This window comes from Lycium ferocissimum, chromosome 9 (assembly GCF_029784015.1).
Source record: "Lycium ferocissimum isolate CSIRO_LF1 chromosome 9, AGI_CSIRO_Lferr_CH_V1, whole genome shotgun sequence".
NCBI lineage: Eukaryota > Viridiplantae > Streptophyta > Magnoliopsida > Solanales > Solanaceae > Lycium > Lycium ferocissimum.
In genome coordinates, this window is record NC_081350.1 from 22,306,329 (window position 1) to 22,364,579 (window position 58,251).

The window sequence follows — 58,251 nt, forward strand, 5'->3', positions numbered from 1 at the left end:
GTATCGTTTTTTTGGGGGGTTTAATAACATTTGTATTATTTGGCTTATTTGTCCAATAACTTGTAAGTTTACTAAAATACCATAACTCTTAATTAAAATTGGTTTATATATATTAATAAAACTCGGGTAAAGAATAAAATAAGAACTTTTAAAAAATAAGTAGGTAGTGAGTGGGGGTGGTGGAGGGGTGAGTGGTGTGAGGTGGGTGGTTGTGGGATGAGGGGGGTGGGGGTAGTGGGTGGTTGGGTGGGGGTGAGTGGTTGTGAGGTTGGGTGGTGATGAGGGGTAGTGGGTGGTGTGAACTAGATGGTTATGGGATGAGGATGGGGGTAGTGGGTAGTAGGGTGGGGGTGAGTGGTTATGGGGGTAGGGTTGGGTGGTTGTGGGGTGGGGTGAGGGGTGGGTGGTAGGGTAGGGGTGGGCGTGGGTGGTAGGGTGAGGGTGGGGTGGATGGTGGAGGGTGGGGGTGGGGGTGGGAGTGGGGTGGGGGTGAGGGTGGGTTGGGGTGGATGGTGGAGGGTGGGGTATAATGGGAAATGAAATACGTAACCACGGAAAAATCACCAAATCCATGGTTACAAAAATTGGGACTTTTCATGGTTATATAAACATGAGATGAACCACCGGTTTACAACACCATACCACATAATTTTAAGAACAATGAAAACAAACATGGTTTCATACAAAACCATACATTAATGAACCACGGAAAACTACCATCCAAACAGGGGGTTACTTATATTGTGTTGTTTCCTTGTTTTGGTGTAGAATCTACTTTAGGTTAGGATTCTTTTACCAAACTGTTTAGGCTATAACTGTGGAAATTTGTTTTGCCAAAGATAACACATGTTTTTATTGCAGTTTTTATTTTGAAAGAAAATATATATTATTAATGTTTAAGTATATTAATTTGATGAAAATAGTAAATGACAATTTTGTCTATTGCGGAGTCTTTTAATGAAGGGCAAAAAGTTCAATCAACATTTCTAAAGCCCTTCACACTTTTAATATAATATAGATTAGTACTCACACCACTCATCTACAAGTATTTTATGATACAAGTCACGAGATTGAGCCCAAATAGAGATAATGATGAGCCCCACTGTGGGAGCTTTTATTATATATTGTGTTACACTAATTTCAGAAGTTGAATTCTAGCTTATAGTCTCAAGGGGTCGTTTGACTGGCAGATAATCCAGAGATTACAAATATAAGAAATGTAATATATGAATTAATAATTCTTGCGTACATTTCTTGGTGAATATTTGGTTTATAGTATTAAAAATATGATATATAATTTAAGATATGTATTTGATTTTAAATTGGGTAAAGTTTTGCTTTCAATTATAACCTTGGAAAATGCCCGATTTATAAAAAAAAAAAAAAAGGTTATGGAAGAAGGGTAATTTTATCATTTGAATACTTTTTCCATGTATTAATGCATAGCTATTCTTATTATCCCAGATCGAATAATGTAATGATTCTTGTATTAAATAATATCAGTATTCAATACCGAAATTGAAATGTACTGACAACCAAACGTGCCCTTAAGGTTTTACTAAATGTACTGAAGATATTAAAATAATTAATTTTGCATAAAATAATAAAATATCTGATTGACCGCTTAAAAAAGTTGTTGCATAATTCATGTAGTGTTTACTTAGCGGTATTAAATAATACTTGCATTAAATTATGCACAAATCTATGTACTATTTTATATCGTATAAAATTATAAATATTTTTTTTTTTCAATTTTAACCTTGATTTCATAATTTTTTTTAAGGAAAAAAAACCCTGAAAAAAGGAACACTAAATCAATTCATTATTTCATCTCAAAGTTATTAATTTCTTCGTTGATGTGATATAAATACCGTACTGCAATTATAATAGTCTGTATAATATAATCTTAAAGTTACTTGTACTAGAATAATAGTCTGCAATTATAAAGTTACTTGTCGAATTATTATCCCTTTATAGTTTATCCTATAGTAACGAACAAGCCCTATAAAAGTATTTTATTATACTGGAACATGACGTATTGATGGTATCGTTGAGCCAACAGCCGTTGATCTTTGACTTTCCGCAATGCAATAGGCTGATCTAACGGCTTACATCTCTCGTTACTTTCTATCATACTTTACGCGTCTCTCTAACTAATAAAAGGTCTTTTTCTTTACACCATTTTATTATTTGAACGTCACTTTTCCTTTTTTTGGCTAAAGAAGAATAACAAGAACACGGTAATGGAACTATCAAGAATATGTTAATTAATTGTTTTAACTGATCATGATTGTTAATTATGTATTAGAAATTTCTTGATATGGGTTTAAAGGTTGAGGAGCAAATAAGATGATTTTAATTTTTTTTTTTTTTTTGGTTTGACTGATTATTAAGTCAACTGTTTGATTCATGTTTCTTGTAATTTTCTTGTTATGGGGTTGAAGATGGCAGAAGTAAGAAAGTTATTTTTTTTTTGGTTTGACTGATTATTTTGTAAGTTCTTGATTGAACTTTTCTTGTGTGGCTTTGAGAGATAGTGATACAAATAATGGGACTTTGATGATCTTAGTCAACTCTAATTTAATCTTTTTCCTGATATGGGTTTTTATCCTTGTGGTTTGTTTTGATGTTCTTTGAGTTTTCTGATTGACTTTGATGGTACTTTTCATTTGCTTTAGTTCTTGAGAGAGTGTATGGTGTGATGATCATGTTTTTTTGTTGGGATTCCATGTTTTTTGTTCAACAGTTATTGCCTTGTTTATGCTGTTAATTGTGGGAGAACTTTCTTCAATTCTTTTATATTTAGCATATCGTTGTCTTCTAAACATCTATGAAATTCTTTTTTTGAACAATACAAGTCTATGAAATTCTGAAGGATGACCATGAGGTCACGGGTAAAGTTGCTGTCATGTGACCAGGAGGTCAGGGGTTCAAGCCATGAAAACAGCCTCTTGCAGAAATGCAGGGTAAGGTGGTTTGGTCCTTCCCCGGACCCTGCGCATAGCGGGTGCTTAGTGCACCGGCTGCCTTTTTTCTGGGGGGTGGGGCAAAAGGTATAGTTACAAATTGCTAATTTGTTTTGGGGTTTATATGCAAAAGGTATAGTGATGGTTTTCTTACTATCAGAAATCAGCACTATTTTTCTTCCAAGGGGAAATTAATTAACTTTCATAGATTACTCTTGTGGTTCGTTTTAATGGTTTAGATGAGGTACAAGTAGTTTTAGCTATCAATGAACGGTGGAAATCTCCAAGTCAATTATTCTTGACCACATGTAAAATGAATATGAGTTTCTCGACGGGTCAGAATTTTTAAACTTCATTGTTCTTGAAACTTCGGAGATTGTTGTAGTATGTTTTGGAAAAACAGCTTTTAAGTTCTGACTTGACCTGCTAAAAGAAATAAGTCATATTCTATCATTTAACTTCTTAAACATACCCGGTTGATACTAAATATTAGTATATGGTTTGACAGAATTTGGTGGTTAGTGTAACTAATGGATGTATATTCTGGCAAAAGAGCTAAAAATGGGCTTGTCGTTCCTAGAAGAGGTTTAAGGGATACTGCTGATAACAGGGATGAAAATGTTCAGCTGTGCTCGCGAATTGGATGCAGTGGCCGGCTCAACCATTCGAAGAGCAGCTGTGTTGGAACTAAAGAGAAACCCAGATCATTTAGGCCTACTTTAATTAATTCTTCAAATGGGAAGGATGTGGTTGGGAGTTCATCAGGGACATCTTCAGTGCTGAATAATGTAAGAAAGGCACGCGAGGCATCTCACATTAAGTCTTCCTCTCAAGTTGTAAATAATCAATCAGAAATTAGTTCTTCGGATGGTGGATCAAGCAAAGCTAGATCAACGGAAGCAGGCTACTCTAGTGGAACATCCAGCAGTAGACCTCATAAAATAGTTAGTCACAAGTCTAAAGCCATTGGTTCTGAAAAACAGTCCTGTAGCAGTGGGGCTGGGTTTGGGTTGAGAAATCTAAAATGTAATTCCACATCGGATGTCCTTTCACATAATTGTTCAACGTCACAATCAAGATTTAATAGAAGGGACATGGTAAAAAGGAGATACACAGAAGGTGAAAGCAGTTCATCTGGTAAAGGGAAGAAAAACACCGAGGCATCACTAAGGGAAAGACGTGTCACTCGTCCAACTCATGGAATCTCCATCTCTGAGTCAAGAAGTGGCAGAAATTTGGATTATAGTGTGAATAATTCTGCTGTTTCAGTTCAGACCCCAAGGTCAATGAATGTGAATTCTAGATTTAGGGGTCCTGTACAGGATTCATTGCAAACTTTACATCGGCCTGAAACACCAGATCTCAATCTGCAGTCGTCAAGTCAATTGTTCACAGATGGCTCTTCAAGTGATTCTAGTGCTTATAGTTTTCCTGGTAATGATATTGATGATTTACCCAGTTTAGTGCCCTTCACTTCTGCGGAACTAGGCATTAACCGATTAATGAACCGCGAAGCCTTACAGCGATATAACATGAATGGAGTTGCTGAGGTGTTTCCCAGATGAATCTAGATTATTCTGTTTCCCGTAACTTACATGTTTTTTTTTTAAAGAGATTTGATTTTTTTACTGCTCCACATTACAGGTATTATTGGCACTTGAGAGAATTGAACAAGATGAAGAGTTAACATATGAGGTATGTTTGAGTACATCTGACCGCCTGACAATGTCCTATCTGTGGATTTATCAATGGAACTATTGTTTTCTGTCTGCAGCAGCTGCTTTCATTGGAGACGAACTTGTTGCTTAGCGGCCTTAACTTCTATGACCAGCATAGGGACATGAGATTGGATATAGATAGCATGTCCTATGAGGTGTGTTTTTCATTTTTGATACTTTATGAGTACTGAGTATGTAAAAAAGTATTCATTCTTATAACAACAGTCTAGGGAAATCATTTTATAGCCGAAAGCTTCTCGAATTAGAGTATTCCTTGGGGGTGAAAGAATAGTTTTCTCTTGGTTTGACAAAAGATAGCTCCTTCTGGTACTGTATGATTCTATAGCTTCCAGGTCATGATTTATTGCTCGTTAACAGGAATTACTAGCTCTAGAGGAGAGGATGGGAACTGTTAGCACAGCTCTGCCAGAGGAGGCATTATCAAAGTGCCTTCAAAGAAGCATTTATCAAGGCATGCATTCGGAAATAGGGACATTCGGAGGTGATGAGGATGAAGATGAGATCAAATGCAGTATTTGTCAGGTACATTTACCCATTTTTATATTTACTGAAGTAGATGATTCTTTATGTTTCATATCGTCTCTGAGATTAAGCAATTGCTGGTTTGGTAGGTTCTGTGTTTTCTGCATTTTTAAACTCTACAAACACATGTAGGAGCCAGAGAACGTCTGCTAAGATCTAATAAGAGCCCGATATTGACATTGTTTCTTAAGTTTTTGGGATGCTATATCTGGATGAGCTCATATTTTTTGTAACTAAGAACATAATCAACTATTTGTTTTGCAGGAGGAGTATGTGGTTGGAGATGAAATTGGCAAGTTACAGTGCAAGCATGGTTATCATATGGAATGTGTACAACAATGGTTAAAGCTCAAGAATTGGTGCCCAATCTGCAAAGCATCAGCAGCACCATCTTAGTTCAGAACAATTTAGACACCATCTTCGACGAAAAAAATAAAAATAAACTTAAGACACCAAAATTCCAGAAGTGGGGAAGCTGAATGGCTTTCTTGCTGTACAATTTCATCTGGATAGGTGGTTCTAGCATTTTATTTTCTCCCTTCGCTTGTTCTTGTACATTTTGTGGTTCACTTTTCATTTTTCCACTTGTAAATATTTGACATTTTAAGCAATAAGCTCAGGTTCTTCTAAGAATGAATTACAAAGATACAAGTAAGCTACCTGGCTAACTCCATGACGTGCTACAGAACCTAACCTCCACCGTGTCCGGGGAGGGGGACCAAGTAGGGTATAGCTAGCGGCATAGGAGCTGACTTGACATTAGCGGCTTTGTGCCGCTTTGAAGTAATTTATTATGTGGAAGCCGTTCTTGATTAATCTAATATGTGGTTCTAGGTTCCTTATTCCGGTTGTAACGCGGAAGAGGTATGTAGAAGCCTTTCTTGAGTAATCTAATATGCGGTTTCAGGTTCCTTATTCCGGTTGTAAAGCGGAAGAAGAGGGAGAATGAAGGAAGATGAGCCAGCCAATGTGCTTAACTAACTTCCCAAGGACTCAAAACGTAATTAAAAAACTAATGTATTGGCTAAATGTGTAAATAACTTTCGAACTGATTCCAACAGGTACATCCCACTTCCACAGCCCCTCGTACCACTTCCCAAGCACGAAAACACATTGTGTCTATAACCTTGAATTGATTAAAGTAACTATTTTGAATGAAGTCGCTCGCTAATTGAGCCACTTTAATGGAGTGTGCGTGCATTTAATTGAAGTCCTAAAAGCAAAGATTGTTGGCACATCTAAAAAATCATTTACAATTAATACTATATATGATTTTGTCTTAATTACACAACCTTATTTAAAAGGCCACTTATTGATTAATGCTTTTATTAAAATCCTTAAATTGTTTAATGACTTTGAAATGATTTTATTGTGAAATAGTTTCAGCTTTCCAGGACATAAAATTTCAAAAGATTCAGCTTTTAGGATTAAAATAATTTTGGAAAAAGATCATTGGTTAATCAATGGATTAGTGATAATTATACTAGAATTGAGGATTAACTTACCTGGTGAAAAATGCATGCATGAGTAGGATGTATTCGTGAAAATTAATACCTCCCTCCGTTCACTTTTACTTGTCCACTATTCCAAAAATAGATTTTCACTTTTACTTGTTACTTTTAGCATGTCAAGACAAGACAATTTCTTTTTTCCTGTTTTACCCATAGTATTAAATACTCACTTTAAATCATTTTTCAAATCCAATAAAAATATACACCAATTAATATGGGTGCATTACTAACTTATGCACTTCATTTATTATTTTTTAAAGAGTGTGCATAGTTAAAAGTGGACAAGTAAAAGTGTACGGAGGGAGTACATAACAAACCATAGTAGTAGCAATACCAAGGTTATTAATGCAGAGGTAAGCATGATTAAAGATGAAATTACCATTGAAATCTGTCAAAGCTAAAGAATATGAAGGGTATTTTTGTAAACAAATATTTATACACCTTACCAAACGATCCAAGGGCCCCAACAAAGCCAAAACTGACTGGACGATTAGAATTAGATTATACTCCTAATTCCAAAATTCAAGATTACTTCACAAATAATAATGTTTAATTAAGTAGCCACAGGGTTGGTAACAACTAACCAGACAGGGGCCCAACAAGAAGCAAACAACAGTTGACTGGACAATTGTAATAGTAGATTATTATGTGTAGTTGAATAATGCCAACTGAAATCTATCTTCTTGTCAGAATTCACATCAATTGGCCTTCTTTATTAAATAATCTCCAGATAAGATTTGTGAACTCTGGTTCTTCCTCCATTCTCAGGTAAAAAATTACTCCTCTTTTAAAAGATTATTCTGTAAAATTACTTGAAAAAAAATCACATCTTTGGCTCAATTTTGCTATTCAATGCCTCAAATTTTAATTCTTGTAATATAAGCTCTTTGGGTTTTACTGCAGTTCATTGATGCATATTGGAATTTACTATGTTTTTGGTTTTTTTTTTTTTTTTGGGGGGGGGGGGTTTGGGGGGGGTGGGTGTTGGATTTGCTTCAGTGGATAGATGAATTTGAATGGGTCTAGCTTTTTGGGTTTTCTCCAAGTAACTTAATAAATGATATATTCATCTCCATTGTGCTTACGAGTGCTTAAATATGTAGTCTTGTAATGAAACTTCTTCTAGGTTCTTGCTATTATTAGTTTTACCAGCAGAATCATTAGAAGATTTCTGGGGTTTGGCCAAATTTTCGAGAAAATCACATCTTATGCTCAATTATGTTTTGGAATGCTCAAGTTCCAATTTTGTGATGTATCGTTTTCCGGATTTTGCTTTTGTGGATTTGTTGCAATAAAATGATGCATTTGGAAGTTCTAAGAAATTGCATCTGTAGCTAAATTATGCTTTGTAAAGCTCAAACTTCCATATGTATAATGTGAGATCTTTTTGGGTCTTCATGTTACGGGATTTTGAATTGTAATGTATTCCATCATATTGTAGTGCTGCTTATCTGAGCAATAATGGCTTCCGCGGCAATGTTGAACTCGCCTTGTAATGTTGGAGCTGTGAAGTTTGAGGTGAAAGTGAAGCCATCGCCAAATTTGTTGAGTGCACGGACTTCTATTAGGTTGAATCGGAGGAGGGTGTTGACCATAAGGGCTAGCAATGAGTCTGGTTCAGAGCCCTTACGAAAGATGGGCTTGACTGATGAGGAGTGTGAGGCTGCTGTAGTTGCCGGAAATGCGCCTGAAGCTCCCCCGGTTCCACCAAAGCCGGCTGCACCTTCTGGTACCCCTATCGTTTCTACACTGGTTAGTTTGAGACTTATCATTATTTGTAATTATGTTGATTTGCCATTTTGGAATGGTGAGGAAGTGTTTAAATGGACCATCTTTTTCATAGCTTTGGAGGACTGTTTTGATTGAGTTAGAAGGTTCTTGGCTTTGGTTATGGTGGCATATTATCTAAGCTGCTGAAAGTCATTTTCTAATCTCCGCATCAAATTGTTACCAAATTAGATTTTGACAACTCCAGGGTGTTTGAATTTTTTTAATTGAACTAACCTGATGTAAGTTGGTTGACTATGGTGCAATTACATGTATATACGTTGTTGCTGAATGAGAAGTAATTTACCAACTGTGAGAATAGCAGAAGATGTGGAGAACAAATATGATTTGATAACTTAGTTATAATGAGTATAGGCATCTAAATATATGATAATTGGCTTAGGATATAAAAAATAGATTCATCTACCGAATTGAAATGATACGACAGAAGTTTCATAGATGATAATACTGTATTGGAAGACTGGTAAACCAATGCTGATGGGTGTTATTACATTTTGAGGCTTTATATAACCTTTTCAGGATTTTTTTATAACATTTTCAAGAGTTCCAGCTACAGAATGCCTTGTAAAGGAAAGTGACCATACTTTGAGAAAATTACACCGGACTATAAATCTTGAAGTTGACTGATAAGGTCTAACAACAGCTTCTTTTAATATCTTTGACTATTCCTATCTGGACTTAGGATACAGAATGTTCAATTTGATACTTGCAAATTACACGAGACATACCTGTAGGGTGTTTCTGGTATTTTAGAAACATCACGGATCATAATTCCATTTACACAAGATGGTCAGCGATCTCTGTGATACGCTCCTCTGAATACTTGACTTTGAAGAAGGTGCACTTATTGCTTAATCCTTCAACTTCTAGTAGGCTATCAGTGGGCACCACATTTATTACTTAATATTTAATAGTGTTAACTTGTTTAGTTTGTATAAATGATAACATCTTGGTTGAATTGTCAGACTGTATTGTGAATTTTTCTTGATAATGCTTTAATATAGATTGAATACTGCATCGGAAGTTGATATGATTGATCTGCTATGTGCCTGTAGCTAATGATCATATTTTTCTTGTATAGCCAATTAATAGGCGACCACGCCGTAATCGTAGGTCGTCAGCAGTAAGAGCTGCATTCCAGGAAACAAGTATAAGCCCGGCAAATCTTGTATATCCACTATTTATTCATGAGGGTGAGTACTTGTGTGAGTTACTTCCTTCTCTGCTTATAACCTGTCATACTGTTTTTACAAATTGCACACTTGCAGGTGAAGAGGACACACCTATTGGAGCAATGCCTGGATGTTATAGGCTCGGATGGAGGCATGGTCTTGTTGAAGAGGTTGGTGAGCTATTCCTAGGATTCTTCGTCCTCTATAATGGCTTTGCATTCTTAGACCAGTTTTAGCATTTTGATTCTTTAATTCAATTCTTTTCCCCTAATTGATCTTGTTTATCCACTACTCCCCATTCTTCCAAGTTTTAGCCTGGTAAAAAATGGAGTACGTGATGCATTAGATCATGTAAATAGCAACCAAATGTGCTCTATCAAGTGTTTAATGTTTAGGATAGGTTGGAGGTGGTGACACATGATGACCACACCTGAAAGATCACCTTTTGTCTAAGGATGCACTTTTGGCCATAAGTAGCTCTCTCTCGGTTAATTTTGATATAATTGACCTTGTAGCCATGCTTTGTATTGGTTCATAGTGTGTATAATTTGATGATGATGTGCTGCATAGGTCATGTTGCTATGATTATGCTAAATCTTGACGGTGATTTCCTTTCCATTGTCCATTTGTTTTCTATTGTCTATGTTAGTATGACTAAGACCACTATCATTACAATATTGCTGCTATTAATGATAAAAGTTTTACCATAGCATTAGATTAGCAAAATAGTTCGTTGTTACTTTTCAAGTTTTTAAGTTTTATTCTTGGAGAAGGGTAGAGAGACAGGCCCATTATTCACTTGAACCATGCACCAGTGGCTCAGGGGGATTTCTCGGTTATTAAAAAAAAAATTAAGTCTTATCTTTGGGTTGGGCCGATAAATCACCTGATCTCTTAGGAAATGCGGGTACATAAACTTGGAATGTGGGTTAAATAAAGACTTTGATCCTTTATGGGCATCAGTCACTTTTGTCAGGATTATCAACGGACATGCTTGTCTTGATTCTGTTTTTACTCATATACTTGATGAAATAGTTATGTGAAATATGCAGAGCGTGCTCTTGTTTGGCAAAAATAATCAAAATAACAATGTCAAGAATTCTGCTGTCAGATTCCTCTCAGTCACTTGCTGTGTGTAATAAGGGTCCCTCCCTACTTTGATTAGGATAGGCGTGCGTGCTGGACGCGTTATTCAGTATTTTGTTTTTGATGATGACAAGGAACCCCGCAGCCGCTACCCTCGTGTGCGCACGGGTAAACCCCGCTCCCGTGTAATAGCCCGCAAACCACACAAAAGAGATAACCCGCAATAGGAAAGCCCCGTGCGACGAGCTCGACCTAGAAGGCAAATCCCCTGCTGTTGTAGGCAGGGAGTTTTGAACCTGAGACCTCCATTATGGAAGCCCCATGCTCAACCAACTGAGCCACCCTTGTGGGTTGTTATTCAGTATATATATATATATATATATATATATATATATATATATATATATATATATATATATACAGGACTTCGGTTATAGCTACCAGAACAATGTTTAAATTGATATTCAGGTCTGAATACTCATTTTCACTTTGCGGGGTTGGATAGGATGAAAAACATCTATTTTTCTTATTGAGAATGAAAGGCTGATTTATTGACTGGAAGATGATAGTTAAATACTGTTTTGGTAAAAAGGAAATGCAGGTCCTAGGTGCAGGTTTAAGTGCAAATATCAGGAAAAAGGAAAAGAGCAATAAACAGAGAAACAAAGAAACTCATACAACTACTATTACAACTACACCACGATCCCAAGCAAATTGGGGGATCAGACAAGCTACCATGTATATACCTAAAATTTGCCAATAGGTTGAGAATGTATAGGTGTGACTCTTCTAATGGACGGAATCACCTTGGAGACTAAGAAGTACTTTTGGCAATAATCGGTACTACACAATTCTTATTGTCCATGTTATTGACAGACCTCATGTATGATTTTCATGGAAACCTACATTTGCTAGAACAAAAATTAAACAAAGCACTTGGAAGATTAAATTAGTTACTGTAAATCTGTAGTAACATGACTGGGGTCTACTAAATAAAAATTGAGGTGCTAAAATCCAAATGGTGATAAATGACTAGACAATATAAGGGTTAGTAGGCTGCAATTAATTTCTGATCGGCACTTGCCGCCTCTGATTGAGAAGTAAATACCAAATGGAACTTGAAACATTTCTAGAATTTCACCGGCTTCCAGAATATGGCCATTCTTGACACTTCCTGCCATATGCTTTTAGAGGGCCTATATAAATCTTGTCAATGTTTCCATTTCAATCTTGCAGTCTGCTACACATGATTTTCTGTACCTAACAAAATATGGCTTGGTTAAAGATACACATCGTATCATATTTAGAGATTCAACTGCAATCATAGCGCCTTTGTAATACTTCTGTGCATTTTTTGAAGCAATTAGAGTTATTTGTCTTATGCAGGTCGCAAAGGCCAGGGATGTTGGTGTCAACAGCATTGTGCTCTTCCCAAAAGTTCCAGACGCTTTAAAGGTCCTTTTCTACCAGCATAAATTTCCATGTACCATCTGACTTCAGATTAAAAAATATAACTTGTTTCTTGTAACCTCAGACCTCTACAGGAGATGAAGCTTACAATGAAAATGGATTAGTGCCTCGAGCAATACGTTTGCTGAAAGACAAATATCCTGATCTTGTATGTAGATAATATTGCCTGGTTTCGTTCTATCTGTTTAAACAGCTGCATTTTGCTGTGGGAAAATTCTGATGCTTCCTCTGATGTTTGATGTTTGATAGGTTATCTACACTGATGTTGCTTTGGATCCATATTCATCTGATGGGCATGATGGCATCGTCAGAGAAGATGGTAAGACACAATTTTGCGTTCATACCAGCCTAAAGGGAAGACCTTTTATTGCTGAATTACATAAAAATTAAGTAAAAACAGCTCTAATAGATATAATACTCATGAACCCATGGAATCCTTTCTGTAAATTCTAGCTCATATAGATTGTCCTATAATTGTGTAGCTTATGTTTATTATCCTAGTTAACATTAAATAAATGCTGATGCTATGAGGTAAGTTGTCTTTCTTGGTTATGGTGATAGCATTAGTGTACTTCGGTCTTTAGCTTCTTGAGTTATTGTATGAACGAGGAAGGTGTCTTTTGAACTTGAATATTTGGATAATGATCTTTTCTTTCATCACTCTGAGTCACTATAAAGCATAGACCATCAGTAGCAAAATTCCTCTTCAACAAAAAATCATACTTTCTTGTTGAAATCATTTACATTTTTTAATCAAGTTAACGTATTTCATTCATTAACATGGCCAAAAAACTGGCCGTATACAAGGGTATACCAAAAGGTAAAGAATCTACAAAAAGAAAATCATCATTTACTTTATATAACTTTTCAGTCCATGAAACATGAAAAAACTTCATACATCTTATTTTTGTGACTCCTATTTGTAATATAATACTTGATCGCATTGTGAACTAATTTGATTCTTGATGACACTTTATGTCAATGAAGGATGTTCCCTGGATTGCAATCCGAAATACAAATGCAAGTTATATTTATCAAACAGGAATTAAAGCTACTTAAGGAACTAAAGCTGAATGTATCATAGGCTCATAGCTAATAGTTTTACTGAAAATTTGTACTTGTTTCCTGTGCTGTCAATTGTGTATCTCCTTTTCTGCATCAATGATATTTCCTTTCCAAACAAGGAATAGAATTTGACTAATTTCCTTGTTAATAGAGGTTTCGGGAAGACAACAAGTATAAAGACAAAGCACAAAAGTATTTTCCTTTACGTGGTTTCTTAAAAATGAATGACCACAAATGTACAGAATTGATGTTGACTTGTTGAATACTTAAGTTTGGTTGAGGCACGGACTATGAACTATTTTGTCAACTGTAATGGCTGCAGGAGTTATCATGAATGACGAGACTGTGCATCAGTTGTGCAAGCAGGCTGTTGCTCAGGTTATCTTCTATTTCATATGATAATGTTTCTTCACTGTGACAAGCTTCCGCTGCTCTTTCTACTCTTACATGTATACATATTTTCAGATTTACCTTAGCTGCACCTTTTTTGTGTTCTTTGAGAATAATTCTGTAGTGCTGGGCTGAGTTATTGACCTGGGAAATGTAGATGTTTTTCTTACTTTTGCAAGTAGTTTGACCTTACTGAGAAAACTACTCCCCATGTCTATTTTGCTGGATTCAGAGATTGATGGATATATCTCTAGTTGAAGAACAACTATTATTGATGGCCACCTCTCTTTCTTTTATTTTCAATTTCCTTTTCTTTACCTGCTTTTATTCTTTTTAAGACTGAACTTGATTTTAGTCATTATAACTACCAAGTATAGAAGTTTGAAATCTAAAAATGTTAATACATCCCAAGTGGGAATCAGCAATGTCATGGAGTAATGCTGGTCATGCAGGAAAAGCAGCCAGAGTGGGTGTAACAGGTTAAAGGCAGTTGGGTTTTGGGGGGGGAGGGGGGTTGTCAGAGAGAAAATTGGGGAAAAAACACATCATTCAAGGTGTGTTCGGCATGAAGGAAAATGTTTTCCATGAAAATAAGTGGGTTTGTTGCTTGTTTTCTTGTGTTCAGTAAGTAAGCAAAAAAATAGTATCCTAAAAGCATTTGTATATAATCTAAACAAATACTATGGGAATTGGAAGGTGGGGTGTCAGGTGGCGGGATGGGGGATACAGGGGTGGGGTGAAGATGAGGTATGTTGGAGGGTGGGGAGGAGACAATCAATGTGGAATGTTACTTGTGGAACTTGTTTCCCTACTTCCACTAGGGAAGTCATTTTCCCCATTTTAAAGGAACTTCTTTTCCTAGAGAAAATGTTTTCCAAAAATTTAGACCAACCGAACATGGGAAAATTGGAAAACATTCTCCATACTGAGCACACCCTTAGTTTTATTTTAAGCACATGTAGTAGTGGATGTTACTCAGGATTTATTTTTGAAACAGTATCATGTTAGTAACTTCACAGGAGAGTTTTTCCGAATACTATTCTCGGATCTTCTCTAACTACACCATTTTCTCAAAAGTGCTTTACAAAAAAGTGCTTTTGGGCAAAAGCTATTTTTTTTAGCTTCTGAAAAACTGTTTCTGCTACTCTCCAAAAGCACTTATTTTCTCCCAAAAGCTTGGCCAAACACCTCACTTTTTTAAAAATAAGCACTTATTGGAAAAAATAAGTACTTTTGGGAAAAAATAAGCATGGCCAAACAAACTATAATTTAGGCCTCGTATCTTTGGTCTTTAATTTTGGCCCTCTAGTCTTTAATTTTTGTCTTTGTTGCTCATTTAATGAATATATCCAGACTTGCTTCGCTCGGCATAGGTTCTGTAACATTTTTATCTTTGGAAAATGAACTTTTCCTCGCTTGACATAAGTAATTTAAGAATTAAGTTATGCGGCATAAGTTGTGTAGTATTTTTTTCAGATTTTGTTGAGTGTTAAAATTGTTGCCTTTTCCGGCATAACTCTTGTGGATGTGATGATATATATGTCGAAGTGAAACGCTAACTATGCCGTGCAAAATCTAAGCTTATGCCTTTTTTTTCCCAGATTATGTTGAATGTTAAAAGTTTTGTCTTGTCCGGCGTAACCTGTGGGATGTTATGATACATATGCCAAAATCTAAACGCTAACTATGCCGCCCGAAATTTAGTTTAGATCGAGCCAAAAGTATTGAAGGACAAAAATTAAAGATCACAAATTTGAGGTGGTAATGAACACTTCTAGGATTCTCAATTGCGGCTCTAATGTATACTTGTTTGTCTGCATATCCATAAGAATCTGAACCACAACTTGCAAGTTCGATATACAGCATAGATGCCCAATAGGAGCTCAAACAACAGAAAAGAACGAACTAGCTGCGAAAAAACACTGGCAGATTAACTTAACAGAAAAGCAGTAAAAACCAACAGAAAACATTGAATAAGATATTCTAAAATATGTTTGAGTTCTACATTCTTTCCAATTGATGATGCTACCGCTTGAACTTGGCTTCTTGTTGAGCATAATATGCTTTTCAAAAGCTAAGACACATATGCATCAAGTGTCCGTTTGTTTTTCCTTTGCACTTTTGATGCTAGCATGTTTTTTATTGAAAAATTTGACTAAAATGCAGTTTCCAATCTTGTTGTCTTCCTCTTATTTTACCTTAGGCCCGAGCAGGAGCAGATGTTGTCAGTCCAAGTGACATGATGGATGGTCGTGTTGGAGCAATTCGAACAGCTCTTGATGCTGAAGGGTTTCAGCATGTGTCTATCATGTCCTATACAGCAAAGTAATTGTTTGAACTCATGCGATTATTAATGCAGATATTATATATTAGTCTTGGAAATATTTAGTTGTTTGCATACTGATGCAGTATTCAATGAGGCAGTTTTCATATGTTCTGCCGTTTTCCCCTGTTATATATTGAGCAGTGTGGCTTAGATCTTCAAGCCTAAAGAGTTTAATTGCATCATATAGTAACTTTCTCATGTTATTGTTTAACATAAGCACTCATTGCCATTTTAAGATCTGGTTCCTATCACGCAAGAGAACTTGATAATCAGTCACTCTGATGGTTCCGGGCACTAGTGGTCTAATAATTTAGAATACGGAGTTCTCATTTTTTGGTTTATTTTAGTTTTTCCTTTTATGGCTTCTTTGATATTGAAAATTGAGTTTCATCTCTTTCTCGACTTATTAGCTTAAATTGTATTGCAGGTATGCAAGCTCATTTTATGGACCTTTCAGAGAGGCTTTGGATTCAAATCCACGTTTTGGAGACAAGAAAACGTATTAAACAACAAACTAAAACTAATTTTCCTTTTATGAAATATATCATTCATTTTATATTCAAATTGAGTTTACTTATGTGTAAACTTGGTTTTCACATGCAGTTATCAGATGAACCCCGCAAACTACAGAGAAGCACTAGTGGAGCTGCAAGCAGATGAATCTGAAGGAGCTGATATTCTTCTTGTTAGTATTACTTTTGTTGTTCTGCAGAAATTTGGAAATATACTATTCTTCTAAAGTTGCTTTTTTTTGTTTTCTTTAAGGTTAAACCGGGCTTGCCTTATTTGGATATTATTAGGCTTCTTCGTGATAAATCTCCTTTGCCCATTGCTGCCTATCAGGTACTAAGCTGTTCATTTAGCTTGTTTGTCATCATTCAATAATTTTATTAAATATTACTAGATGTTCAATCTTGCCCATACTTGTCGAAGCCAATGGTCCAATTGTTAGCTCTGTTAGAGCTGTAAACTTATGAACTGATGATAAAGATAAAACTATTGCCTTAAAGTCAATTTTTAATAAGAGCCCTATTTTTCTTTTTATACTTGTTGTTTATAGTGTAGTATCCTTAATAACATAAAGTCTTTTATTTTACATAATAATATTATTGCTATTATTTATACTAGTAAGGAATAATTCAAACGAATAAGATGTTAACTATGTGTTTGCAATACAATTTGTTGGATGTTGTGTATAAATATTTTTTACTAATATGATGATGTGAGTAGTCTAATTCAAAATTCTAATATATTTCTCCTATAAAAGTAGGCAATTTTTCTTTCTGTTTCTTTTATAAAAAAATATTTTACTTTTTTATTTTTCTACAAACTACAATATTGTCTAAGCGAAAATAAAATCATAAAATTGACAATTAATTTAAATATATTTGGGGCCTCAAATTTTTGAGAGCCCAAAGCAAAGGGTTCACTACCTTCCCCCTTGAGCCACCTCTACTGATGATGAAGTTGTAGGCTATTGAAGGATTTAAATGAGCTAAAACAATATTGAGGTTGCTATGCAACTTTAGAGCATTTGTCTTTGCGTTTGTACTTACGAAGAGTTACTATTCAGCATTGTCATTTAGATGAGTTGCATTAATAAGAACAAGTTCACTCAAGGTTTACGATGCTGCTGTGTGACAGATTTGAGTTCTCGAGTGTATTGACATTCATTGTTTGTGGACTAATTCACACACCAAAAGCATCATAGAGAAATTAAAGACGTCTTTCAATTGTCATGCCAATTGGCAGTTCATTAAACAAAAAATGAAACCTGTAACATGATAAATACCATATTCTTTATATAATGCCCTATGATTATCTTCTTTTATAGTTTCTGGTAGCAGAGCATCATTTATTGCCAATATCCTGGAACACTAGCGTTTGCCTTCATTTCTGTGCTTTCATCTTCTCAAGTTCTTGAGTTTCTTTCTCTACAGGTTTCAGGTGAATACTCAATGATTAAAGCAGGTGGGGTTCTGAAAATGATTGATGAAGAAAGGGTTATGATGGAATCATTGATGTGCCTTCGACGAGCTGGTGCTGACATCATTTTGACCTATTTTGCTCTGCAAGCGGGTAGATGCCTATGTGGAGAGAAGAGGTAAAAGCTAGCCAGACCATACAAGGAATTCGTGTTGGAATTCGTGTACCAAGAAGATTAGTGAGTGAACTTTGTAGATTAGTCAATGTGAGTTTTGACTCTAAAAGAAGTAGCTGAATTTCACTATGTTCTTTCTCTGTTGTCTAATTCTCTTCCTAACTCAAGCTACGAATATGTTGAGATTATTTGATGTGAGTTTGATTTAGATGGTGGGTACTCCTCTTTGTAACATTTTGTGCATTTGATAGCTCAAGATTATTTATTATTAATAAAATAATAACAGATCAGTTAATTGTTTCAACTTCCACACTTTGGCAGTAGTTATTAAATTGTTTACTCCCTAGGTTGTCAGGATGTTCAAAACCTATAACTTGATTACTAGAAGATGAGTGACTTTTGGTCCTTTCACTTAAGAAAGAGACATAATTCAACAGAAAATTAGGTATGCATATGCTTCTGTGTTTTGGCTCCTTTTTTTCTTTCTTTTATTGTTGATATGATAGACTTAACCGCAAAGGCTAGCTTAATGATGTGAGGATTGTCCAAAACCATATGAGGAGACCAAATAACCTACCACATATCAATGTGGGAACTCCCTCCCTAGAACTAGACATTTAGATTGTGAATAATACAAAAATGGGTGCTCAATATTGGATAAATCTTGAATTAGAAGGGTCTGACTTTGATATCATGATAAGAAATAGACTTTGGGTTTAACTCAACTAGGGAAATTTGCACAATTGTTCTTATTCGGGGTTGGTCTTTAATTTTTGTCCTTTGCCTAATACCCCGAGGTTCTGGGTTCGAACCCTGATTCAGTTAAAAAAATAATAATTGCAAGACAGAATTTTATAACAAAATTAGGTCTATTCGGGCAAAAGTTAAGCCTTAAGGCAGAGGTTTGCCTTCAGATAAACTTTTGCCCAAAATTAGGTTTCAAGGCAAACCTCTGCCTTGAGGCCTAACTTTTGCCCAAAATTAGGCCTTAAGGCAGAGGTTTGCCTTAAGACAAACTTTTACCCAAAATTAGGCCTTAAGGCAAACCTCTGCCTTATGGCCTAACTTTTGCCTGAATAGGCCTAATTTTGTGCATATGTTAGGCCTTAAAGCAAAGGTTCCGCGAAACTCTTGCCTTCCGATTTTTTTTTTTAATATATTTTTTTTTTTTTACTGAGCGGGGATTTGAACCTAGAATTTCGAAATATTTTCGATCACTTTTTTAAGCGAAAGGCAAAAATTAAAGACCAGTGCGTTTGAGGCCAATCCGCACAGAAAAATGACTCAACTATGTTCATTTAAGGGAAGATTTATTTGAGATGCATAATTAGGGAGGTGATAGCAAAATAAAGATTGACAAAAGGTAGCTAAAACTCAAAACTAGTAAACATTATAACATTTCCTTTCTTTTACTCCAATGATAGTATGCTCTTTTCATATAATATAAAGATTCAATACATATTTTTGGTGCAACTCAAAGCCATATTTACTCTTAAATGATTCAGTTGTTAACAAGTTTTCTCTAGTAAACAAAAAACGTGTTAGAAGTGTCAATGTCTCAAGGTGTAATCGCACAAACAAGCTATTGAATGCTAAATTTGCTGTCATTTCCTTAAAATTAGTGCTGAATTGTACCTAAGATCCCTGTTGGCTATGGTAAGAAAGAGCTTCCGTAAGAACTGGAAGACTCTTGTATGTACGGTAACCCTCTCTTCCGCTACTGGCAGAGCGTAGTCCTCCCTGCAGCCTTGAAGTAGACTATTTCTCGAGTCTGATCTTATCCCCAAAGCCTCTACCTATTATGGAAAGCCTTTGGACTCTGTCTCTTTTTCTGTCCTTCGGTTTTTTCGTTTTTGACTTCTTGTTAGAAACGGTAGACTGCGCAGGAACGGTAGACTGCGCAGGAAAGGATTCGGGTGGGGGAGCGTCTACCTCCTCTCCCGAGCTTGCTGAATGGAAGCCCGATGACTCTTCACAAGTAGGCTTGGCGCGACGTCGATTTGAAAAGGGAGTTCCAGAGCACGAGGGAATGGACTTTCATTCCCAGGACCGCCTCGTCTATGTATTCGGCGCCTCTCCCGATTGCTTGAAGATAGGCGCGCGATACGGCTATGCGGGCGACCCGCGCAGTTAGTTCCCTTCGTTCCTGGAGGAGGGCCTCCTTCCTCTCTTCCAGACCGCGAATGTGGTTCCGGATGCGTTGCATCATATTTGCAACGGCCTCGGGGTCGAGAGGAGGCAAATGCTCCCGATCGGACCCAGCCTTTGCTCCGATTGGAGCTTCTCCTCTTCTACTAGAGATTTCGATAGAAATTTCTTGAAGTCTTAGAAAAGAATCCATGGCCAAGAGGAGTAATATCCGAGCGTCTGCCCTACAACAAACGAAACCTTCTGCGAACAAAAGGCACTAGGAACTTGTCGTCAAAAAAAAGGGAATCAATCAGAATCTTGAAAAAATAGGGAAATAGTGAATCAAGATCTAGATGGATCCCTATCTTTATCTCTATCCACGGCCTCCTCCTTGTACCAGTTGATGCTGGGGCAGTGCAACATATGAGTTTTCTCCTGCCCCAGACAGCTTCGAGGTTCCCATCGATTACAGAGGTTTCTACCACTGAACTTGCTTATGCTCCCCTTTGATCGAGGAATACGAATGAGATCAAAAAGGCCATCATTGGGGCAAACGATGCAATAGCCGCCCCCTGATTGAATCAGAGAAGGCACGCCTCGTTCGAAGGTTGTGGCACCGCAACTTGGGTGACCTCCCATCACCAAGCCTAGTCTCTCGCCCAGCCTTCGCCTTCTTCAGTGGCCAAGTTGAAGCGTTCAACGTCGGGTGGAAGGCTAGGGTGGTTTTTAGAAAGCGCGAAGACAGAAGACGTCGTAGGGAACCAATTTCTATCGCTTTCCCCCTCTAGTGGTCATTCATTCTTTTGATGACTCGCAGTCGAATTCAAGCCGGTACATCATAAATAAAAAGAGAGGCGGGATCGAATCTTAACTAACTGACGTATTGTAATATCAACCAGCCTTCAGAACCAGCCGAGAATAAAATCAAAAGAAAGAACCTATCTCATATTTGGCCGCCCTCGATCACAAACTCGAAATTTTGGAAGAGAAAGTCAAGAAAGAATTTCGGGCCGCCCGCCTGCTGGCCGGGCGAATCGAAGTTATCTTCCGGTCAGGCCTGCCCCTACTCTTTCTTTATCGGGTTATAATGATTTTGTGACTTTTTTGGATTCTTTTTCGCCGTCAAAGTGCCTATGGTACCAGTTCATATTTGGTTACCCGAAGCTCATGTAGAGGCACCTACGGCAGGATCCGTCATCTTGGCAGGAATTGCTTTCGCTTTTCCTTTTTTTTTGATGTTCCTGCTCGTGCCCGGATAGAGAATGGGCACGACTCCCCCTCTCCCCGTTCTACCGTCCAAACAGGCCGGCCGTTCGTCGTTCCGGGGCCGAGATGGAGCTGGGAGCAAACCTAGACTTTCCTGGGGCTTGCCTTACCTCAACATCTAAATAAATAAAGGGCGGGCGCGGCATCCTTCCGCATTGGCGGCGAGTGGAGTGCCGCATCCGCGCCCGCTTGAATTTCACTTTCACTCTTGGATAGCTATAGCTACGGGGCTTTTCTGGCTTGAACGGCGGTTACCTTAGGGTTAGGGAGGGAATACCCTTTCAGTCTACTAGCAGCAATTCCATAGCTATCGCCGCTTCCTGTTTTGCTTTCTTAGCGAAATGCTTGCTTCCGTTCACATCAAACCCGAGCCATCTACTTCTCTAAGACCTGTTCCCAGGGATCCAGATCAATATGCCTCGGAGTGGGAAGGAAATTACCCCGGCTATCGATCTAATGCTTTTCCATCTATCTCGTCCGAACCGAGACCATCAAAAGTGGCATAAGAACCACCTGGATTCCATTCCTTTGATCTATCTACTTCGGTCCCTCCTTCCGCTCCTGGCTTCGTCGTTTAGTGGTAACACGCTTTTTTGACCGCCGTGGTATGATTGCCGGGCCCTCTCCTCGTTCCGCCCTTCCTATTGGGATAGCAGCCTTCGGGCTTTGCCCTCTCTTTCGAATCCAAAATTCGCTCGGCCGGGAAAGTCGGCCGGCAACAAAGCGAAGGGGTCCGTGTAGCTGTGTCCGCCCCCTTCTTAGTCAATGGGGCACAGCAGGTTCGGCATCTACTACAAAAGAGAGAATCCACTTCAGATAACCACGTCGTCTTACTAGTGGTACCGAGCTTCCCAAGTTGGATGTCACTTCCCTCTCTGATCCCAATCTCTTCGAGCTTCTGGTGATCCGTTCGGCCTAAGATCCTCTCTTACTTGACGAAGCGAAAGCAATTTCTCCTTTCTCTGGGGGTAGGACTTATCGAACAAGTGCGACTATCTCGAGCTCATCGAACACTAACTTTCTTCTTTTCTTTTCTAATCGTCGAAATTCTCTCAATCGTGCCCAGCTGCCCGTTTAAGACCGATACGTGTTCGAATTCTCCAATTCGGTGGAGTGGGCTTACCTCAAGCGGATTCCAATGTCATAGCTTTTGCCTTCCCCGCTCGCTCGTTTATTCGGAACCCGGCGGTCCGGTTATCGGCAAGAATAACTTACGCTGGGTTGGATATACACAGGCGAAGAGCACGAATCTCTTGCCTTCCAAAGATAAGAAAATCCAAGATATTTATACGAATATCCTCTCCGAAGCTGATGGGCAAGCCCCTCCGTCGCCATGAATGGTGCGGGGCGTCGCAGGCGTTACCCCCGTGGCCAACTCGGGCGGGCGAAGTTCGACGCAGCTTTTTTGGTTGTTAGATTATAGGATCGAGCAACATCAACCTCGATCCTTCCGGTTTGCACTAAAGTGGCTTAAGTAGCCCTCGAGGAGTCCGTTTATTCTCTCCGTCTGAGCTTTCAAAGATATACCGACCGTAGGCATCTGACCATCAGATGCCGCCGAGCCCCACCCCAGCAGTAAGGGTGCGGCTTAGGTCAACTAACACAAAAAAGATACAGTTCACTCAACGATTGCCTTTGGGTTCCGAACTCCATATGGGGAAGGAGGAATGCTTATAGTGTATCCATTACCTGATAAAACGATCTTTTCCGGTCAAAAAAATGATCTTTCCCTTGTGTTCGGCTATAGCGGAAACCCCAAAATCTAGAGCTTATGGTCTTAAGTTCCAACCCAGTTCCAACAATGCACTTCTCGGCACATCATCGGTAGGGGAAAGCGGAACCAACCCCTGTTTGCGCTCCTTTATCTTTCTAAGCTGCTCTCGCTAGCAGGGAATCTAGTTCAGCAAGGTCCATGTGGAAAGACCTTGCTAATGCCTTTTTTGACGAGGGCTTGCGTGGAGGCGGCATTGCGACCACGGGCTTGGACGTCACTTCAACATTTCTCTGCTTTTTTGAGGCCCCGATCTCACTGACCCCTTGCTTCACCACGCCCAAGCCGGAGGCTAAGGAGAGCAGAATAAGGTGAAGGTGGATACCGCTCATCAAGAGCTTGGTTAAGTTATTATTGTGTTATGTTGGTCACATGCGCCACATAAAGACCACTTTTAGAGATTCTCACACTATTGATTGATATTTATCGTTTACTTTGTCAGCCAAACAAGGCCATGAGAATGAGCAAATAGAAACAAAAAAGGCAGAGCACAAAATACATCCATGCGGTCCTCACCATTTCAACGTGTTGGGAATTTTTTTTAATTTTCCTTTTTTTGCTAATTTATTTTTGTTTTGTTTTTTATTGATTTATTCTATTGTTCCTTATTTTTACACTACAATTGTGTTCTAATTTGTTATAAGCAGATAACATGCCCTATTTTTTTTATTTCTTATGAACGGTTACCTATAATTACTGTAGTTTTTTATGCTATCAATATATAAAAGTTATTTTTTTTATGAGAAAAGTTTTTTTTTTTTAATAGTTTTTCTTGTGCCCTTTTTTAGTTTACTTAATCTATTTGAGTAAGCTTGGTTGGAGAAGCATTGAGAACGCCAATTTTTTTCTTTGAAGTTGTTTCTTTTTTTGTTCCTCCGCTTTGACATAGCGCTTCGTTTCTAGTTCTTTAGGATATCAGGCATAGATGGTTAGAGAATCTAAAGAATTACTTTACTTTTCTTCTCAAAATTTGCACATGCAATCCATTTATAAATTTTTTAAGGCGCAACTAACTTAAAATTGCATTCATAGTTATTTAAGGGTTTTCAGCATTAAAATCATCATTATGCAACCTTGAACAAAGTGAGCTTCAAATTTTGAATATGAAAGTTAAGTTTAGATCAGTTGGTTTAGAAAAGCTTGAAAATATTGATAGGGATGAAGATTGACACTTCAAACTTTGGAAAATCTACTCTCACTTTTGAACAAATATGTCTGAAATTATATATATATATATATATATATATATATATATGTTTGAAGTTTGGCCTTGACAAGCCAAATTTTAGGCACAAATTAGACAAAAATTGTCGGAAAATTGGCCTTAACAAGCAAAACTTCAGGCAAAAACCAAACAAGGCCATGAGAATGAGCAAATAGAAACAAAAAAGGCAGAGAACAAAGTACATCCATGTGTTCCTCACATTTCAACGTTTTCGGACTTTTTTTATTTTCCTTTTTTTCCTAATTTGTTTTTTATTGATTTATTCTATTGTTCCTTATTTTTACACTATAATTGTGTTCTAATTTGTTGTAAGCAGATAACATGCCCTATTTTTTTTATTTCTTGTGAACGGTTACCTATAATTACTGTAGTTTTTTTACGTTGTCAATATATAAATGTTATTTTTTTTTATGGGAAAAGTTTTTTTTTTCTTGTGCTCTTTTTTAGTTTACTTAATCTATTTGAGTATGCTTGGTTGGAGGAGCGTTGAGAACCCCAATTTTTTTTTCTTTGAAGTTGTTTCTTTTTTAGTTCCTTCGCTTTGACATAGCGATTCGCTTCTAGTTCTTTAGCGTATGAGGCATGGATAGTTAGAGAATCTAAAGAGTTACTTTACTTTTCTTCTCAAAATTTGCACATGCAACCCACTTATAAATTTTTTAAGGCGCAACCAACTTAAAATTGCATTCATAGTTATTTAAGGGTTTTCAGCATTAAAATCATCATTATGCAACCTTGAACAAAGTGGGCTTCAAATTTTGAATATGAAAGTTGAGTTTAGATCAGTTGGTTTAGAAAAGCTTGAAAACATTGATAGGGATGAAGATTGACACTTCAAACTTTGGAAAACCTACTTTCATTTTTGAACAAATATGTCTGAAATTATATATATATATATATATATATATATATATATATATATGTTTGAAGTTTGGCCTTGACAAGCCAAATTTTAGGCACAAATTAGACAAAAAGTGTGGAAGATCGGCCTTAACAAGCCAAACTTCAGGCAAAAAAACGTACTTCACTCACGAATTTTTACAACTTCGAGTACGTATGCTTGAAATTGGTTGTGATGCCTCTAAACTTGTAAACTTTTATAAACTATAGCTACAATTTAAATGATGATGATAATCGACTATATGTACAATTGCCCCTCCATCTCCTGACTCCCAATTACTTTGTCGACAGAAAAGAGAAGGTTGGTGACGGGAAAAGATGGGCAAAGTAAGTGTTTGTAAACGTCAGAGTTAATTTTTTAAGGACTACTATAATGTCTAATTAAATATTGTTTACTGATAGAATAAACATGGATTATAGTAACAATCTTGGATTATAATGAAAAAATAGTTGGTAACAAGATTGTGAATATAATTAATTAATAATATATCATTTTTTAATCCAAAATATTGCTCAAACCCATTCTATCAATCTCACCTCATAAGATTAATTAATTCGCATTAAAAAATAAGTACTAATCGCATTAAAAAAATAAGTACGACCTGACACGATTAATTAATTTAATTTGATGTGCCATATAACAATTATTAAAACTTAACAAACCAAAATTTAACAGATGCCCGAATAATATCCGACGATGCAATACTGACAACAACAGTTTCAGCAGAAGAAAACAAAAGACGGTACTATGAATACTAAAGAATATTTTCTCTTCTTCAATTGAAAGTAACAGAGCTTTTAATTCATTTCATAAACTATTTTCTCAATAAAAACTACTCCCTTTAAAAGCATAAGAAACAACAGCAAATTTGAAAATAAAAATAAATGAAGCATGATAATATTTTAATTTAACAATGAAAAAAGGAGAGAAATAGTTGTGGAAGTCTAGAGCTAAAACTGTTATCTTGCTAGATAATCTCCTTCCTTTTACTTATATTCCGAGCTTCTCATTAAACGAAAAAGATAAGGTTAAGAAAAATTGTATGTGCGTACAAAGAAGTATTACATCAAGCTCCCATTTGGCCATAGATTTTGGGAGCATATTTTGAAGATTTGTTTTCAAATTTTTGTTTGGTCATAAAATTTTGATAGATTTTGAAATCAAAATTTTAAATTCCCAAATTTTGGTTCAACCCTGTTTTTGGGCCAAGATCTATGTTTTGGCATTTTCAAAACTTTTAAAAATTACCCCAAACTTTTGTATTTTACAAAAAAAAAACTATCTATTTATAACCCAACTAATTCTAGATACCATGTTCCTCCATTAAAGTCATATCTACCATGTTTTCACAATTAAAGCAGTCTCTTCTATAAAGTGAAGATTGTTCGTACAATATGGGAAGATCATAGTAAAGAATGGCTAGTTACGACCATTGTTTTTTTTCTTGCACATATGGATCTTTGTATTGTAATTTGAATTGTAGTAGCTAGTAAGTGTGTTACTAGCAATTGTTGTTAAAATATCATATTCTGCATAATTTGGGATTAACAAGTATGTATTCTTTGTATGGTTGGGTATTCTTGATAGTTTTTAGAACTTATGGGTATAAGTAATGTTTCATGTTTTCCAAAACAAAAAGCGAAATATGTTTTGAAAAATTATGGCCAAACACATTTTCAAAACCTGAAAAACTTCACCTAAATCAATTTTTTCAAAAAAAAATTTGGAATCTATGGCCAAACGCTAGCCAAATTAATGGACAACAATTGCCTATGGTGCGGTAGTTGGGAAAATGATTTATCCCCTAGCTTTCATATGTCCCTTTCTAATGTGAATTTCTTCTAATTAATAGTACTTCTCAATCTTATCTAATATTCTCCTATAATTGAAAAAAATGATGTCAAAACCATTTGCTAAATAAGTGTTAGACAGAGATGACATGAAAGAAGCTGTCATGTATGTCTTTATTGTAGTAGTGCATGTGACTTCTAGTGGCTTCTTGCTCAGACCCTTCTCATCCACCCAAGATTTTCTAGTCACTCTGTACGAGTCAACATTCTATATTTGTTTTTGCCATTTATTAGTTTCTTTTTTTTTTTTTTGGTGTCAAATTGAATATTGTTTATACTGTGTTTATTTGTTGTTGTCTTTATAACAGTCCTAAATCATATTTGCTTCTTCAGAGGAATATATTTCATTTTAATTTAATTAGAAATTCGTATGCAATGTCCAAATACATACAAGATTTAATGAACTTTAACTCTTAGCTAGAAAGCTCCTAATTTATCTTAAAATACAAATTGAGCATTAATGAAACAGACTCAAATATTTTCAATAATTAAATAAAATACCTGAGATTTTTGGTGAAAATAGGATCTCTTGCCCTCATACAATTTGAATAGAACAAAATAACTTTTTCAAATCTCTCATGTGTATTTTTTCAGTTCTCTTATGTATAAAAAATAATTTCAGATCTCATTTTCTTTTATTTAAATTGTAACTAGTCATAGAAAATTATTTTCCCATACCAAACCAAATACAACTTAAATGAATATATATAGAGGAATTAATGCAGTCAATTCGGAATTGATCACTTCACAAAATCGAACTTAATTATTAAACAAAAATCCATTTGAAACTTTGAAAGAGACAAGTGAAAATATTGGTATAAAGTCCTACTAAACCTATCCAAAATAAATTACAAGAAAACAATATAGGAAGTAGACAGAGAAGTAGAAATTATGACTAGTAGGCAGTGTCTTCACTTAGTGCTTCTTCTTGTTCTCTCTATCATTTTCAATACAAGTTGTATTAATGCTAAGCTCCATCGTGATTTTTATCGAAATTCTTGTCCAAATGTGGAGTCTATTGTCCGATCAGCAGTTGAAGAGAAATACAAACAGACCATTGTTACAGCAGCAGCAACTCTTAGACTCTTCTTCCATGATTGCTTTATACAGGTATATATTCTTTCTTATTGTATCTTCTATCTCTCTAATTAAGTTGATCCATTTAATATATACATGATGTTTGTCCCTGTAGGTGTGGAACACTGTGTTTGTGATTTTGGTCTAGTTGATAAGAGTATAACCTTTGTGCACTAACTGCATATTGAGTAACTATTTTACACCGTCAGATTAATATGACTTTACCAATAGTTAACTCACTACAATAAGCCTAACTTGGTAATATAAAAATAAAGTCAATAACCTGTTTTAACAAGTTAAAATATACGCCTACCGACAAGTTCATCTTATGCATAATTATACTTTCCACATGTCATTGTGTTCTATCTTACATTTGCATCTTTCTTTCTTTTTTTTGCTTTTTTTTTTACGCTAAAAAGTTCACATTCGATAGATTTTCAAAATCATGCATAAATTGAGCATATAATTTATGGGAAAAGTGAAAGGTGTAGGCGATGGGTACTAGTCCATTCGTTGCAGGATGTAATCCTTTCTTTATGATCTGTTTGATGTTAATTATCATAATCACAATTATATTATCGATTTATCGTCTAGACTTGATTAAAGCTACTCATAAAGGACACTCTTGTAGTTCTTAACAGTTAAGCTTGCATATGAAATTTTTAAGGATTGAAGTTGAATACACTGGTAGCGTAAATACTTTTTACACTATCAGTGTAATATAACATGTGATAGTAGATAAGTAACCATTTTGACCAAGTTACTAAATCACATAAATTTGCATCTAATTAGCTTATAAGTAATCTGATCATGTAAATATTTTTATATCGACAATGGAATAAAACGAAACTCAAAATTTTAAATCCACTACAATTATAGATTACGGAATAGAAAACGCACTCAATATTCAATTTATTCTGAATTAATGGTTTACATGACAATGTCAGGGTTGTGATGCTTCCATCATGCTGAGGTCCTCAGGAAATAACAAAGCAGAAAAGGATCATCCAGACAATATATCACTCGCTGGAGATGGATTTGACACTGTTATTAAAGCCAAAGCTGCAGTTGATAATGTACCTGCTTGCAAGAACAAAGTCTCATGTGCTGATATCTTGGCCATGGCTGCTCGAGATGTCGTTGCATTGGTAAACAAAAACAAATACTCTATATAACTTCTCTGTAATGACATGCCTTTTTTTCCTTGTTTAACTTCTGTATAATGATCGTTTAATTTACTTCTTATTTATATCAAGATAGTTACTTCATTGGAAAAAATAGGTTGTTAGTTCCAAAGTAAGATTGCTCAATATGGTAAATGAACGCCATTTGCAACTAAGAACGAACACCCCTTTAATTTGAATCATAGTTCAACCATGTATATAATATGAGACAAAGGCACATTTCTTTGTATCTTTATATGTGACAATACTTGAAGACGAATAGAGTATAGCTAATATTTTAAAATTGCGATCGTACTTTTTCTAGTATTGTACGTTAAATTTTTATGATTATTATCATCAAATAATTGTTATTGTCACTTGTTTTGGTGATGAGGATTAAGAATTTGTAATATGTTAAAGTATTGGATGTGTAGGCAGGAGGACCAAAGTATGCTGTTGAATTGGGAAGGAGGGACGGCAAAATGTCTTCACAAAATAGTGTACCCAACAATTTACCTCACTCTGACTTTCACTTGGAGAAGCTCCTTCCTATGTTTGCATCCCGTGGTCTCTCTATCAGACATTTGATTGCCCTCTCAGGTACATTACGACTCTTCCAATTTCTTCTTCATGTATTTACAATATTTTTCTTTTCTCATTGGTAAAAGATAACTATAGATTATCAATGTCTTAAGGAGATGAATTTGGATGCTTCACTTGCACTTAGAAATGTAGCGTAAAATGCCTATCAAGCAATAATCAATCACTTATTTATGCAGGAGCACATACACTAGGATTTTCACATTGCAATCAGTTCTCAAGCAGGATATACAATTTTAACAGCAAGGACAAGGTTGATCCAACGATTGATGCATCCTATGCTAAGAACCTCCAACAAATGTGTCCAAAAAATGCACCTTCGGGAGTAGTCATCCCATTGGATCCTGACACCCCTCAAGTGTTCGATAATACGTATTACAAAAACCTTCAGAGAGGGAGGGGGCTGTTCACTTCAGACCAGACACTGTTTACTAAAAGGGGATCAAGGAGAATAGTGAATATCTTTGCATCAAACAAGACAGCTTTCGAGAGGGTCTTCATTGCTGCCATGACAAAGCTTGGAAGGTTTGGGGTCAAAACCGGAGATCGTGGTGAAATTCGAAAAGATTGTGCTGTAGTGAACTAAGAAGACAAGTAGAGTAGATCAAAGATTTATTCTAGGACCATTGTGCAGTACTTATTTCAATTTCCAATAATTACGCAATAAGGTTTAATCCTGTTAATGAAGATCCGGAGTCCATAAAAATGACTTAGGGCCCGTTTGACTTAGCTTAAAAAAAGCATAGCTTATAAGCTGTTTTCAGCTTATAAGCCAAAAACAATAAGTTGTGCTTACCCCAACTTATTTTTTTGGGCTTATTTTAAGCACAAAATGGCTTATAAGCTGGCCAGCCAAACACTCGAAAAAGTAAGCCAAACGGGCTCTTACTTCCTACCTCACAGAAGCACCTACTTTGCTCCTAGCCTAGCACATAATAATGCACACTTGCTCAGTAACCTCCTTGAACCCATCCAATCCCTAATCCCCGCCCAGAAAAATTAAGGATAAAAATTCACACACACACGAGGCCTCTCTCATCACCACATCAAACTGAAAACTGAGATCCAAAAATACACATTCGATATCCAAACAGACGCTAGTATAAATAATTCAATCAAACAGTGTTTTCTCAATCTAAGAGAACAAATGACTACATGAGTTTCGGGAAAGTCGAACATAAAACATATGTGGAAGATAGCAGACCTGACAAACAACTTCTACATTACCTGTCTACTCCACTTTCACCCCCCTAACCACATCCCACCCCACAATCTTCTAAACATTGCTGCTAAATGAGAAGTAAACAAGAATTATCATTCTAAACTACAGCGCCTAGTGTTGAGCAATTATAAGAACGAATGAATTAGAATTTACAACAGATGGTTGGCACCAATAGCATCCAATTAATGGAACTTTCACAAAGTTATGGCACTTCTATCCATCCCACAAATGTATGACAATTCCTTCTCGCTAGATGAACCCAGCCAAAAGGATACAAGTTTGTCCAAGATTTCTTCAAATATTGAAACCCTGGAATAAATTCCCAGCTTGTTCTATTGTGACGAGGGGAGTACCAATAATATCAAGTAAAAATATGCTACTCAGTTATTCTCTATCTCTATTGAAGTTAGATCGCCAAAACATCCATAGATTTAGAACTAGTACCTCAGGTCAGTCCCTGAATGGATGAACAACATGTGGTTCCCGACCATGATTTTTTCCAGTTTATTGTCAACATCTGAAGAAGCTCTGCAACAATGCTATGCAGCACCTCCTTGGTGAAAAATAGATCTCTTGAAAACTTAAATAGGGGTTATATGGGAAAGAGATCATAACACCTAATTTAGACGCTAGTAATCTTCTCCAGGCTCTTGTAGAACCTATCCCGAACTTCTTCCTGACACTTAAGGTTCTAGTTCAGCTCATCCATGAGATTCACTATCTAAGCCAGCCAGCTGATTGCTGCACTACTTATGGCTTTCCGTCACTAATTGTGGCATCAATGGTCCAATCACATTCACAAGACAGCAGAATCTCCATTCTCAAGGCGACTTGATTCCCCAGATTTACAAATGGTTAAGTCTCATTAAGGGAAATTGCAGCTTGTCCAATTGACGCATTATTAGACACCGAATTTTTTACTTCCACATTAGTATCTTGGTCATCCATATCAATGTGGTTTTCACCAGACAATTCAGGCTTGGTACAGGCATTTGTCAGACCATTAAGGGTGCTATTATGGCAAACTTCCCCTGAGACATCCTTTTTGGCAGATCGGTTCAATGGGCGTTTCTCAAGAAAGCCAGGGGCAAACAGTGGCTTAAACTTTGCGCCAGAAATTCTCCCTCCATCCGATTTCAGGACCACATTGTGAATTCCTTGTGGCGAAATCTTTTCGTTCTGGTTATCTTTGTCTGGCATTTCAGTGGACTTCTGTAACTTCGCATTGCGAGAGATGCCACCAAATTTTGAGGCAGAGGATGAAGCATCATCCAGCATTTCACCATTTGTGGCAACACAATTCTCGTTGAAGGAAGAATTCAACAGACAGTCATCGGTGGTTCTTTGACATGGTTCAGTATCATTTTTACAGTCAGAAAAGGGGGATTTTATTTCACAATCCTGGATCTCAACTTCAGCCGAAGTGCTAGCACCAAAAGAACTATTGGATACCACTCTAGGGCAAGAACTTCCTATAGCTGCACTGTATGGTTTAACATCCTGCAACTCCTGCTGGGCATGAGAACTTGCCCCAAAATCTACCTCCTGATCCTCCATTCCACCCTCAGGGTTGGTCAAGGAGAATAGCTCCTCTTCGCCCCTGATAATCTTAGCTTCTGAACCATTAACAATTGGCGGTGAAACAGAATCAACAACTGTAGCTGGAGACACTGTTGCACGGAGACATTCAACAAGTTGGTCTGTCGAAGCCGGCTTGTCTTCCACTTTAACTGTGCGGTGGTCGTCTTTCATCACAAGTTCAAGGGGAAATAGGGATGTTGGCCGAGGGTAGATCCTGTCAAAGCAAACACAAATCAAGATCATTTACTGCCAAAGGAAAAGCAACATGTTAAATAGATACGTAGAGATGATGGATCAATTAGATAATATCTAAAGAGAGTTACCTGCTATATAAGAGCATGTATGCTCCCTGCGAAAGCACTTCATCCAGATCAACATTAACCACCTAACAAAATTTGTAAAATAAGTCACAAATATTTTAAAGTATGAAAGGAAAACTAAATTAAGAAGTGTCTACGCAGGAATTGATTGTACTGAGATCATGCTGCTTGATGTAAAATATTAAGTGATGACTTTTACTAATACGGCTCATGCGCTCAACTCCAACAGCACCTATACTCGCAGTTTGACATTGTTGCAGACCCAAACATATGCTAAGGATCAATAGCTAAACAGAGAAGATGGTGTCACATCGTACCTGACGACACTGAAAATTTCTGAAAGGTGGCACAACAAGGGGAGGTGCCAATAATACCTGTTTCTTATACTTTTGTTTGCATATACATATATACCCAGGCAAGTTTGTATACAACCTAAAATCATAGAGTAGATTCTAACCTAAAGAATAGAAACATTATATTTCTCAAATAGATTCATCCATTAAAACAATTAAAACCTCCACAAGTACAAAACTAAAAGGAGCGTAACGTTTTCACTTTATACTTCTGGTAGATTGTCTTGGGAATTGGCACATATATGATACGAGTGAGCAGTCTCCAATAACTTTTAGTGCATGCGGGAAATGCGCTAAGCATGTCACACCCATTTGACACAAGTACATCAAGGCAAATGAAGGAGCCAACAAATAAGAATAATTGAGCTATGAGAGAAGACAATTAGCTTATAGCCAAAATGCTTCTTCAAGCGGAAGTAGTAATTTTTTTTTTTTTTTTTTTTTTTTGACAAGGTAACATACTGTATTAATAAATCATCAGCATAAAGTGCTGGAATCCAAAATTTATATTTTTATTGTCAAACGGATCTATTTACTAGCAGATGTCAAGGTCCATTTCACCGGGATATAGCAACTTATATAAATTTCCAAACTTCAGATATCACATTGCAGATTAATAGCACAGAACAATACAAATGAAAGTCCAACATACCAAATTCAGCAACCAACCAATGCATTTCGCGAATTGGACAGCATACAAGAATAAACAAGAGGGTGTTGAGCAAGGGAGATGTTTCTACCTTGCAGTCATCGATCCTGTACCAACTTCCGCGGAAATCCTTGATATAGCATATGTAATGGCCGAAAAATGACGCATTCAACATATCCACATGAACAATAACTGCATATAGCTTGTAAATATCATTGCCGTCTCCTACTTCGCTCATGTACGGACGGAGATCCAATGTTTCAGGGAAATTAACCCTCTTATTTAATTTGCCAAACCTGCCACTCTGCATAGAGGTTTTGGACAAAAATAAACAAAACTAGAACACAAACTCACGGAGTTGCTTCTAAGAATAAATTGGAACTTAGGGGTGAGGAATGTTAATAGAGAGAAACAAACTCCCTGAGTTATTGTAATTCACCCATCCCATAGAGAAATGCAAATTCTATTTTGCAGTACTAGAAAAATTATAACAATAGCAATAAGAAACGCTACACTTAAGGAATAAATTATCCTTTTGTTTTACAACCTGGGGTGCACTATTGTCTCCTAGTAGAACCCAACTGAAGAAAAAAGCAAATCAAATAATCTTTTCATAATGACTTTTTTTATGTTAAGCCATTATTATGAAAAGATTATCAGAATTGCTTTTTTCCTACAATCGGGTTCTGTGCAGAGACAAGAGTGCACCCTAGTTTGTAAAACAAAAGGATAATTTAATCCCTGTGTGGCGTTTCTAATTGCTATTATCTTTTCTAGAACTGCATTGCAATTTCTCTCTAACTCAAGAAATTATTACTTCTTTATAGATGTTCCTTTAAGCATACTGTGTCTTATTATAAAGAGCCTACCTCTGACGAATTAATTTTATGTGAGGTGGCAAATAGTGAACTCATTTCCTTTCAAGGACAAAAAAATCCACATATGACATAACATTGGACACCCCTGAAGAAAAATATGCATGTGAGATTAGAGTTGATGTTAGATCTTAATTGTCAGCTGGAGTATGTATATTCTAGATTGAACATCTTTGCTTCAACTGGACTTCCATCAGACCCCCTTTTTCCTGTAGACTTAGGGACCTAAAGACATTCAATGTTGATGTGACTCCACAAAGCTTTGGCTGAAACTTTCTTTTTTGAGAAATACATATTGACAGTCTCTTTTTTTGAGAAATCTTCAGAATACACATTGACAGTCTCTTTTCACAATCGAGGTGACAATCCAGTTTGTTCAACACCAGAACAATCCTGAAGCACCCAAACACGAAATATCCACTTTCATATCCCATGGTTAAATGATACAAGAATAAACAATTATGCTCTACTTGTAAGGACCCACTATCAAAATCCTTTACCCAAAAAAAAAAAAAAAAATAGAAAAGGTCAATTGTTGAGCGCAAATGACAAAAAAAAAAAAAAAAAAAAAAAGGACCCACAATCAAAATCCAGGCAATATAAACTAACAATAAAAGAACATCATTTTTTTAGAATGGTAAGTGCCAATTCTTTGATGATAAAACAGCACGAAGTGCTGGAAAGTTTACAACAAACCATAAATGTCCTCTAGTTATGCATCCGCACGCACTCCCTTTGTCCCATTTAATACGAAATATTAGTAGGGGGGAGTCAAGCAACTTTTTGTTTGACTATAGTTTTTTCAATATTTTCTAAATTATTAATAGTTGAAAAAGAAATTGCATTTTATAGAACTTTTTATAAGTAGTTCCAAAATATGTAATTTGACTTCAAAAAGATTGAAGAATTGAAGTTTGATTTACACCAAAAATTAAACATTTTGGCCCTTACTCTTTTGTTGACAAGTCCTTACTCTCCTACCATTACATTCTTTCTGGATGGAGGGGGGGTTCATTTTTCCTTTTCATTTCTCATATGTTGTACATTTTGCAGTTTCTACTTGCAGTACTAGAAAAATGGAACCATCGAAGAAGAAGGGTGCCAAGGGGGGGAAAAGGAGTTAAGAGTTTAGCATGCAGTTGATTTCCATTATACTTGTGGTCAACGCTTTGATTCAGAATCTGGTGTTTCTGGTTACGATTCACTCTTTTTTTCTATCTTTCACTTGAAGGATTGAATGACTCCCTTTAACGTTTCAACTCCTTTGAAGTACTTTTACATGGTAGCCATGTTGTGGGCTATTTGTCTTTAATGATAAGTTAAAAAGTAGTCCACTATTTGTAGTATCTACATCTTTTATTGGACTATGGCCAAAAGAATCCCATCGAGAAAAGAGGACCACCTTGATGCGGCGATGATTTTCTGGATAGATGAAAATAGGAAATGAACCTTTCTTCTAATTGTCTAAAGAATTATTGGTATTTGATAACACGTTCATGCAGGACAAGCATGAACCTTCATTTTTTCACATGAGAGATATAGGTCATTGACCACTAACTAAAGACGGATAGGTCCTAGAAAGAGAGGAACGATCATTCATTTACAAGTTTGGGGAAAAAAAAAAAATTGTTCAAGGGCTATAGTTTATAGTGCACTTTACCCTAGATGGTTGAAGCACAATAAATAGCAAAATGAAACCAACCTGAAACCTTTTCAAGGCAATTGTTAAGATATTTGGTGCCCTCCTGACCATTAGGCGCTTCCACGCCTTGACATAGTCATTGCATCTGCAAGAACAACCATAGTTGTTGATTAACGATTAGGTAGCACTATCAGATCAACTGTGCCTCAATCTAAAATAGTTGGGGTCGGCTAAGTTCAGCAGTTAAGCTATTTTTGCATTGGTCGTCAACCAACACAACGTAACTAGTGAGCTTTAAATAATTCTCACTCATGGTAAATTAAATGTGTCATCCAATAGAAAAAAGAACGCATAGGATCAATTGAAAACTAACATAAAAGTTATTACCCAACCAAAAAAAAATTTTAAGATGTATGTGAGATTAGTCATTATATATATATATATATACACTTTCCAAATGATAACTAATCAAAGAAATAGGACAGAAGAGTGTCATATGTCTATATTAGTCCATGTTATTATATACAGATGAACATAGAAATCTGGGGATAGAATCAATCAGCATTGTAAGGAAATATGAAACTATACATTATTGATCAAAGGACAACAAAAATAGCATTCCAGATTGTAAAAAGGATGCAATTCATCATTAGCATGAAGAACCTCACCCATCACATTTGTACAAGTTATCTCCATCAAGCCATTCTCTTGCTGTGAATTGATCTAAGCATTCCTCCAAAGATTCGGCATCCCCGTGAATCTCCACTGTCAGATCCATCATATTTTCAAACTGATTTGAAACATTACTGCATTCTGTACATATGACCTAAAAATAGAAATAACTCATTTAGGCAGAGAAGGAAAGGGACAACATCAGAAAAACACGAGCAAAAACACGTGCAGCATGAAATATCAAAAAACACAAAATATTTGGCAGAATACCTAATTATCCCCCTAAACTGGGCACCAGTAATTACGAGGACACCTAATCATTCGTAGTCCTAATTACCCCCTGGACTTGGCTATTTAATAGCCTTTACCAGTGGATACACTCTCTTTTAGGCGTGTGGGAGTGAAGCAAAATAAAAAAAAGCAGCTTTCAGGTGGGGTATGTTTCAACTGTTAACCGCCACGTGGTTATTTACAACGGTTTATTTGTTCACATTGCAGCTTTTCAAGACAATGTTGAGAACTTTTCTTTAACATCATGGGCATATCTTGGTGTAACCACAGAAGATTAATAGTCTTTTAGAGGTTTAGAATTCCCAGAGTGTAGCAAGAAGGTTAATACAGATATGGACTATCCCTATTAGCATATTGTGGACTAGATGGCTGGAAAGGAACAAGGCATGTTTTGAGGGGAAGAGGATGCAGATATCTAGAGTCAAACACAAATATATCAAGAATCTATATTTTTGGTGTAAGAGTTGGTGTGATGTCACGTACTCTTTTCTGTACCATTTTAATAAAAACCTTTAACTATCAAAAAAAAAAAAAAAATCCTCTTGCTTCTTAATGTATAAAGCATATTGTACCCCAACGTTACATCTTCTTATTTCTTCTTTAGATGCATTGGCTATTTGTTCCAACTATGTATTTCTTCTTTTCCGGGCCAAATTTGTTAAAAAAACTTGGATGGAACTTCATTATTTTTAACCAAATAAAAAAAGCTTTAATCAAAATAATAGAGTGCCAACTACTGATGAAAGAATAACAGAGTACCAACTGTGTATTTCTTTTTATTTCTTCTTTAGATGCAATGATTATTTATTTCAATTGTATATTTTTTCTATTCGGGCCACATCAGTAAAAGAAAATTGGCTAGAGTTCCCATTATTTTAACCAAAACAAAAGATTTAGCCAAAATAATGAAGTTCCAATTGTATATTGCTTTTTTATGCCTTCTTTAAATGCAATGGCTATTTATTCCAAAATGTTTATTTTTTCTTTTTTGAGACGAATATGTAAAAGAAACTTGGTTAGAGCTCTCCATTAGTTTTAGCCAGAATAATTAATTTTAGTTAGGTATTTCTTTTTGTTCACCTTTAGACGCAATGACTATTTGCTTCTATGCATTTCTTCTTTTAGCAGGCCAAAACTATAAAAATGTGAGGAAACTCCATTATTTTTAGCCAGATACAAAATTTATCCTAAACAATGGAATTCCAGATACGTTATTTTAAAAAAAATTATCCCGAAAAGTTGATCTAAAAAGTTAATGAATTTAAAAAGGCAAAAAAAATATTTTTTATTTTTAAAAGATGCCACGTGGACAAAACTTCCACATGGCATGTGTTCCACAGGATGATATCGTCCCGGGAGTAAAGGTTATTAATAGCCAAGTCTAGAGGAGTAATTAGGAATAAAAATAGTTCAGGTGTGCACCGAATAAACGGTGCCAAGTTTAGGTGAGTAACTAGGTATTCTACCAAAATATTTTGATAATGCAACATTTGAGATATAGAAAAAGTTCCAAGTCCTTTTATGTTATTTTGGATAATGACATCTATGTCTTCTCCATCATAGATTAAAGTTACCTGAGACTGCAGGTGACCCCCAAAGATGTGCTGAATAAGTGTTGTCTCCTGTGTGTTAGGAGGAACAGCCTTCTCTCCACCAAATTCATCGAGGCACACAGACTGCATCGTATCAATCGCAAACCTACAAAAGATGGCAATTTTTATTATTTCGTGTAAAACATGCTTCTGGACACGACCCACAGCTGACTATACCACATTGAACACTATAGCGGAAAATACTTATCAAACTTCCTCTAAGATACTCATCAAATTTACTTTATGAAAAGAAACATACCTCATAAATTCATGGGCATCCTCCTGTTTACCATACCCAAGATTACCACCGATATTAGGCAACCGTGAAAGTATGTTGATTGGTGAGAAGGGCTGCTGACTCCGACTAGCCCATTCTACATGGTGTTGAAATTCGCAAAGGAAGCACCAACCATTCCGCCTACCTGAGGGAAGAGAAAGTAAAGTGCATAACATTAAGAGCTATTCCAATTACTTCAAAAGAAACGCTAGTTCGTATACTTGTTCTAATAAACGCATTTACATTCTCTCAAATGGCCTTTCTCCAACAAGTAGGCAACAAGTGGCTTAGTATATGTCAGACATTGTAGAACCACATTAGCAAAGCAACTGCATAAGAACCAAAAAGAATATATTTAAAATATAGATAATAAAACAGGTGGAATTTAAACAATTCTTGGTTGCTTGAGTCTAAAATGAGGGAGTACCTGTTTCCACAATTAAGGAGCCCACAAGGTGGGAAACCTGGGCTATCCCAGTTAAAGAGTTCCAAGAATTCCTCATATGGGAAAAGTTCCTAAATGATTATACCAAACTTTAGTCAGGTGTTACTAAACGCATAGCTGTGTAATTAAACGGTATATACCTTCTTCAAATGGTCTAGTATCTTAGAGGTTCCACTAGCATGAGTCAGTGAAACTGCAGTAGATTTTCTCCCTTGCAAAGAACTGCCTTTCCCAGATAACTGAAAATCCTTGCATTTAAATTTGTGTCCAGAGTTCCAATGAGATCTTTGGCAAGTTTCAGAGCTATGAGAGAGAGAGAGAAAAAAAAACATTAAAGTTTGTTGAGGCTGTAAGCGCATAATGCAAATAAAGCACGGACTCTAACGAAGAAATGAAGGGAATGATCAAAATCTAAATGTAATTAAAAAACAGTAACTATAAAGCCAAATAAGAATCGAGAAAAATTAAAGTCAGGAGAATTAATTATAGCCTAGGCTTTAAGCGCCTAACACAAATGATGGGAAGTCTACTGTGAAATCGGGATACAAATGGATTAAGGCCCACAATGAAGTCACTGATCACTGGCCATGGAAATTGATCTGGAAACTAAAGTAGCTCCTAAAATTATCTGCTTCAGCTGGACTGCACTCTAGGAGAAATGTCGAGACAACCTTATCAAGAGGAAGTTTCAGGCTAGTCAACAGATGCCATATGTCACAGTGAGGTAGAAACAAACAATCACTTATTTCTGCACTGTATAGTTGCTACAGATTTTTGGAACATGTTCTGTTCTCTTTTGGAGTTAGCTGGGTTATGCCACATAGTGCCAAGGAGGCTTTCGAGTCCTGGGACAGTTGGAAAGTTGACAACACCATCAATACAATCTGGAGAATGGTACCTACTGGAAATTTTTGGTGTTTATGGAATGAAAGGAATAGAAGATGCTTTGACGAACAATCAACTCCCAACCACACCCTAAAAGCTAGATGTCTACTCTCCTTATTTAGTTGGGCATATGCTACCCCTGTAGATTCCCCAGAACCCTTTTGGAACTTTGTTAGCTCTCTGTATCTTAGATAGTGCACCTGTAATGTAGCTAGCGAGGCTGACTTTTGCTTTTTGCAGCTACCATGTAGCCTTTACTTTCTACTTGTATATTTTGCATCTTTTTGATGCCTTTATGAATGAATCAATTACTTCATCAAAAAAAAAAAAAAAAAAAATTACTTATAGTTTAGTATCGGTCTCTTCAAGACAAAGCCCCTGGGCAATGAGCCAAACACTGAGCTGAAGAGTCACTTTAAGCACACAGCCTACGTTTCACCTAGCTTGAGGACTTAAAGCGCGCCTCAACCAAGCTTTTGACAACAATGGCGAGAAGTTACTTTATATGGTTAGAGCTCTATATACCAGTACAAAAGAAAATAGTAGAAAATTATAATCATGCATTTATAACCAAATCGTACACTCACACAAAATTGATCGCTGTGGAGTGCGAACACAAGGACACTGACAAAGTAGTAAATTGTTAAGTGGTTAATAGTAACATAGGAATTACTACACAGTTAATAATAATGTAAGAGGTGTCATATGGTGATTAATAAAACACTAACAACCAGAGGCAGATCCAAGATCTAAACTCTATGGGTTCAATCTTAAGATTCTTAGCATTGAACCTATTATATTTTTAAAGTTATGGGTTCATATCTACTATTTATTACAATTTTAATAATTTTATGCTCCAAAGTACCTAGAGTGCTAGATACGCCTCTGCTAACAACAGTTTCCTTGTAGCTACTACATGTACTCTCTTATTCCATATTCTACCCCGTATAAAATAACACAAGGTATAAACAATGCAGAATTTAATCCATAAATCAATAGCTGCAAGTCTCCTTTGTTGCAATAGAAACATTGTATTACAGCTTGTTTGGATGATCATTACCTTATTTCTTTTTCTCAATTATCTAATAATCCTTTACTATACCTTTTTATAGTATTTCTACCCCGTACCCTACTTTTCTTGTGGGTTTATCCTTCAAATTGCTAATGTATGACATCATGCAACGACTGGAAACGCTACAATCTATCCAAACATTGTATTCATCAAAATAATACAGTACGATACAATACAACACAACCATCCAAAAATTAGTGTAAGTGTCTGGGAGTATTATTTCTAATGCAATCAAACTACCCCTTAAGCTAAGTCTCTGTGTGTAGCTGCAGTGAAGTTACTATAGAGGTAATACTACTACTGTATTTATAAGGAGAAAAAAAGGGAAACAAGACAGAGAAATATTAAAACATAAAATTAACAATTAATTTATCAGGACGTTGTGTGTTAAGCTGTAACAGTACCAGTATTTAACCATCTTGCAACGAGAACATTGTTTAGTGGTGATATTACCACATACAACGCAACCTTCGGGCGTTTCCATTCTCCTCCTCCGATCACCAAAACTCGGCGAAGAAGAAGAGTCAAAATTAGAGGAGTCGCCGTCGTCAACAACAAAGTACTTTGAAGCGGTGCTTTTGACAAGGTAAAGTAGTGTAACTACGACAGCTATAGCCGTCAATACTAATTGCAAGTAGGAATTCAGATCCACTGCTACATGCATTACAATAGTTATACTAACAATTATTCTCGTTCTCTCATATATGGTAACTCTAGGGTTTCGATTCCTGCATTGAATTGGAATTGGGGGAACTTTGGAATAATTTTGGGGAATCTTGGTATGGAATTTTAAATTTCTGGAAAATGAAGGAAGGTTTCTTTTTGTTTTTTCTTTTTTGAAGGTTTGATTGATTTTGACAAGCTTAATGTGTGTGCACCTTCTCAAGACAAAACAAAATACTTAGAAGAGGAAAGAAAACACATATTTATGATATCTCTATAGATATACATTTGGAGTTTCTATCTTTCACATATATTTAATTTTGTTTATATTGATATGTATTACTATTTGCTTCTAGAAAATGTATAGTTTTGGAATTTTCATAATAGGGATTATGTATTTTCAATTAGAATATTTGGTTCTTTGAATGTACTAAAAGTTGAAAAAGTGAGAAAGAAAAAGTGAAGACATGGTAAATTTTCATGACCAAACACTTTTATTTAAAAAAAAAAAATTATTACAGGTAAAAGTTTAGCCAGTTAACTGAGCTATTCGATCTCTACGATGATCAAACGCTGATTTTCAAATAAAGCGAAAAATATTCTGGAAAAATTCATAATTCTCATGGCTAAACGGCTCCTAGATTTCTGTAAAATGAAGGAAAGCTTCTTCTTCTTTTTAATTTTTCCCTTTTTTGAAAGTTTGGTTTGATTGTTTCAATTGGTGTTCTGTCAGCACAAGTTAATGTGCACTTCTCAAGACAGCAACTTCTCAAGACAAAACAAAATAGAAGAGGAAAGAAAAAACATATTTATGAGATCTCAATAAATACTTAGAAGAGGAAAGCAAACACATATTCATGACATCTCTATAAATATATACATTTGGAGTTTCTATCTTTCACATATATTTAATTTTGTTTATACTGATATGTATTACTTTTTTTTTTTTTTTTATGACATAGTAATCACTTCCTTATCGACTTGAGTCGCGTAGATGCGCATAGAACCCGCTCCCTATATGTATTACTATTTGCTTATGGAAAATGTATAGTTTTGGAATTTTCATAATGGGGATTATGTATTTTCAATTAGAATATTTGGTTCTTTGAATGTACTGAAAGTTAAAAAAGTGAAGACATGGTAAATTTTCATGACCAAACACTTTTATTTTAAAAAAAAAAATTATTACAGGTAAAAGTTTAGCCAGTTAACTGAGCTATTCGATCTCTACGATGATCAAAAGCTGATTTTCAAATATAACGAAAAATATTCTGGAAAAATTCATAATTCTCATGGCTAAACGACTCCTAAATTTCTGTAAAATGAAGGGAAGTTTCTTCTTTTTTTTTTTCTTTCTTTTTTTGAAAGTTTGGTTTGATTCTTCAATTGGTGTTCTGTCAGCACAAGTTAATGTGCACTTCTCAAGACAGCACCTTCTCAAGACAAAACAAAATAGAAGAGGAAAGAAAAAACATTTTTATGAGATCTCAATAAATACATTTGGAATTTCTATTTTCCAGATGTTTATTTTTGTTTCTTTTAGTAAGTCATTTACTGAAAAATCTAATGTAGTTTTGGGATTTTCATAAATAATTTTGGGAATATGGTTAAAGTTGCTTTATATCTTGTCGTTTTATTATTCTTTCACTATAAAGCTAATAAATTCATCTTATTTGAGTACTACGAATCTTTTTCTTCTCCTTCTTTCCAGAAGTGTCTACCAAGTTTTAAATTTTTTCTTTTTACCAAAGAAAGCATTGTAAAGTCTTTATTTTTGTTTTGCATAACAAAAGTATAACTAGTTTTGTATGAATCGAGCTTTACGTTTTTAGCCTAAAAGATAAAAAGTGTTGATTTTTCTAGAAGTAATCGGTATGCCTCGAGTTATGGCATAGGCAATTTGTCATCATCTAGGAAGGCCACCTATCTTAATGAAGTCGGTATTTGGTTTTGTCGCTACAACCATTTGGTCATGTCCCTACTTTTGGATGTGATTTATGCATGTTAGGGAAACTTGCATAAATGTACTACTTTTTAGGTTGTATTGGGTCTTGTTGACTCTACGAATGAATGAACACCCATTAGCCCCACAGAGGTATTACTTGGAAGCCAAATCCGTAAACCGATCATCTCTATTTCACCTAATTGAACCTCCAACATTAATATCTTCGAATTTTATGAATAGTTGAAGAAAAATTTAGAAACCGCTATTATAGACTTATTTGAAGCTTGAATTCGAAATCTAAAATTTATCATTAATTTTACTTTAGTGGAGTATGGTTAAAATTTGTTGGAAACGTCTAGACGATGTGATGTACAAAATTTAAGAAAGATTAGAGGTGATTTGAATTGATTTTGAATCAAAATTTAAAGCTAAATTATGCTGAAAAACGATAAAGTTACACTTTATATGGAGTGTGTATTACAAATACAAGAATTTCAAATATGTAAAAGCAATTTTCTTGTGAGAACAATCCACCTCTTCATCTCTGTATTAGGTAAAATCCGTACTCAATTTGGATTCCGTAACCGAGAGCTCGAAAAGACCGGGATCCCATGGTGCATCCATTCCCACCGCTTCTGGTCACATCAAAGACAACTCGATCGGCGTCTTTCTTGACGGAGAACACTTTGGAAGCACAGTTACGTCCCATTAATAGAACACTAGGGTTGAAAAGTCTTATATTTTATTTCTACATAGATAGCTTATCATGTAAGCTAAGGCATCTTCACTTCCTCTCTTATAACCTATCTCTTATTTCTCCATAAAGAGTAATATCTTGGAATATCTATTTGTTTTACATTATCTTGTTATTAAGCTCTGTTCTTTCGATATAACTATTATAATCACAAACACTGACCCCGAAATGAGAGTTTCCGAGATTGGATACGACCTACTTGTCTTTGAACTCTTAAAATACAAATCACTAACTGATTATCCGTTTTCACCGAAAAATTGTTTGGCGTCGTCTAAGAGAGCTGTGGAGTTATCCTGATTCGCAGCAGAAATTCTCCTTCCAGAAACTCTAAGCAAAGTCATTATAAGAAAGATATGTCTAGTTGTAGCTCGAGCAGTATACAGGGACTCGAGGATGCACAGATGCTGGTAAGGGGTATGAAGGACCTGGTAAAGGTGTAAGGGTCCTAACATGGAGAGGAATCCAACGCAGATCACAGGAGCAGTAGTTATGGGACATCGCACAGACGGCTTAGTAAGGAGCAAAGCAAAAGTATCCCAAACAAAGACCAAGTGCGTGTTCAAAAAATGGGTCAAACGCGATCTCAACCTGACGGGCAAAGACCTGCTCAAGAAACGGGTTCCTCGACTAGTGAAATATTGATGGCCAAGCTCAAGGAGTAGGATGAGAGGATGCAATGCATGGAAAGGACCATGACTACCATGGCTAAGCATTCTAGAGCAGGGACTCCGGCGTCAAATCAGAACGCAGATAAGATCCTCGCGAACCCGCAAACTAAAAAGGCCGAGGTGGCGAAATAATGATTAGATGCATTTACCGAGGAGCTGCTCAGGGTCAAAAAGGAAATGAATGAGAGAATGAGACAAATCCCAAGAGCCCCATCCGTGATGAAAGGCGCGGGAGCCAAGAAATACGGTATACTACTGTACCGAGAAAGCCCAGCCCCCGCACCCATACCCAGGAAATTCAAAATGTCGGACATGCCCAAATACGATGGTACCACTGATCCGGAAGAGCATATAACAATGTCTAAAGCAGCCGTCACAAGGCACAAAGCAACATGAGATTGAATCATCCATGCTGAAGAAATTTAATCAAACGCTCATAAAGGGAGCGCTCTCTTGGTATACTCATTTACCCTAAAATTCTATTGAATTTTTTGCAGCCCTTGCGGATGCTTTTGTCAAAGCCCATGTGGGGGCGCGAAGGGTCGAAACACACAAGCAAAATGTGTTAGCCTTAAAGCAGCGGGAGGATGAGTTGCTCCGAGGGTTTGTGGACAGGTTTCAAAGGGAGAGAATGTTATTGCTGGCTATCCCGAAAGATTGGGCCGCGGCTGTATTCGCGGATAGTTTGAACTCAAGAAGCTCAGACGCTTCTAACAAGTTGAAAGAAAGTTTGCGAGAATTCTCGGCTAAAACATGAAGCGAAGTAAACCTCAGATATACGACAAAAATGCATATTGAGGAGGATCAGAGAGTGATGGTTCCGATAGAGGTAGGCAGGCTCTTCCAAAAAAGACTAGACCTGGATTTTAAAGCAAGCGTCGCAAATCACCGGGGACGGTTTGAGCCTGTTATACCCCGTACTTTATACGCTGAGTTTCACCGTAAGATAGCGGATGAGAAGTTAGTAAGTGAGGATATTTGTCAAGGTTACAAAAGACTCTATTTAATCATTCTACATATGCGGAAGTTTAAGTTGTGTACAGTAAGTATCAGAAGATTGGAGGCGAAATAAATCAGAAAAATTTGAGTTCTGCAGCAATTCATCGGTCAAGTCGATAGACCGTCGACTGGTCGACGGATCGTCAACCTTCTCATCGAAAAGCTCTGAGAGATTTAGAGGCTTCCGCAGATCGACGGTGGTGAGTCGACGAACCGTCGACATATCGACGGGCTATCGACCCGACCGTCGAACTGCAAGCGATGGAAATTTTTTCTCTCTCCTATAAATAAAAGGCCCATGACTTGGAACATTATTTTTCACCCAAAATTAGAATCCTCTAGACCCTTAAAGTCCTCTTTACACTCTCCACTCATCCACACACTTATAAGCCAAATTCAAGTGAAAATGAAGCTTTAAAACCCGTTAGTCCATGGGTGATGATGATCTTTGCTCTTAATTAAATCTTATGGTGGGTTTGGTTTGAAACAAAGTTGGGAAAGCTAGGGTTCTTCAAGATTAAGGTATGCTCTCTCTTTATTTCTCATATTAAGTTGATTTGGAAATTAATAAGTCATGAAAGTGAGGGAAAATGTGGTAGGAAAGGTTATGGGACATTCTGTTGAAATTGTTGGTCATGAATGGAACTTAGAAAGAAGTGTTGGATTGTTGTAGGTGTAAATTTGTATATAACCTCCTAATTATGGAGTTGTTGATGTTGTTATTGTTGTTGGGAGTTGAATTGGAAATTGGTGGAAGTTAATAAAATAGGAGAAGTGCTACCCACATCCCGTTAGCCACTAATTACTCTTGTTTGAGCTTATAAGTATTTTCAAGACCTAAATCTAGAACTACCCCTTTTGAATGTAGACTTGCGAACTTGGGGAGAGAACGTTAGGTAGTTAAGGAGACGCAAAGGTATGTTAAGGCTAATCTTTTCTTTCTAAAGGCATGATTCTTTTGTTGTAAATGTTCACACGATATCCATAATATCCTCTCTAAAAATGTTAGAAGCTCATAATTCTCAAGGTTCTTATGATTTCATTGATAAATGTTCTTCATGATGATGGTGATTCCATTTCTAGAGATACTAAAGCCTACAGTTCTTGATGTTCTTATGATGTTATTGAGATTTGATGTGCCGTGAAATTATGGCACATTCGATACTTTTTTGCTATAAGTTTTACTTATTTTTGAGCAAGTCTTGGTCGTTTTGATGTGTTTGTGACATGTTGCAGATGTTGAACGTGTTTCGGGAGCAAGTCGTGGAAATGGAGTGAAAAAAATGTTCAGAATAAGAAATTAACTGAAGACTGAGTTATACGGAGGAACATACGGACCATATAATATTCACGGTCCGTAAATTCCATCATGAATACTCCACAGAATGTGTCTTTGCATGAAGTGGATGTCCGAGCAGAAGTACGGACCGTATAATATTTACGGTCCGTAAAACCCACCGTATGTTGGTTCCAGAAGAGTTGTCAAGACAAGAGGATCTACGGGCAAGTTATACGGACCGTATAATATTTACGGTCCGTGAAAGCTGATCGTACATCTGACTACTAGAAGAGATTTCACGGAAGGCACTCATTGATTCTACGGACCGTATAAAAAGTACGGTCCGTACATTGGTCCGTCGAGGGCAATTTTGTCAGTCCAGTTTTGTACGGCTTTGACTCTTATAAATACCTGATTTTAGGTTTCCTGCATATCATTCAATACAGAACTCAGTCTTATTTTTCCTTAGTATTAGCTATTCATAGTTTTGAAGTTTTTTGGGAGATTACAAACAATTGCAATTCAATTCTCTTCAATTCCAAACAATCAATTGTAAGCATTATGACTTCTATTTCTTCTTATTGTTCTTCTCCTTCTATGAGTAGCTAATTTTCCTTACTAGGGTTGTGAACCCAATTGATGGGTGTTTTGTGATTGGGTTTGTGATTGATATACAAATAATGGATTATTAGGGTTTGTTTATTCTTCATTCTTCATTCATAATTAATGGTTGCAAACATTGATTAAAGCCATAAGCCTTGATTTATTTGGGAAAATAATTAGGGTTGGTAAGAATAAACAACAAGAACTCAAAGTTTTAAACTTCCAATCCCCAGATATCCGTTTTTCTCCCACTCAAATTCAAATCCCCTTAATTCACTCCATCTAATCCCTCCACTACCAAACCACATCCCTAAAATCACTCCCCATCTTAATCACAAAATCCCCCCCCCCACACACACCACCATATCCACAAAACCGAATCATCTTCCCCAATACCAGTTGAAGCAAGAACACCAGGCGTTTGATTTTTAGTCCTTTCCTACTAAATTTCTTCAGTGAAGTTACTTATCTCCGTCCCTCTCAGGTTTGTTAATGCTACCAATACCCTAATTACTTATGGGTGATTTTTTTATTTTTATTTTTGTTGGTTGGGGTATAGAATTGAAAGCAGATGGGGGGGGGGGGGGGGGATTTGGTTAGGTTGCTTAACATTGGACTCATGGGAAACGAGGAGTTCGACAATCCCGTTGGGTCGGTGGGCATTGCGAGTGTTTATGTACAGAAGGATACACCCATTTGTTATGCCCACCAACTGTCCGATAAAATGCTTGAATGAGAAAATAGAGTAGATTGGGGTGAAGTCTGAGTAACCCCGACATGATACGAGCAAAATAACAGGGTTCCATGTCTAAAATCAAGTTTTGAATGCATAGGGTCAGGGAGAAACATGGGTGACTGATTACAGAGAAAGTGTATATATACGGATGGATTTACGAACCGTAGAAATTATACGAACCGTAAATCTGTATCGTATATATGCCATGTTCAGTGAATCTCTCTGTTTCTATTTTACGACATAACTTATGGACCGTATAAGTTATACGGACCGTAACTTGTGTCGTAAAACAGTTGCCTCAGTTCCCATGTTTCTTGTCCAAAACTTACGACAAGTTTTACGAACCGTAAAAATTATACGGTCCGTATAACTTCATCGTCGATTCCCCTTGATTAAACATGTCTTTCTGTTCCAAATCTACGGTCCGTTTTACGGACCGTATGTTTTTCACGACCCGTAAGAAACCAAAAAAAAAAAATTTACATCTTTGTCTACTTTACAGGTACTAACATGTAGTACACAGGTATGGCTAAAACACGAGGTCGTGCTCAGGGTCGAGGGCGAGGCCAATCCCAAGTCCAATCTAGGCTCCGTGATGATGAACAGGCTCCCGTCGCATGAACCACACGGTTGCAAAGAGCGGCCCAAACTCCGACACATCCCCCGTCTGATAAGGGGACCAGCAGTGAGGGGGAGCACTCATCCAGCTCTCCAGATTTACCTAGTCGAGAAGAGGCGACGAATGCACCGGAAGAATCTGATGCTGAAGAGGCGGCACGCCTGAATGAGAACAGAATGAAGGAGCGGTCTGAACATGCTATTAGGTTCTCGGTCCCAGGCTCGAAAGAAATATATGATAAAGGGCTAGAGTCGAAGGAAGAGGGACAGGGTTTCCGCCGGAACATCTATGAGGAGAGGCGGATCAGTTTCGAAGGGTTGGAACACTTCCCAACCATACAGGCTATCATTGATCACCATGGATGGGGATTCCTTAGCCAGCCACTCGGCACATATATATCATCTATTGTGAGAGAGTTCTACGCCAACTATGCGGCGGAGATCAACAACAGGTACAGGCCATCCCAACAAGCAAAAACAGTGGTCCGGCTCCAAAAGGTGACTACTAGAGATGAACAGGTTGATTTCTCCAGCAAGGCCATCAACAGATTCTACTTCGGGGACAACTATGAACCGCCGGCGAACACTGATGAGTTAGACTACAGATTGACAGGGAACAAGGCGACCGTATGAGAGAAGTACCATGGGTGGCCTCGGTCATTGCTAGAGGAAATCCAGTGTGGCGCACAAACTCTAGCGCCCCGATAAAAAAGAAAGATCTTTCGGTGGAGGCGCAATTCTGGTGGAGTGTCCTAATGCACAGGCTACAACCAACTCAGACAGATAATCAGCTCACAATAACCCAGGCGATTGTAGTGGCTTCCATCATGTCCCGGTATGCAGTGGATATAGGGAAATTAATAGCGGATGAGGTTCGAGTCCGGCAACTCGGCTTCCCAGCCTTTCGTTGGTTTTCCCATGCTTGATTACCGCCTTTGCTTGAATCTTGAAATCCGAAGTTCCCTTACTGGGACCATAAGTTCGAGGCTAAGCACATCTACAGTTTGATAAAGAGCAAGGATAAAGAAGTGAAGGATAGATTAGCTACAGCCCGAGGAGGTGTGACGGCCCCAGAATTTGTGCCATATGAGTATGATCAAAATGAGGATGAGGGCACGACATTAGAGGAGATCACCGAGGGTGTTGAGACTGATGCCACGACAGTACCGGTTCCTACAGCGGTTCCGGAGTTATCGTCGGGCCCCACCTCTTCCGCAGCCCCTGCGGCTGCTACTGAGCCATTTCCCACAAGCCCACCTGCTACTAGAGTCACTTCCACCTCCACAGCACTTCCTGGGGGTATAATGATTCCATTTAACAGGCAAAACTTCCATGACTCATATGTAAAGGAGGACAGAGCCGATCGACAGATCACTAGCCTATTGGGGGAGTTGGAGAAAGTCATAGCACGGGCAGTTCGGAAGGAAATGGAGTCCCTTACCCAGTCTCACCGTCAAATTCACTCCAGGATTGATGGTGTTGAGAGGCGAGTACTGGAGTTGGAGAAGGTCTCGTCTTCAGCAGACCTGAATGCAGTGAAGAAAGAGATTTCTCAGCTGAAAGACGACATCCTTGCGATTCAGGTAAAGGAGGGGGGCATGTTTGAGAATCCCCCTCAATTAGCTATGCCGATTGACTTGGCATCTTTGGTGCCCGTGGTGCAATTATCTAGGGAGGAGCCCTCGGCCCAAGATAGAGAAAAAAGGCTGAGGTAAGAGGAAGATGATGACGAGGTCGACATAGTGGAGTTAGAAGAGCGCCAGCTGAGGCATGCCAAGCAGTAATCTTTGGTTGATTTTCACTACACAGGGGCATCGAGCAGTGTGGATCCCCTTATTGAGCAGACGGTACCTAGCATTGAGGTGCCGGAGGAGGCGGGACTTCGTTCCACGGCGGACCCACTTCCGCCGGAAGTGCTCGGATCGAGCCTTCCAAAGAAGTTGACCCGGACCCACCGAGATCGGGTGCGGTGGAGGTTCCGCGGAGGAGCATCGCACATAGTGTGCCTCGGTAGTCATATCCATTGTCTTGTTTATGCTTACGGCGATGCATTGAGGGCGGTGCATGATTCTTTAGTTGGGGGTGGGACTATTTGATAGTAGTATAGTGTAAATATGTATTTAGGAACCCCCTCGGCTTTTCTTTGCCAGAGTTCTTTTCTTGATGGGGATTTTATTTTATTGAAACTGACATGTTTAGGATGTTGCTTAGGTTGAGTAGAGTAATTTTGACTTATTTGGTGTTATTCTCAGAATCGATGGCATGTGTTATGATTTGTTTGAAATTTTAGAACCTCTCAAATTTTTTGAAAAATGCATACTGAAGACAGTTAGTGGTTGACATGAGTGATTCTTTATATGACATTATGATTATTGGGATATGGTGTGTGATGAATGACTACGTAGGAGGTCACAAGTGTAAAAATAATTGTCCTTATGCCAAGGTGTGTGTGAGTTGTTAGTTGATTCTGTTTATGCATGTATAATCTAGAACTTGCCCGGTTGGTATTGTTTGAAATCCGGAAACGAGTTTGGTTGTGAAATGATCTTAGGCTTTCCTTGTATAAATAGTCACTTTGCCTAAATACGCCTTACCAAAAGTAAAAGTATCCCTAGTTTTCCCTTTTGAGCCTGTTGACCTTTTTCTTGGCTAGCCAACTATGAAACCGTTCCCTTTGTGCAATAATTCCATCTTCGCACCCGTTCCCTCCTTGATGCTACGAGATAGATGAGGCAGAATGCCTAAGTTGGGGGTGAATTAAATGTGAAATAGATGTTAAAAACATAAGTTGGGGGGGGGGGGGGGGTGGAGGTTGCTAATGGAGACTCGATGTGATAGTTGAAATATAAAAAAAAAAAGAAAAAAATTTATTAGAAAATTGTAACACAAAAAGATTTGTGAAGTGGTTAGGAATAAAATCACATCGAGGTCGAAAACTTGAAAGGAAAATAAGGGGGGTGAAAAGAAAAGAGGTGAATTACGGTGAAGAGATGTTGTAGTGTTCAAGGAGGGTGAGTCACTAATATCCAAAAAGTATCCTACCCATCCCTAAGCCTATATTACAAGCCAAAACAAGCCCTAATGTGATCACAACCGAACGAGCCTAGGATGAAAACATAGAAAATAAGGGCAAGCCTATGGTATTTGCATGTGTAGATATGAAGTTCTTTGTGAGTGTGAGTGTTTTTCTTTTCTCTTTCGTCTTCGTCCCCTTTCTTATTGTATATATGTGTGTTGGGACATTCTTTGGTCTATGTGAGGGCATAAGGATGAAAATTAGGCAAATAAAGTGACCGCCTAAAGCAGCGTTTGTGTGCATCATAATATACTTGATAAGGTAATGTCATGCATTGAAGCTTCATTGTTATTCATAACATACTCGTGTATGTATGGGTTAAAAGAGAAAAATAGGGTGGTCTTTGAAAGAAAACGTGCATGCCGGAGTTCGCAGTCAAAACCAATGTAGACATCAATTCTATGATATCTAGGTGTTAAATTGAGTCATTGTTTTGTATTAACTTGCTTGAGGACAAGCAAAGACTTTAAGTTGATATGCCGTGAAATTATGGCACATTCGATACTTTTTGGCTATAAGTTTTACTTGTTTTTTAGCAAGTCTTGGTCGTTTTGATGTGTTTGTGACATGTTGCAGATGTTGAACGTGTTTCGGGAGCAAGTCGTGGAAATGGAGTGAAAAAGATGTTTAGAAAAAGAAATTAACTGAAGACTGAGTTATACGGAGGAACATACGGACCGTATAATATTCACGGTCCGTAAATTCCACCGTGAATACTCCACAGAATGGGTCTTTGCATGAAGTGGATATCCGAGCAGAAGTACGGACCGTATAATATTTACGGTCCGTAAAACCCACCGTATGTTGGTTCCAGAAGAGTTGTCAAGACAAGAGGATCTACGGGCAAGTTATACGGACCGTATAATATTTACGGTCCGTGAAAGCTGATCGTACATCTGACTACTAGAAGAGATTTCACGGAAGGCATCCATCGATTCTACGGATCGTATAAAAAGTACGGTCCGTACATTGGTCCGTCGAGGGCAATTTTGTCAGTCCAGTTTTGCACGGCTTTGACTCTTATAAATACCTGATTTTAGGTTTCCTGCATTATTATTCAATACCGAACTCAGTCTTATTTTTCCTTAGTATTAGCTATTCATAGTTTTGAAGTCTTTTGGGAGATTACAAACAATTGCAATTCAATTCTCTTCAATTCCAAACAATCAATTGTAAGCATTATGACTTCTATTTCTTCTTATTGTTCTTCTCCTTCTATGAGTAGCTAATTTTCCTTACTAGGGTTGTGAACCCAATTGATGGGTGTTTTGTGATTGGGTTTGTGATTGATACACAAATAATGGATTATTAGGGTTTGTTTATTCTTCATTCTTCATTCTTCATTCATAATTAATGGTTGCAAACATTGATTAAAGTCATAAGCCTTGATTTATTTGGGAAAATAATTAGGGTTGGTAAGAATAAACAACAAGAACTTAAAGCTTTAAACTTTGTTTAATAAATTCACTTAGGAATAAGAAGAATTTACTTGGCATGATTAATCGTTCTTCATAGTTACTTTCTTATATTTGGGAAAATCATAGAAAGAAATAATTTTTATCTATTGGAAAATAGTATAGATTCATATAGAGATTAAGTGCATTCAAATAATGATCCATTAGAAGTATATTAAGATCAATGCCCATGATCATACACCCTATCTAAAGGGGACACAACCTTAGTTTCTTTTACCATAAATTCACAACCAAAGCAATAGTTAGCCATTAATTACTTGAAACCCAACTTCTACCAAAATCATCGGATTAAGACATTAGACCTAAACATAGCATTCTACGAATTTAACTTCTCGAAAGTATAGATTATGGCTAGCGACTCTTGCTCGATCCAACATGTAGTTCATACGTAACCTTGTTGATATTACTATGGTATGACAACGTAGATTGGGTGCGTAATTTTGTTGTGCCTCTTGCGTGCCAGCCGCATTCAATGAACACCAATAGCAAAATTACTCACATCACACATCAGCTCGAATGACAAAGACCAATAGGAGAAACAATAATGGGAGAAGAAGTCAGACGTTTCTTCAATTCATCAAACGCTTTTCGGCACTTTTCATCAAACTTGAACTTAGCCTCTTTCTCAAGAATATTACACAACGGATTCATAATTTTGGATAAATCTTTGATAAAGCTCCTATAGAACCCAGCATGTCCCAAGAAACTCCGGACACCTTTAATTGAGATAGGTGGAGGAAGTTTTGAAATCACATCAATTTTAGCCTGATCGACCTCGATCCCTTTTTTAGAGATTTTATGACCGAAAACGATCCCTTCCTTCATCATAAAATGGCACTACTCCCAATTCAGCACAAGATTAGTCTCTTCGCATCTTTTCAGCACTCGACCCAAATGGTCAAGACAGTCATCGAAAGAATCACCAACCACAGAGAAATCATCCATAAAGACCTCCAAGAAGTCTTCCACTGTGTCTGAGAAAATTAACATCATACACCTTTGGAAAGTAGCCGGTGCATTACAAAGCCCAAATGGGATTCTCCCAAAACCAACAAAGGTTCTAAGGGTCAAGTAAATGGTGGGACCTCCTTCTGAAAACTCCGATTAACTTATCTTATTGAGTTGGGAAGATCGCCCTCCTAATTTAAAGTTTTGTCCTGGAAGATTCAACCTTGTTGACTATGACAACAGTCGCGACTATAAACAGACTCATGGCTATCATTCCCTTATTTACGAAACTGGGCTATGAAAAGAAATAAACTTCAAACAAAAAGAGATTCGGGTATCAGAGTTGAGCGGACAAGTGACAGGAGGATGGGGGAAGAGTAAAGACAAGACGAAAGCAAGAGTTCCGGCATTTTACTTTACTAGTTTCATTTTCATATGATAGTCACCCCTTTCTCACTGCTCTCTTTCTCGTGGCTAATGACCTGAAGATTGCAGGTTCAAATCCTGTCCCCGCCTAATCAGTGAAACATTGTGCCCACTCCTTTGCATTATGTAAGTGGGGAGAAACCTTCTAACAAAAATATTTATATATTCTCGCTCATCCATGGGTTTTTCCTGTCCCATAAGGACAAGTGAATGTTGTGTTCTCCTGGTCTTCAAGTGTTACACCTCGAAAAAATTTCATGTTGTTGCTCAGTAAATAGACTAACGCAGGAAAAGAAGCATATGATGTTTCTACAAGTAATAAGTAGTACTTAACGGTTCTAATTAAGATTTCAAAGACGCTTGAGGCAAGAGAAGAAAGCTCGTTGAAGAATGTCAAGTATAAGTCGTGTTTTGTAAGAGGTTTGCAAGTACTGAGCTAATGTTGATTTAATAATATCTTGAGGAAAAGTTATAATGCTCCTTAGGTTGTTAGTGAAGTGCTAAACAAGTTCTAAGAAGGTTCCACAAGGATTAGAGATCAAACGAAACGACGGAAATGATTTCAGGAAAGTGGAGTTATACGACCACTTATACGGTCCGTATAAGGGTCCATATAACTCAAAAAAAAGATATTTTCCCTGATGATGAAATACGGACACTTATACGGACAGTATAATGTTATACGTACCGTATAGAGGGTCCGTATAAATCCCGACAAGGCTGAACATTTTCGAGTATAAAAATGTGATCCCACTTCTAAATTTCTTATTTCTCCAACTTATACACTTCTTTCCAAATCTATAGAATATTCCACTCACCCATTTACAAGAACTCAAGGGAAATCAAAGATCAATATCATCAATTCAAGGAAATCAGAGTGCAAGGGAGTTCTCAGGGTTGTTGAGAGTCAAGAAATTCTTGGGAAGTGAAGCTAGGGTTTTTTTTTTCAAGTGGAAGTACCTTCATCAAAAGCCCATTCCTACACAATCAAAGGTAAGCTTTATGATCATGTCATGTTAGTTAGAATATTGAAGGGGTGAAAGACTTAGATTATGGAAGAAGGTACAATATGGAGTTCAAATATGGAACTTGTGATATTCTTAAATAGTAGCTTGACATGAGTCATAATTCTTGAGATGTTATGAGTATAATCTTGTTATGAATGGTGTTAAGAATATGGAAGAAGCCTTATATGGGAATGAATGCGACGTTGGGTGATAAGCATAGCTATGGATGACTTTGAGAGGAGATTTTAAGAATTGAATAATGACTAACTTAATGAAGTTTATTGATTATGATATTGTGGGTGTGTTGTTGATGTTTGGGAGTGGTTATATTATATGGAGAAAAGTTATGAAACAAAGAAAATGCTGCCCAATATTAGATTGTAGCTTAAGCTTAAGTATAGTTCCGATTATCTAATCTTAGTATGAATTCTCTTGAATGTAGAATCGTGAACATTGGAGGAAAGCGCTTAATTGATAAAGTTAGAGCGACATCAAGGTATGTGAGGCTAGTCCCTTCTTTTCTAAAGCATGATTCCCTTTATCTTTCCATGACCTTCTTACATTCCGGAAAATATGAGTCTATGTTTATAAAGAGTTTCTCATGAGATAAAGATAAGAGATATGCTATGAATATGATAATGATGATGATGAATCTACGTCTAAAGATTCTAAAGCTAATGATTCCTTTACGTTATTCATTATTTTTCCACTCACCTTATAATGCCGCTTCCTTCAAGGTAAGGCAATGGCGAGTATGACTACCCATAATGGAATCGGAGAAGTTCTCGACCTTACGTCAATTCTCGCGCGATGTAGTTATAGCTTATTCTTGAATTTTTATGCATGCTTTATTATAAGTATATGATGATGAGATTACACCGTGCCTATATGGCCGGGCGGACACTGCCACAGGCACCATATACACCATGTCTAGAGGGCATTGTCATGACCCCACTGGGAAAATAAGCATCTGTAATACTCGCACTCAGCCTACCGAGCAACTCAGTATAACATTCCATTTTTCCCACTAAGTGGGCCATATAACCAATTATATATTTT

At 37.0% G+C, this 58,251-nt stretch overlaps 4 protein-coding genes across 9 annotated transcripts; 3 read left to right on the plus strand and 1 right to left on the minus strand.

Moving 5' to 3' along the window:
- The first annotated feature begins 2,105 nt into the window (after window positions 1-2,105).
- Window positions 2,106-5,864, plus strand: LOC132029901 (probable GPI-anchored adhesin-like protein PGA55). Of its 5 annotated transcripts, none has more exons than XM_059419300.1 (6): window positions 2,106-2,240; window positions 3,475-4,516; window positions 4,611-4,661; window positions 4,741-4,839; window positions 5,063-5,227; window positions 5,492-5,864. In XM_059419300.1, exons 2-6 carry the CDS (start codon window positions 3,497-3,499, stop codon window positions 5,621-5,623), a joined length of 1,467 nt encoding a protein of 488 aa, XP_059275283.1. In that variant the 5' UTR covers window positions 2,106-2,240; window positions 3,475-3,496; the 3' UTR covers window positions 5,624-5,864. The 5 variants fall into 5 exon arrangements, with proteins under 5 accessions (XP_059275283.1, XP_059275284.1, XP_059275288.1 ...); XM_059419301.1 differs by lacking the exon at window positions 2,106-2,240 and adding an exon at window positions 2,247-2,493; XM_059419302.1 differs by lacking the exon at window positions 2,106-2,240 and having other exon boundaries at window positions 3,016-4,516; window positions 4,744-4,839.
- Window positions 5,865-7,373: 1,509 nt separating this feature from the next.
- Window positions 7,374-18,440, plus strand: LOC132029903 (delta-aminolevulinic acid dehydratase, chloroplastic-like). 2 transcript variants are annotated; one of them, XM_059419306.1, is made up of 13 exons: window positions 7,374-7,506; window positions 8,180-8,490; window positions 9,608-9,719; window positions 9,795-9,868; window positions 12,171-12,239; window positions 12,319-12,402; window positions 12,504-12,573; window positions 13,642-13,697; window positions 15,913-16,034; window positions 16,463-16,534; window positions 16,639-16,720; window positions 16,801-16,878; window positions 17,976-18,440. In XM_059419306.1, exons 2-13 carry the CDS (start codon window positions 8,200-8,202, stop codon window positions 18,141-18,143), a joined length of 1,278 nt encoding a protein of 425 aa, XP_059275289.1. In that variant the 5' UTR covers window positions 7,374-7,506; window positions 8,180-8,199; the 3' UTR covers window positions 18,144-18,440. The 2 variants fall into 2 exon arrangements, with proteins under 2 accessions (XP_059275289.1, XP_059275290.1); XM_059419307.1 differs by lacking the exon at window positions 7,374-7,506 and adding an exon at window positions 7,513-7,611.
- Window positions 18,441-28,115: 9,675 nt separating this feature from the next.
- Window positions 28,116-30,806, plus strand: LOC132029904 (peroxidase 16-like). Its single transcript, XM_059419309.1, has 4 exons — window positions 28,116-28,389; window positions 29,304-29,504; window positions 29,954-30,119; window positions 30,299-30,806. Exons 1-4 carry the CDS (start codon window positions 28,171-28,173, stop codon window positions 30,703-30,705), a joined length of 993 nt encoding a protein of 330 aa, XP_059275292.1. The 5' UTR covers window positions 28,116-28,170; the 3' UTR covers window positions 30,706-30,806.
- A 398-nt stretch (window positions 30,807-31,204) lies between these two features.
- Window positions 31,205-42,850, minus strand: LOC132029905 (ubiquitin carboxyl-terminal hydrolase 18-like). The gene is made up of 11 exons (XM_059419310.1): window positions 42,400-42,850; window positions 40,179-40,341; window positions 40,021-40,109; window positions 39,837-39,922; window positions 39,576-39,738; window positions 39,299-39,422; window positions 37,430-37,587; window positions 36,822-36,906; window positions 34,336-34,548; window positions 33,246-33,307; window positions 31,205-33,136 (listed from the first exon to the last, which is right to left on the minus strand). The coding sequence occupies exons 1-11, from the start codon at window positions 42,657-42,659 to the stop codon at window positions 32,197-32,199; spliced, it is 2,343 nt and encodes a 780-aa protein (XP_059275293.1). The 5' UTR covers window positions 42,660-42,850; the 3' UTR covers window positions 31,205-32,196.
- Between the last annotated feature and the right edge of the window lie 15,401 nt (window positions 42,851-58,251).

What these genes read in the sequence shown, in the direction of transcription:
- LOC132029903 (XM_059419306.1), top strand. Translation starts at nt 8,200, where the DNA reads ATGGCTTCCGCGGCAATGTTGAACTCGCCTTGTAATGTTGGAGCTGTG. An exon ending in AAGTTCCAGACGCTTTAAAG is followed by an intron (nt 12,240 to 12,318) that starts GTCCTTTTCTAC and finishes TTGTAACCTCAG; the next exon opens with ACCTCTACAGGAGATGAAGC. An exon ending in TGGCATCGTCAGAGAAGATG is followed by an intron (nt 12,574 to 13,641) that starts GTAAGACACAAT and finishes TAATGGCTGCAG; the next exon opens with GAGTTATCATGAATGACGAG.
- LOC132029904 (XM_059419309.1), top strand. Translation starts at nt 28,171, where the DNA reads ATGACTAGTAGGCAGTGTCTTCACTTAGTGCTTCTTCTTGTTCTCTCT. An exon ending in CTCGAGATGTCGTTGCATTG is followed by an intron (nt 29,505 to 29,953) that starts GTAAACAAAAAC and finishes TTGGATGTGTAG; the next exon opens with GCAGGAGGACCAAAGTATGC. An exon ending in ACATTTGATTGCCCTCTCAG is followed by an intron (nt 30,120 to 30,298) that starts GTACATTACGAC and finishes TTATTTATGCAG; the next exon opens with GAGCACATACACTAGGATTT.
- LOC132029905 (XM_059419310.1), bottom strand. Translation starts at nt 42,659, where the DNA reads ATGCATGTAGCAGTGGATCTGAATTCCTACTTGCAATTAGTATTGACG. An exon ending in GGGGTCACCTGCAGTCTCAG is followed by an intron (nt 37,588 to 39,298) that starts GTAACTTTAATC and finishes TTCTATTTTTAG; the next exon opens with GTCATATGTACAGAATGCAG. An exon ending in ACAGGATCGATGACTGCAAG is followed by an intron (nt 33,308 to 34,335) that starts GTAGAAACATCT and finishes AAATTTTGTTAG; the next exon opens with GTGGTTAATGTTGATCTGGA.
- LOC132029901 (XM_059419300.1), top strand. Translation starts at nt 3,497, where the DNA reads ATGGATGTATATTCTGGCAAAAGAGCTAAAAATGGGCTTGTCGTTCCT. An exon ending in ACATGAATGGAGTTGCTGAG is followed by an intron (nt 4,517 to 4,610) that starts GTGTTTCCCAGA and finishes TCCACATTACAG; the next exon opens with GTATTATTGGCACTTGAGAG. An exon ending in TCAAATGCAGTATTTGTCAG is followed by an intron (nt 5,228 to 5,491) that starts GTACATTTACCC and finishes TTTGTTTTGCAG; the next exon opens with GAGGAGTATGTGGTTGGAGA.